This window comes from Botryllus schlosseri, chromosome 1, assembly GCF_051294905.1.
Source record: "Botryllus schlosseri isolate E-star chromosome 1, Bs_hap1, whole genome shotgun sequence".
NCBI lineage: Eukaryota > Metazoa > Chordata > Ascidiacea > Stolidobranchia > Styelidae > Botryllus > Botryllus schlosseri.
The window spans coordinates 150,047-222,135 of NC_137236.1; the positions used below are offsets into that span (position 1 = coordinate 150,047).

A 72,089-nucleotide genomic window follows, 5' to 3' on the forward strand; every position below is an offset into this window, starting at 1 on the left:
AATAAACCTTTTTCACTTGGAAATATATTTTTTCTCTTGGTAATAAACCTTTTTCACTTGGAAATATATTTTTTCTCTTGGTAACACACCTTTTTCACTAGGGAATATATTTTTTCTCTGGGTAACAAACCTTTTTCACTTGGGAATATATTTTTTCCCTGAGCAACAAACCATTTTCACTTGGTGGGTCGTCGTTGACCTTAGTAAAAATATCATTTTCCTTTGGAGATCCGGCGTTTACCAGTGTAACAATACATTTTCTCTTGGTCATCTAACTTTTCCTAGAGTAACAAAAACCATTTTCATTTTGAAATCTGACAAACACACCTGACAATTTGGTATTTGTTGTATTGACGATAGTTTGAAATAGATTACAACGAGCAGTGACGGAAATATACACGGACTACCGGTTTCAGAGTATACCTCCATCAGTCGTATCACAGCAATATCATCGGTTAACCTTATACAATATCCTCTTGTACACAGAAATGCATGTTTCGGAAAATTGGACAATAGACTTCGATAGCTCTGTGATGTCCAGGTTCACGCTTTGGATTTTCCAGAGTCAAAATGTCTGAATAAAACACCTCCTCGATGATGGTTGGTATGTGGATAACGGTATTCGGAAAACGGTTGGATTTATGTCTCCCATCGCGATAACAACTCCAGGTCGAGTTTTCCTCCGCATGTTTACTATATTGTGTCTTTATTGGTCAATGTATGTCTCGACATTCAGTTTGAAATCGGAAACCCTGATAAAGTATGTAGCCGGATCCGGATATCAATTCTGAATCGATAAACCAATGAACAATATTCAAAGTAAACATGTTACATCCTGTGTTTCCACGAAAAAATACCATCCAGACATACGTCGCGCTTGTTTACCCACAACAGTATACGCGTAAATGGAGGTGTGTGACATTGCATGCAATGTGTTGGTATACAAACATCGGGGAGTAAGCCTTCGATCCACAGACATTATCATAGCCGGTAGTTTTGATGTAGATCTAATGTCATCAAGCACACCCGATAACAATGTCATACCAATAAGCCACATTGCAACGACTCTGAGTCAATCTGAAGCAGGACATACAGACACACAGACATGGAACCGTAACATGGGTTATTCGCACGACAGTGAAAGTGAACTGTACAGTACATACCAATATTGTGATCACAGTCAAATATGCGAACCGTGCACAATCATATACCCAGGTTTTTGTTGGATATGTACGAAACCGATAAATCGATACATTTCTTTTCCTTTGACGTCAACAATACAATCACCATTCCAATGTATTGCTCGAATGTGAGGTTCATCTGGTGTAAAATCCATGTCAAATAACACCAAAGTGTGCTTTCCGTGTTTTATTATTTCCACCGTCGCTTCTTGTCTGTGTCGTAACACTATGGTGCAGGGACTTGAAAAACGGTGGATTGTGAAACAGATTGACATGACCAACAGAATCGACGTCAATAGACTTGTGACGATGTCGTTTCAAAATGCTCCGATATGACGAGCGCAACCTCGATCTATTGTGGCGATGACCGTTTCGAAATGTTACCGGACGAACTGGACCCTTGAAATGTTACCGGACGAACTGGATCCTTACGATGGTGTGTTTTATGATTGTGTGTGAAATCACGAGGCAGTGTTTTATTGTGGTATACGATTGCAGTCTTCATTCCCACTGAAACACACCTTATTGGATCACAGTATCAGCCCGAGATTTGCAGAATCACTGTTCACGATATTTATCTGGAGTCGTTATGTGGGAGTAGTGACATCCATGCATCGTGATTTAGTGAAAGACTGATCGCAATCATTTCGAGCACTCGTACTAGATCAAACGCTGTAGCCTCAGCAGAAAACTTCGGTGTCGACAACACGATTGATATTGACCGATGTATCCAATTGGTCTGGGTGGTCTGTCCGGAGATAGGGCCATAACTATCTTGTAATGTTACAACACGATAACACCATCGAGTAAATCAGTGAACGGTGCCGAAATATCGATGTAATAGCGCGGACTCAGAGTCATCGCAATGTGGCTTATTGGTATGACATTGTTATCGGGTGTGCTTGATGACATTAGATCTACATCAAAACTACCGGCTATGATAATGTCTGTGGATCGAAGGCTTACTCCCCGATGTTTGTATACCAACACATTGCATGCAATGTCACACACCTCCATTTACGCGTATACTGTTGTGGGTAAACAAGCGCGACGTATGTCTGGATGGTATTTTTTCGTGGAAACACAGGATGTAACATGTTTACTTTGAATATTGTTCATTGGTTTATCGATTCAGAATTGATATCCGGATCCGGCTACATACTTTATCAGGGTTTCCAATTTCAAACTGAATGTCGAGACATACATTGACCAATAAAGACACAATATAGTAAACATGCGGAGGAAAACTCGACCTGGAGTTGTTATCGCGATGGGAGACATAAATCCAACCGTTTTCCGAATACCGTTATCCACATACCAACCATCATCGAGGAGGTGTTTTATTCAGACATTTTGACTCTGGAAAATCCAAAGCGTGAACCTGGACATCACAGAGCTATCGAAGTCTATTGTCCAATTTTCCGAAACATGCATTTCTGTGTACAAGAGGATATTGTATAAGGTTAACCGATGATATTGCTGTGATACGACTGATGGAGGTATACTCTGAAACCGGTAGTCCGTGTATATTTCCGTCACTGCTCGTTGTAATCTATTTCAAACTATCGTCAATACAACAAATACCAAATTGTCAGGTGTGTTTGTCAGATTTCAAAATGAAAATGGTTTTTGTTACTCTAGGAAAAGTTAGATGACCAAGAGAAAATGTATTGTTACACTGGTAAACGCCGGATCTCCAAAGGAAAATGATATTTTTACTAAGGTCAACGACGACCCACCAAGTGAAAATGGTTTGTTGCTCAGGGAAAAAATATATTCCCAAGTGAAAAAGGTTTGTTACCCAGAGAAAAAATATATTCCCTAGTGAAAAAGGTTTGTTACCAAGAGAAAAAATATATTTCCAAGTGAAAAAGGTTTATTACCAAGAGAAAAAATATATTTCCAAGTGAAAAAGGTTTATTACCAAGAGAAAAAATATATTTACAAGTGAAAAAGGTTTGTTACCCAGAGAAAAAATATATTTCCAAGTGAAAAAGGTTTGTTACCAAGAGAAAAAATATATTTCCAAGTGAAAAAGGTTTGTTATCCAGGGCAAAAATAGATTTCCAAGTGAAAAGGGGTTTGTTATTCAGGCCAAAAATATATTTCCAAGTGAAAAGGGGATTGTTACTCTGAATAAACGATAAATCTCCAAAGAATAATGGTATTTTTACTCAGGTAACGACTGACCTCCAGGTGAAAATGGTAATTTTACTTGCGTAGGTATCGTATGTTTTGTGTCGTTGGTGTTGTTAAACGTAGCTGTCGAGCTGTACAATATACTTGTCGTGAGTCTACAATTACGAAGGAAGAGAATGAAATTGCTATTATGAGTGCCAGAAGGTTGTTGTATGTAGATTTGACAGTAACCCTATCATTCGCATATGACAAACACAATCATGGTCATTAACTAACTTGCTCGGTCTCGATCAATGCAAAAGAGATGATTCGTTTTTTGAAACCGTAGCGAAGACCACATGTAAATCGATGTGATAGACTTCTACCCCCCTTACATTCAGTCGTGTCGTGTCCATTTTAATACGGATCCCACATGTATGACATGCACACACTAACGCCGTAAACAGAAGTCGATGATTTTGATTAATAAAAATATTTCTTGACTACATCGGAATGTCTATGTTGTAGAAAGTAAATACTTTTATGGTGTTGTGTGTTTAATGAAAGCGATTGGTTACAAGTATGTTTTGGCAGAATAAAATTTATTTTTCTGTATGTGACAGTTTGCGAGGAAATGAAAATAGATTCGTGGTTTTAATTGAATTGTGACTGTGTTGTTTTAATGTACGTTTCAACAGGTAGACTTGACACTGAACAACAATTCGACCCACAAAACATATTCGTTGTATGATTTGTCACTGGTGTGTAAAGGGTTAGGAATATTTTGAGTGATAATATCTACTAGCTGTTTTGTTGTGAGGGCGATTATGTGATGACTCAGCACTTTTCGTTAGCAAAGTAGATTGATCTATGTGAAAGATGTAAGGATCGTGGCTAGAAACATATGTACTTTGTTGTTGGAGTAGCTGATTTACTGCTATGGTGTTGACATAACCCTCTGGAAGTGAGTATGCTTTTCTTTCACGAAAGTTTACGTGGCTCCGTTGTAATAAATTTGTGTTGACTAAACTCGGATGGATACTGCAATTGTGCTGGACTTACACATGGTATTCGCATACTGCACGCATACAAACTTTTGTGTAAACAACTCTGATGTTTCTGTTGGTACTAGTGCTGTGTTGAACTATTTGGTTCTTAAGACACAGGAACACCCATTCAGACAATAAAGGTCTTATGATATCGAAACAGTTTGTAGAGTCTAACCAACCATTCTTTAGTTTCGTAATGCGAGAATATCGAGTAAAGTTAATTACTTAGTGTGATGTTAATATCCTTCGTACTTTTGTAAGAGTTGTGGAGTAACATACCGAGTAACTAGTTGACACAAACAAAATATTGAATGATCGCTAACGCATTGAGTTCATAATCCAAGAGGGTGAAATTTGTTTACTGTTAAACTAACATAACTCGTAACCAGCGAAACAGATACAATCCGGTGATGTGATGTTGGTCAATATCCATTTTGTAAAGATTGAGTAAATCCTCTTCCGCCAGGTGGGTGTGGTTCAAATCAATAGCATGTTACACATAAACATCATTTGTATTGAGGGTGATATTGTTGAGTGATGATGCCGCAACAACACAATAAGTATTATTTTGTATCGGGTGTTTGTGCTTTAGGAATAGCGAAGTGTGTGATATTTTGGATATCTGTGTTTGGGTGAAACTAGGGTTGTCCTTGGGTCTTGTGTTGGGTAAATCAGAACTATGTCTAGAATTCAAGCACGTCCAAGTAACGTCTTTTAGTGACAGAGTATTGTGATGACATTTACTTTAGCGAATGACAACGGAAAAATTTCCAATTTCTCTGATCGTGTGTGTGTGTGTGTGTGTGTGTGTGTTTTACTAATAATTCCAGTACACCTAACTATAGGACACATTTAGTAAACATCGTGCAAATTGTTTCTTTGTGATGGTAACGACTTTCGGCGGCTTAGTTTCATGTCAGGAATTATTATTTGAGGGTTCAAGAACAATTTCAATCAATACTACAAATGAACAACAATGCAAAACACGTTTAGCAAATAACAGTGTAGCAAGTACTTTTTTGATATTACGATTGTTGTGCATCAGACATTTCTAACTGAATTGGATGCATCTAACAAACATATCACAATTTACTTTTGTAATGACCAAAGTCTTAGAGTGTATAACCTCGCGATATTTTACATTTAGCACGCACAATGGGGGGAGTTACTGAAATGATTGAGAATTCATCGCTAGCTTCGAACGGTACTCGATACTCAAAGTGATATTTTCACACTCTGTAAAGTGCATATGTTTCAATTCTCTGTCACAAATTCCGACGATAAATCGTTGGATTCAATAGTAACGATACTGTGATATACTGATTCTACACTTAGTCGTTTCAATTACCCGTTGGGAATCGGGATAATAAAGCATTTTGTATCGGAGGTTTAATGTATGAATACTGGAATTATTACATCTTTAGTGTTGTTTATCGCAAACGATAGATTTTAATAATTGTACTGATTGTTGAATGTAATAATACCGATATTGTCGTTTCATCTTTAGTCTTTGTTACTGAAAATATTTTCTGATATCCGCGATACGCAGAGTGATTTTTACCAAGGTGGAGTAATTTTCCTATCAAGAACATTTCAGACACACATAGTTTTACAGCTTAATATGTTAATAACATTGGTACTGAAAAGTTTGTTGCTGTCATAACATTTACCACAATGCCGGGTCTAATTAACGCAAATAATTCAATAATAAAGTAATGATCAACTATTACAAAATCTCATATGTCAAAGCAATGTGTCAATCCTTATGTTCACAGCATGATAACTTTGAATATAACACCATCGTTCGATTGTAAGAAATGAGTTCTCAATTACGTTGGTCAGACATTCAAATATCATATACTCAAAACATATGTTAATCTCAAGTCGCCGACACCGAGAAGTAATTACTTTTGTCTTACAAAATATACCACATAGTAATTTTTTTTTGTCTTGCAGAGTAGTAACGACTTTTACAGTTGAATAAAAATACGAGTTGGTGGACTATGAATACAACCGAACTTGCTATGGATTTTGGATTGTGGTGATTACTGGCGTAGTCTTGTCTACTTTTCATAAGGATACTTTTTGCTTTGGTTGGGTAAGTTACAAACGGGTTGACTTGACAAGGTTTTTTGTATTTTACTCTTTTGTTTATGGGAAGATGGTAAAATGTTGAGACGTAATACTATTTCCGTTCACTCGATTACAAAAAAAAACACCTGATAGCTTGTTCAAGGTTTCAAAAAATAGATTGAAATATTCCGATTTAACTCATCGCGTCACAAGTCGATCGCGGTATGCATAAGTGGTTGTCAAGTTAGAAATATTTACAACAGGTGCTATTTCATTGATTGATTCTATTGTGTGTAGTAACACATAAAAATATCGCGATAGTATTTACTGAAACTGATAAACGGAAAACTCAGTCGTGAATAGAGTTGTAAGTTTCAAGGATTGTTTCAAAGTGTAATCTTGAAATGTGACTGGATCAAAGTTGGTAGTCATGTTTGTCAAAGTCCAAATATTTCATTTTGGATTATCTGGATTTACCTTTAGTACATCCCGCGAATGGATTCCGATGCGGTACTATAACATTTTTGATAATAATGACTCAAGGATTTTCAATCAACAATACTGGAATTTTTTGGTAATGCTAGAGTTGCCAAATGATTAGTTGCGTGTTTTTGTTAAGAGTTTGATTTCGTGTTGATAAAGACAATAACTGTATAATGCACATACTTGTGATTCTTGATTCTTGTAGAGTTATAGTTGGTATTGATTCTATAGCTATGAAAACGACGGCGCGGAGTGTGCGAATAATTCGATGTGGCTAAAAGTCGGTGTCAGTAATATTCAGGTTGCAGTCGAATCAAAAGATCACGAAAAGATTTCTCAAAATAATTAGAATTGTACCGAATTAACACATTCAGATACGAATCAACTTGAACTGTGTAGTGAGTTTCATTTCGAGTTGACAAATTGACGCATTGATTGAATATTCTCATGATTTGTATCACGCAACTAAAGTCAACCACTCTTCTGAAGTGTCAAAACATATAGCGATCGCGGGCAAGTGACAAATTGCTGGTTTTGAATCACCGTCTGCGACGGTTCTGTGACAAACTAATTACCGAAATATTACCATGTGAGCGGGCATGAGAGAGTGCTATGTCTGCAGCATTATCCGGTGAGTGGTCGTTGGATTTTAAAATTATATCACAACATTTTGAATAAGCGTTCACTTCACAAAGGATTAGGCTTAGAGCGGAAATAAGTGACAATTTGTCGCTATTCAAGTTACCCACACTGGCGGTCTGTTATTCGTTACTTATTAAATCTTATGAGTGAAATCAAGTTCTGCGACAAACTGATTACTAAAATTTCACCGCGTGAGCGAGCCAACACGAGTTTCCAATACGACATGCGAGAGATACCTATACTTGAAAGTACGACGTGCGAGCGCACCCATAAGAACACATGGCGAATCACCACCTCAGCCTATACCTGTAACGTTATCATGTCACCCGAGTCATTATCTTGTCAGAGATCGCGGGGTTTTGCAAACTATTTCACACATTTTTGAAGTGTTAGTTTGTGAACGCGGTTATTGTTGATATTCGAATCGCCGACTACGCCGGCTCTGCGGTAAACTAATTACCAAAATATTACCTTGGAAGTGATTCCTAGATTTAGCAAACTATTTCGCACTGACTGGATTAGTGTAATAATCGATACGATAGTAGCACAAAACAGCTGCACGGGCAACAATTCAGCGCGCAGGTCATTCGAAATATAGGTCGCACTGCTTAATCCTCTTGCAAGCCACGTTTCCGTTTGTGCGGTTATTGTTGGTGACTATTCAACACCACGCGAGAGATGGTTGAAAGTGCGAATCACGACCGCATCCATAAGAACACATGGCGAATCACCACAGATCCCGTAAGAATACACGACAGGCGAATCGCCGCCACCGCCTATAGCAAAAAAGGCGAGTCACCACCCCAGGTTTTCACGGCGAATCACCACCGCAGCCTATACCCGAAAAGGCGAATCACGACCGCACCCATAAGAACACATGGCGAATCGCGGCCCAGAGGGGGGTCTAAAAAGGCGAATCGCCACCCCGGGTTTCCAGGCGAATCGCCACCCCGCCCATAAGAACACATGGCGAATCACCACAGATCCCGTAAGAATACACGACAGGCGAATCGCCGCCACCGCCTATAGCAAAAAAGGCGAGTCACGACCACGAGTTTTCACGGCGAATCACGACCGCGGCCTATACCCGAAAGGGTGTCATCATCACCGCATCCATAAGAACACATGGCACCTCACCGCCGAGAGGGGGTCTGAAAGGGTGCCATCACCACCACGAGTTTTCGCGGCACCTCACCGCCGCAGCCTATACCCGAAAGGGTGCCATCATCACCGCATCCATAAGAACACATGGCACCTCACCGCCGAGAGGGGGTGTAAAAGGGTGCCATCACCACCACGAGTTTTCGCGGCACCTCACCGCCGCACCCATAAGAACCAATGCAAAAAATTAGCCGCTCACGACCGATCGACTATACTACTCTTGTTTCGCTTACTCAAGTAGTTTTGTTCGTATACGACATCTACCTCAACAATTTTTTTATTGGTAATACTAATTTTTGCATACTTGGCATTGTCTAGTAAATTTTGACGCACACTGACGATGCCTTGCTTCAGAATTAACACGTTAAGCTTACAAGCAGCAACGTGTGGGAGATCATGCCTGAATTTCGTACAACAATTAATCGTATTAAGTATGGGATATCGAAATCCACTAAAATTCATAAATACCGTGCATTATCACATAACCCTGATAACGACATTATGTCATGCATATAACTAAAGCCTCATGATTTCTAGCATTAGTAACGGATTGGACCTGTTCCGTGAATTGACCATTACATTCAAAGTGATCGCGCTCATGTAATATACCTAATTAGGCGTATCTAAGATACGATGCAACCAAACAATGACTCACAGTATAAAACTTCCAACTCAGTATCGAGATCATTTGCAATCTTCTGGACTTTCTTCAATTCGTTTCCTTTCAACATATCTTCTTCTTTGTAATATTTCAATGTCAATTTCTTCAAATTTGAGTTGTTGACGAGAGACGAAATCTCATCGAGTGAAGGACGGCATCCTTTTCGGAAAATGCATCTGATATATTCGATCTGCGGTGAGAAAATATTATCATTATTATTGTGTATTTCAATGATGCTTATTTTTGAACATTTCACCAGGGGCCATGATGCATTACAACATATTTTAGACCAGGGGGTCAAACATACGGCCCGAGGGCCGCAACAGGCCTCCTGGGCGATTCTGAAAAACGGCTGTATTATCTGGCACATTTCCAACGAATGTTGAGATTTTTAGTACGGAACACTTCCATTCTCTCAAGCCAGGAAATGTCGAGCATGTTCATAGGCCACATTATAACCATCCGACCGTGGTGTTGAGGTTACACTAGAGTCACCATCATCAACAAGTTACTGCCATTGAGACTAGTGTTACCATATGTTCTCTTTTTTGACTTTTTCGAACGTGTCCCCGGAGCACGCTCAAATGACCTCTTTTTGAGAATTTGTCTCCTTATTTGGAAATTTCGGTTGAATGTATGTGAAAATTCAACCGAATGATTGGAAATAAGTACTGAAGTAACGGTCCGACGGGTCTTTCGGGAGTTGAGCCAGAATGATGACCTTTTTTTTACTCAACCAACCACAAAATTGGAATAAATTTGCCAATTTTTTAAAATTTCATTTCTGTATTGCAAGTCTGAATTTTTTTAAAGGTGTACTCTTTTTAGATTCCCAAAATATGGTCACCCTAATCGACACTCAATTCTGAGAAGGCGAAAATGTGCTCAGTGAGTTCACAGTTTCATTCATAAACGGACCACAAAGTAGTTATCTACAGAAGTGGATAATATAATTATGACATCAAAATATAATTTAAATATCTGTGGTTGCACTCCTTTTGCGCTTATGAGTCAACATCTCCTTGGCTGCCAGAGAAACCCGAATCAAGATGTGAAAATGATGAGCCAAATATCAACGTATTGTACGCCTTGTATTCCTCACAACGCTTACCACAGGATTGTCAGATTCCAACTAAAACAAAGCAAGCATAGCAATTCGCCAACGTATATCGTCGGTCCGGCTATTCATCGTAATTTTGCCAATTCGGTTGTTTGCGAATAATAAAGGTATTGATGGAATAGAACCAGATGGCCGTGATATAACGTGATTAATATAATGCCTATAAGCTTTATAATAATGTATTCAAGTGAAAAACAAGGGCATCGATTTTAGTGGAATATTTTGAAATCATTTGACTGGTCCGGCCCGCGAGTGCTCAAAATGTTTGACTCTGTCCTGCGACGCCAGTTGAGTTTTACACACTGCTTTAGAATAAAAAATTACCAGGAATCACGAACTCCGCAACTGCGGTGGATATGTCGGCCATGGAATATAAGTTAATTCATGTGGAGGGGACTCGTACTGTGAGGAACTCAATAACTCAATGATAAACGTGCGATGGTTGGAGAAGAACGTTCAATATATCCAATGTAACTAATACTATATCATAAGTACTACCTTCTTTTGCTGACAAGCTTCTAACGTCTTCCTGAATTCATCTGCTTTATCAACGTAAAACATGGCATGGATATTGCCAAAAACGGGAATTGCTGTCCTGCGCTCCAAAATTCGGCTATAATCCTGGACAGGTATCAGGCCATTCACGGCAATATCCAGGAGATCCAACTAAAATGCGAAAACAGCTATTCCCAGACTTTAAGATAGCCGCCGAAGAGAGATGATTGGGTTCGAAGTCATATAAAATGATAGGTGAATAAAAACGCATTAAAAATACTTTGGGAATAGAATCAGGATCGTACTTGATACTTTTTCCAGCAAGTCTCAATCAACGACCAATCGATGTTTTCTTCTTCTTCCGTGCAATTGAGCAGGATCTTGCTTATCTGAACACAATATTGATTTCATTAGTTGATATGACGTAATTGTCTTGATGTTTTCTCATTTGAATAATTATTCATATTGGTAAAGTTCAATACTGATTCGTTAGAATTCTTTGGTTCTCCATAATGCATTTGCTACATCGGTTTCAGTCTCATTCCAGAGTTTGATATCTTTCAAAAATATACTTCTATTCATTGTACAAACGTATCATATAGAAGGTGGTGGTCAAACCAGTCACCGTCGTTACTCAAGTAGAAGTGAAAGTAGCGATATACAATTAAGTAAAATATAATTATTGTAGGCATAGTTTCGCGTAAAAATGATAACTGCCTAATAGAAGTAGTCTGAAATCTTAGCTACTTGAGTATGTAGGACAAGTAGATAAATCTACCTGAAGTACTACGGCAAGTAGAAGTACTTCGTTATTGACCACCTCTAGATAAATGCTGTAAGGAACGCTGGATAGCGTATGTAGCGATGTCGCTTATGTTTACGCAAAGGTTGAATTTTACCCGAGCAGTAAAACATATACAGCATACCCTATTTTTAATATTATCTACCTGCTTTCGAAACCTAGATTTTGAGCAGACATTGTTGCTTTTCACCTCAAACTTCGCCAAGCTTGAGCGCACATTGCGAGATGATCAGTAGCAATCTGCTTCTACTTCTTCAAAGTATGTGGTTGATGTAACGATTTCACTTATGTAATTGATTCAAAATTATACCAGAAACATGTACTGCACTCTAAAAATGATATGGTCTCAAATTGAAGGGCGAAACAAAAACAAAAATTTGGCTCCAGCCATTTTCTTCAGAACGCCGACGTATTGAAGCTGCAATTTAATGAAATTTCCGCAGGACCTTCACGCTTCAGCAGTCATGCAAAGTCCGAACTTTATATAGTTGTCAGCCAATGTTATGAAGGAAATATGCCGTACACGTCAAGGTGGTTTAGATAACGCGTTCAACGGAAGATGCTCAGTGAGGAGATTTATGTCAAAATTGGGCCCAGTGTATTCTATTTCTTCAGGACAGAAATAAATGATGCTCAACAATTTTCTTACGAATAAACAATATTGTATGCATAAGAATAAGACATGATTCTAGACTACTTTCACGCAAAATTGCTTACTTTTCACGGAATGGATTTTGAGAGATAGAAAGTGGTTTTGTGTTACGTTTGTATCACTGTGATACGTGAAACCGTCTCAAGAAATCGCAATAGACATCATGGTAACTGTTGAATCGAATTTCCAAGATTATACAAATTTGCAATAATAATCATTTTTAGTTACTCGCAGAGACTCATCTTGTAATTTACAAAGTAACCGCTAGCGATAAATCACCAAACACTTACGAGCGATCGACCAAAACTACTTCCCGAAACTCAAGTACTTACAAAGGTACTTTTCCAACTTGTCACTTTCTACGTCCACTTGAAGTAGTTTTAACACATGGTGGACACATCTAATTCTACATATAATTGCATATAAAATTAAAACGTTTCTCCTACTCCTTCACTATTATCAAGGCTGACTACTTTCACCACATCTACGTACAATCAAGACTCGACTGGCAATACTAGAGATGCAAGTAGAAGAGAAATTGAGAATGGAAGTTTTTGTCGAACAGTGAAGAGCGGATTTGATATTTCAAAATACAAATCCTCTTCAAATACAGAATTTATTTTGTCTTACCTCCAAGTTCAAATCCGATTATGGCTGAAATTTGTCCAAAAGTATCATGGAAATTGAACAATATCAGGAAATATTTTACAATAATATTACAGGAAATGTATCTAATACCTTCTTTAATTTACAATCAGATATCTTCCGCAAATCATCCTGCTCGGCCAACAATAGTTCGTCGAATTTCGAGAATTGTGCATCAAAAAGTATTCCAAAAAATGCAACTTCTGCTACGCGAATAACCCGGTCGAAAGATAGATTGGTATCCTGTGAAAATAAAATGTCAGTTACGTCACAATCTGCACCAATAAGAAACACTCAGAGACACGATCATACATGAGCAGATTATTGTTAATCTACTGAAGGCTAGTGCGGGTGAAGCGATGGCTATGATGCTTGTCCGGTGGAAAATGCGATGTGAAAGAAACACAATCCTTATATTTTTGAAAGATGTAACCTAACATTTCGAATGGACTTGATAATCAAAGTACAGGGCCAACAATTTTTTATAAATTCATCATGTAAAAACTCTTCATTTATAAAATCAGCACAAGTTGTTAGCTTACTATTCTCAACAAAAGCATCTCGTCTTCATGACGCTCATGATTACGTCATAATGTACATCCTGGCTACAGTACACCGCAAGGTCATCGTTGTACGTGCCTAGTGTAGCTGACAGCTTCGTACAGTAAAGTCAGTGAAATGAGCGAAACTTCATTCCAATCATTAGTATGGACTCGTTATCAAACTTGAATCATCTTGATATCAAACCTTGATGATGAAGTGCCCATCGACCATTTCACCACTTATCTTGATGACATTTTCTTCGTTCTTCAATTCAAAAGGCCATCCATGTTGTCCTGCAGTCAGCTTGACAACCTGAATATTATCCAGATGTGAAACTTGAGATTGTGCATTGTATCGATCATCCACCATCTTTCGTGACGTCATATCTTACATACAGTGACGACCGCAGCATCACAGATCATCATGTGCTGTACTTCATCGACACGGGTCACTGATTTTACTGACGTTTTGCCGGTGGCGGCATTTTGTGACTTAAGTGGCTCGATATGTCCAAACATACTCGTTTATATGAGTTAAGAAGTATGATGGCGGAATCCGTAGTAAAAGTATGAGTATGGAGACGAACATATTTTGGGCAATATAGTTGACCTTTAATCAAATCGTAAGCACCCGGAACCGTGTTACTGCATTGACACGAATTCATGAGCTAATTTTATCTTTTTAATCGTAGAGCGATAATTGACAGTTTCCTGTTGTGAGCATGCAAATCAGAATTACTCCATGGACATCATAGTGAGTCCTATATTACAAGGGTAATAAAACAGTGCAGTCAAAAACGCTGTTATAATTCGGGCTGGCCACGATGATTCGAGTGCTCAAATCTGAATCGAATATTAATTTTAATGATTCAAGTCGAGTAGTAAAAGTCGATTTTCTCAAGTACCGAAATTGTGCAAAAATTGACAAAAATTGTAGTTTTGACAATATTTTTCACTTTTGAAGCCTTGAAATCACGATTGGTCGCATAGCAGCAAATCAAACATATGGTACAAAGCTACGAACGTTACTGGAATAACATATTTTCAAAGTCATGATCATCGCCCAAAATTGCCACAGACTTCAATGAAATTGGTATGTTCGAAAAAATACCGAAGTATCTTCATTGTGATGCATAACAACAGGCATTATATTATTTAAGGTGACATAGAAGGTACATAATTAAACTTTTACATATTACATTCTGTTATGATGTCATATCCAGTAATACTGGAATAGTCGACTTGACTTAAAAGCTTTATATGTGATTTAGAATCGAACCACTCAGATACTCGATTTTTCCCAGCCCTAGTTATAATCAGGAAGTAATTTCGCTATGTAATGTCAAAATCATTGTGTTGGCCTGAAAGTCAGATGCGCACTTTGTTGGTCAGGAGTAGTAATATTCTGTTGCACACTTATTCATGTCAACATGCACACTCCTGAATTTTGACGATGCTGACAATGTTACTATTTATTTACGCAGTGCATTTCGTAGGGGCGCGTTTGATTACGAAAATGTGCCATAATTTTTCAAAAATATTGATGAACAATTCGATCATTGCCAGACTGACTGGTATCGATCACACCAATATCAAATCTCATCACATTGCATTCATTTTATCCATGGTCAATGTAGTAGAAAGTTGATATTTGTTGATGAGGTCGTGACATTAGCTCAGCGCTCTTATTTATGCCAATACTTTACATAATCCGCCATTTCACCAAATTCGATTACATAGCTCGATATTAATGACACAATGCGGTTATTAAAACATCATATCAGTGGGTAAATACTCTACGGCTTCGGGATGAGTAGTACTGGTAAAAAAATTCTTCAGAATTAACTGGCTATATGATAAAATTGTTAGGTTGGTTGAAAAACGCTGTAAACCAAATTTGGCTTCAAGTCCAACCAGTAGAAGCAAGATTCTTGCTGTAAAAAGTTTTGAAATTATAATTTAAAAAAATTCAAAGTTTTTCTTTCAACCGCATAAAATTGTTAGTTAATCAGTAGTGATGATGCATACCAAATTTGGCTCAATTCCAACCGCTAAGAGCAAACTTATTGCCACAGTAAAATTTTCAATTCCGTGATTTTATAGGAAATAATTATAGCTTTCAATACAACATCCATTGTAGTACAATATTTAAACTCAGTAAAGGGCACAGTAAAGGGATTTAAATGGATTTAGAATCAAAACCAAATCTGTTCAACTCCCTTCAGTGTGCCGTTAACTCTTGAAAGAGGCAACAAAAAGTCTTAGAGTTCAATAAATATTCTGCAACAATGGATTTTGTATTGAAAGCTATATTCACGTTCTGTACCACGAATAAGCTATTTGAGTAAATGTTTAAAGAGTTAGCTACCGTAAAATTATTTTATTCGAGTCCAAATTTTTTCTACCGCAATAACTTCGCTTCTAGTGGTTGGAATTGAGCCACATTTGGCGTGCATCGTCTCTACTGACAGCCCAACAATTTTACGTTGTTGAGAGAAAAATTTTAAAATTTAAATTTTTAATGATAAATCCAAAATTTTCTACTGCAAGAAAATCGCTTCTACTGGTTGCAATTGACCTAAAGTTGGCGTGCAGCGTTGTTTTCGCCAGCACAACAATTTTATAACACAGCCAAAGAATTCTGAAGGTTTTTTGAACAGCCCTAATGCAGAGAATGTATGTATAATGCTTTCTATGACTATGGCGTCACCAATCATGTGCGATTGTCACGTCACAAGTCTCCGCATACCCACATAAAATTATAGTGCCTTGTTAGTACACAACTAAATCATAGAATCGATCTCACTTCCCAATCCAATTTTCCAGATAGCGATTCAATCCGACGATGTCCGAGAAGTGAACGCAGTGCTGTTGCTGAGAAATTATTGTAACACGAATTCACTTCCTTCACCTGGAATGATGAATGAAATATGAATACAATGCCTGCCAATATCATGTTAAACAACCGTAGCTTTGCACAGACTTATTCAGGGCATATTTTGGAAGCTGAGTATGTTCAACATCATTGCGATCCCCATAATAAAGGCAAACGATCCTACGTTTAGCGCCACGGTCTTTTACTAATCCATTCAAACAGCTTCAATCAATTCTAGGAACACACCGTACTCTATAATTGAGATTACGATTTGATTAAAGTGAATGATGGCTAATTTTATTCACTTTCGCTTTCATTTTTGCGAGCGAGGCGGCCACAGTAGGATCAACTGTAATTTGTAATTGAGCTGCATGTAATTAATTATATTTTTTCATGTTATTTTAATTGTCGTTGAAGCATTTCTATTCTGTGTAATTGTAATTGTAATTTGATAAAAATTTACTAATTACAATTTCAATTGCATTGTTATTGAAACCTGACAATCACAACATAAAATAAGTAGCCCATTAACATGGGTGTTCTATGCGTACCTCGTTAACTAATGCAGTCATACTAAACTGTTTCCCATAGGTCAACTTCAGCTCTAACAGAAAACTTGGTGAATTACAATATAGGCTATTGAACCAAATCTTACTATTTCATAAATGGACGAAAAGCAAATAAACTCTTCTGTAACCTGTGCTCAACCATTTCCTACACCACGGTCAGTGTTTTTTTAAATCTCTTTCCAGTACTGAGGCTTGCTGCAGCAATTGCAAAAAGAAATTCAAGTTTTCAACCAAGACTTCATCACGCTAGATCACACATTTGTAGAGATGTTATCCCAGTCTTATCTCCTATCTTAGCTTAATTTACTGGGGCCAGAACCTTTCCGCATCCTAATGTTCATCAAATGCAGTCGAACAGTTTTGAGCAAGTGAAAATGTAACTGCAAACCAAGATTTTGTAATTGGTAGTTATCAGGAGCTTCTTTACTTTGCAGTTATTTTAATTTTACACACCTTATCGGTATCATCCTTATTGCCTTACCAATTACATTTCATTCACCTTACTCAGCTCTCTGTATTCGTTTGAGTACATTTCATTGACTGTCTTGTATCCTATTCGCTATTAGTCGTTGCCAGTCGCTCGAACTTTTGATTGTTAGTAGTCGCTTATAAAAATTTATTTTTTTGTATTTCTCAGAGCTCATGATTAGGAATAGTTCGAATACGTTCATGTTATTTTTCTAATTAAAGGGTATTCTACGTACTGTACTACGAATCATGAATGAAACATGAATAACTTAAGATTTTCGCTAAATACGTCGCTACAGTTATCAAAAAGCACCTCTCTACCGAATCAGTCAGACTTTTACCAGTAGTTGCAATTATAATTGTACTTACTTACATGTTTAACAGTAATTGTAATTGTAGTCAGGGTTCTAAGACTCGAGTCACGATTTCCTGATGACTCGACTTGACTCGGGCCATTTTCGCAAAATTCTGAAATGATTCGACTCAACTCGAGTCAATCTGTGGATTGACTCAACTTGAAATCGAGTCATTACGCATGACTCGAACCGAGTCATATGACTCGAGACTCAGACGGCCAAGATCGACATTTCATTGTAATTTCAAAGAATAGTAAAGTGACCATACAATCGTGATTTTGTCTATGGGTACTGGTAACTTGAAAATGCGACCAGAAACTGCTTCAAGTGAGGAAAATTAATATATTATGAATGTGAACCATTCGATATCAACAAATTGGGGTATAATAAATGGGTTACCAAGACTTTAACTGGAAGCTGAGCCGTCAACACAATGACTTGGACTCGAGTCATAATGCCATGACTCGGACTCCACCCTCTGATCACTGACCTGGACTCGGTGGTGAGTTGAAAATGACTCGACTTGACTCGAGTCAAAACTATGAAAATGAGATTAACTTGTTACTCGGAGCCTTTGTGACTAGGTTACAACCCTGATCGTAGTTGTAATTTGATATTTTTAGCATGGAGTAATTTTAATAATAATGTAATCAAACATGTAATAAAGTAATTGTACTTGAATTGAATTAATGTAATTGATCCAACTCTGGAGGTTGCCCTATATTTAAATTAATACACAGTGTAGGCCTAGTAAAGAAAAAATTTCAGTAGCAATAATCTGCTATTATTGTTTATGTTTATTTGGAAAAGATTTTGAGCGTACATCAAGCCTTCGAAATTGCGGACTTGGAGCCATATATTAGAATTTCCTTCTGGACACAACTTTAACAGTGAAGTTCCGAACATGTCCGGGAAAATCCGGACGTATGGCAATCCGAATGTATACCTCAATCCACAATCGTGGCAATACAAGTCTCATATTCGAAATAACTTGGAAATTCGGAAAACATCTCTGCGCACTTTTTTCAAAAAAAACAATGTTATTGTGATGCAACGATGCGCTCAGAAAATATCCACACAGCACTGTGATGATCGAAATAAGTGGTGTCGAAGAAAACAAATGTTGTGTAATATTCATGGGCCAAATTATACCCACTCAAGTGGCGAAATGTGCGCATAGTTTACAGGTTTATGTAAATGTATCGCCAAGTAGTTCTCCATAGAAGCGAAAACGCAATGCAAAACTGTTATATTCAGGTCACACGGAGAATAAAATGTGACACAAATATAGTTCTGATATATTTTTTTGCAGCGCTATGTCAGTTTTGGGTAAACCGGTCCCTGGCACCCAGAAATGGGTTTGAATATTGTTGAACCAAATTCCAACGTCACCATTTATCTATCTTATTCCTCACAACGTATAGTCACTACAGTTTTCACGACTCCGACTCCATCGCGGGAAAATTAGTCAAACTCCGACTCTGACTTCACAGCCCTGGTTACAACCCTGTCATAATCCCGACTCAAATTACCCCATGTTCCATGTTATTTTATTTCGATTATAGACATAGAATACAACGAACCTAGGCTAACCACGACGAACAGATGAACACTAAACAGCTTTCAAGGTAACCGCAATTTATATACATCCCATAGTTTTAGTAGAAGTAGTAGTAGTAGTAGAAGTAGTAGTAGAAGTAGTAGTTTTAGATTGAAATATTTAATTACAAATTCCCAGCAACTTTTCGCCGTCCGTATATTTCTCCCGCGGCCCTTCAAATGCCAAGGTCTGCTCTAAGATACTGTAATCTATAAGCTTTGGGGGAACCCATAATTTTCAGTCAGTCACAACAACTAAACCAAACCCAGTACACAATCAGCACACATTTATTACATTACTTGCATTGTGCGTCCGGTTAGTTGTGCTTTAGCTAGTTGCGAATTTTAAAAGGTCATTTGTTCTCGTTGGTGTTGCATTTAAAACAAACGGGGTTTTAAAAAACATTGTCTAAAACATGTTTTAAACAGTGTTGTAAACAGAAGTCGTTAGAAATAAAATTGTGTAAAGTTATGCCATAGGTGCGTGAATAGTTTCCAAAAAACATTGTATGAGCCAAAGAACAATTACGACCCAATACAGCCGACGTATATCGATATTGTATGGCTGGAACTCTAAAAATAGGCGGGTCAACAGTAATAGCACTTATATTTCGACAGAGGAACTATATTCATCCTATATTTTCAATTGTCGATGCCAATCCATTATGACGTCACAAATGAATATTCGTGAAGTCGTCACTTGAAATAAAATAAAAAACATGCTTTAAACTAGGGCTTTGTTTAAATCATGTTAGTTTTAAATTGATTTTTGTTTTAAATGGAGCACTAGTTTTAGTTATAGTTCTAGTTGTAGGTTTTGAAAGTGAGAATTTATAACGAATTTTTTTTAAACTTCAAAAATGATTATTGCTTTCACAACTACATTCATTGCAGTAAAGAATTTATTAACTCGAAGACTTTTCCTGTGCCCCTTATCGAGAGTTAACGGCACAATAATAAGCATACAGAGAGAGATTCAAACGAAAACCAAATTGGCAAAGTATGACGTAATAATACAATAAAAAATTAACGCTAGGCAAAGTCAGCTGTACCGGTAGTCATAGCAAGAGAAGAGAGAAAATCAAATTATACTATAATACACGGAAGACAACACACAGACAATTAGCGGTATATATTAATGGGAAATTTTGAGATTATATAGAAACTCATTCTGCCTACATAAATCCGGATTGGTCAATTTTATTAAGGTTGACTCCAAGACAGACAGATGGAAGGCAGATCTGCATCTAGCAATCACAGTGAACATACTGTCATTGTAATGACTGGCACACACCGGGTAGTTCATTAAATGTTGACCAATTGCAGAGTTGAACGCTGAGACCTGGTCATAGGAATTAGAGTCAACCGCTTCCTTACACCGACGAACAAGTGCAGATCGATCGATAGGTTTGTTTGCTGACCTAATTGATTTAGGCACATGTTGGTTCACTCGTTCTGCCAACCGCAAAGATGTGCGACCCACATACCGACTATCACAGTGGCATTGGAATTTATATACAATATTACTTGTTTGTAAAGCAGGGAGCACATCCTTGCGAGTTTGTGGCATGAGCGGCCTAGTCATGAACACCACTCGGGTATTTAGCATAAAATAGCACGATTGCACTGATGACCGAATTTGATTAGAAAAGCCGACTGACACTGACCCAAGCCAAGAGAGATGTATGTATACTAGGGTTGTCTAGATTTGGGCACTTTTTTTGAAATCTTGTTTTGCGTAATTGCACATGATAGTTTAGTGCATAAAAACACCTCCAAAAGCGATTTTGGTCATTTTCATCGCGATCTTCCTTGCGCGCAAAGCACCCAAAGACCCACGGGCGAATTCTCCTTACTACCGACGATTCACCGTTCCTGGCTTGTAGCTTTTGTCAAGTTTGCGGCCGAGTAGAGCTGGGAAATATCAGGTTGAATTATCTTTTTGACGATTGAACATACTTACATTCCTATACATTCCAAATGTGGTTCACCTTCCCGTATTTGGCATAGTTAGCCGCATGGTAGGCCTATGTATGAACGAATACAGGCATTTTCAGCTTGACTCAGTCAATGTGAATCAAAGACATATCGTATATGAATGCAATTTCATATTTATAGTAGCTCCAATTCACCTAATCCGCATCAGGTTTGCAGTATTTAATGCGTCTGAAGGAATGTTGCCCCCCCCCCCCCCCCGAACACAAAAACTCAGGCCTGTAACGTCCAAGACGTTGTCACAGTAGCGAATACAGCCAAAATGCCTAGGTAGGCTACATTGTGCAAATGTCAAAAGCTCACGATGCTAGGCTTCTTCTCAAAAGATCATTGTAGTTGAGTCTAAATGGGGGTCCTGATCCTCAACTAACAATGCATTCTGTCAGAAAACGTCCTCGGTGTTCTTACGGAAACAGAAACAATAATCTCAATACGTAGTTGTGAGCACATACCAAAGTGGGGGACGACAATGACTAATATGCCATTTTGTTAGTAGTGTTAAAGTCGTTAATGACGCTGCTGAACGAGGAGTTTAACTCAACACCGACTTTTGCTTCGATCATCACAGATGAAGAGCGCCAAAAGAAAAGTCTGCTGCAAGTTGTTGAGCTACATTATCAGAAGTATGACAACTTCAATAAACCAACATTGAAATCCTATAAGCCTGCCTTAGACTAGAGCCCGTTGTTATCCACTTTTTGTTTTACGCTTACCCAATTCTCAATGTGCTTTAATGATAATAACTGTCTTTTCATCCTTCACAATTGTCTCAAGTCACGTAAATGGTCGGCCTACTATGTCCGGATTTGTGTTTAGCCTTATTCTGCTTTTCAAGTCTGATAAGGCAAATTTCCTTACAATAAATCATCAAGTTTCAGAAACATTGTCTGTGCCAGATTTTTTTTTAATTCAGTCGTAAGCACATACCATAGTGGGTGACGACAATGACCAATATGTATTGAGATTATTGTTTCTATTCCCGTAAGAACACCGTGGACGTTTTCTTACAGAATGCGTTGGTAGTTGAGGATCAGGACCCCCATTTAGATTTAACTGTCATGATATTTTGAGAAGAAGCCTAGTGTCGTCAGCTTTTGACATTTGTACAATGTAGCTAGTATTCCGGCCGTATTCGTTACTGTGACAACGCCTTGGACAGTACAGGCCTGAGTTTTTGTGTTAGGAGGTGGGGGGGGGTCAACATTCCTTCAGACGCATTAAATACTGAAAACTTGATGCGGATTAGGTGAATTGGAGCTACTATAAAGATGAAATTACATTCATACACAATATGTCTTTAATTAACATTTACCAAGTTAAAACAAGCTGAAAATGCCTGTATTCGTTCAAACATAGGCCTACCACGCGGCAACCTATGTCAAATACGGGAAGGTGAACCACATTTGGAATGTAAGTATGTTCAATCGTCAAAAATATAATTCAACCTGATATTTCCCAGGTCTACTCAGCCGTTTTCTACCGCAATCTTCACAAAAGCTACAAACCAGGAATGGTGAATCGTCGGTAGTAAGGAGAATTGGCCCGTGGGTCTTTGGGGGCTTTGCGCGCAAGGAAGATCGCGATGAAAATGACCAAAATCGCTTTTAGAAGTGTTTTTATGCACTAAACTATCATTTGGAATTACGCAAAACAATATTCCAAAAAAAATGCCTAAATCTGAACAACCCTAATGTATACAGGGCATTTGTCTGGTCCATGAATTCGCGCCTGTTTGAATTGCGACATTTTCTTTGTGATGGCAGATTCAATTACGTAGTCTGGATATCCATTGTCAATCAACATGGATTTGATTTTATCAATCTGTGCCACGAGCCGAACATCAGAGCATATTATTAGCGCACGGTGAACTAATGACGAAATCAAATTTAATTTCCGTTGTTTAGGGCGAAATGAGTCCCAGCGAATATAGTGACCGGTAAACGTTGGTTTCCTATATACTGAAGTAATGAAACCGAGGTTGCTCTTTTCCACCAATACGTCGAGAAAGGCGAGTGAGCTGCCAGACTCTTTTTCGATAGTGAAGTTTAGCGACTCGTGCAAGTTGTTTAGAGAAGCTAAGAAAACATTGCAATCGTCTTCACTGTCGAAAATTGCGAATGTGTCATCAACATATCTAACATACATGCGCGGTTTGATTACATTTAAGAAAAGTTTGCTTTCTTGGAAATCAACAAATATATTTGCCAAACTAGGCCCAAGGGGTGACCCCATTGCCAAACCATCTATTTGGAGATACATGTATGGACTGCCGAAAGTTCATAAGAGCACCGCACCGCTTCGCCCGATATTATCGATGGTCGGCTCTGCGCAACATTGTTTGGCCAAATGGCTGAATACGGTAATCGAACCTGTGCGTAAACTCTACTCTTCAAATTGCGTTATTGATTCATTCACCTTTGTTGACAACATCAGAAACTTTGATATAAATACCTCGAACTCATTCCTTAGCTCCTTTGATATCACCAGTCTCTTTACTAATGTCCCCTTGAGTGAAACATTCAATATCTGTGCCGATGCGCTGTATAATAATAGCTCATTACATCCACCTCCTTTTCCGCGGAATGTCTTCATTGAGCTACTTGAAACTGCCACCCGTTCGGTTGAATTTAGCTTCAACAACAACATGTATCTCCAAATAGATGGTTTGGCAATGGCGTCACCCCTTGGGCCTAGTTTGGCAAATATATTTGTTGGTTTCCAAGAAAGCAAACTTTTCTTAAATGTAATCAAACCGCGCATGTATGTTAGATATGTTGATGACACATTCGCAATTTTCGACAGTGAAGACGATTGCAATGTTTTCTTAGCTTCTCTAAACAACTTGCACGAGTCGCTAAACTTCACTATCGAAAAAGAGTCTGACGGCTCACTCTCCTTTCTCGACGTAATGGTGGAAAAGAGCAACCTCGGTTTCATTACTTCAGTATATAGGAAACCAACGTTTACCGGTCACTATATTCGCTGGGACTCATTTTGCCCTAAACAACGGAAATTAAATTTGATTTCGTCATTAGTTCACCATGCGCTAATGATATGCTCTGATGTTCGGCTCGTGGCAGAGATTGATAAATTCAAATCCATGTTGATTGACAATGGATATCCAGACTACGTAATTGAATCTGCCATCACAAAGAAAATGTCGCAATTCAAACAGCCGCGAATTCATGGACCAGACAAATGCCCTGTATACATACATCTCCCTTGGCTTGGGTCAGTGTCAGTCGGCTTTTCTAATCAAATTCGGTCATCAGTTCAATCGTGCTATTTTATGCTAAATACCCGAGTGGTGTTCATGACTAGGCCGCTCATGCCACAAACTCGCAAGCATGTGCTCCCTGCTTTACAAACAAGTAATATTGTATATAAATTCCAATGCCACTGTGATAGTCGGTATGTGGGTCGCACATCTTTGCGGTTGGCTGAACGAGTGAACCAACATGTGCCTAAATCAATTAGGTCAGTAAACAAACCTATCGATCGATCTGCACTTGTTCGTCGGTGTAAGGAAGCGGTTGACTCTAATTCCTATGACCAGGTCTCAGCGTTCAACTCTGCAATTGGTCAACATTTAATGAACTACCCGGTGTGTGCCAGTCATTACAATGACAGTATGTTCACTGTGATTGCTAGATGCAGATCTGCCTTCCATCTGTCTGTCGTGGAGTCAACCTTAATAAAATTGACCAATCCGGATTTATGTAGGCAGAAAGAGTTTCTATATAATCTCAAAATTTCCCATTAATATATACCGCTAATTGTCTGTGTGTTGTCTTCCGTGTATTATAGTATAATTTGATTTTCTCTCTTCTCTTGCTATGACTACCGGTACAGCTGACTTTGCCTAGCGTTAATTTTTTATTATTGTATTATTACGTCATACTTTGTCAATTTGGTTTTCGTTTGAATCTCTCTCTGTATGCTTATTATTGTGCCGTTAACTCTCGATAAGGGGCACACGAAAAGTCTTCGAGTTAATAAATTCTTTACTGCAATGAATGTAGTTGTGAAAGCAATACTCAAGTTTAGTACCGCCAACCATATTTTCAAAAAATGATTATATTGGTATTATCTGTCGATTCTCATTAATGACAAGATCTTGATCCAGCCTTCAAAGCAATATGTCGTCGAAAGCGAACTACGGTTAGATATTGATTGCCTGCATGACCGCAATTTGATTTGTCAAATATACAAACTTCACATCGAACTCGATTTAGATTATTGATCGTTTGCTATAGACTAGACGTATTTTGCGTATAATTTCAAAATTTGGCGAATCTCTCGCGGCACCCATGCGAGACATGAATGACACAAAAGTGTGCCGTAGCACTCCGGTTGTACACCACTGCCCTAGTCGTTCGTTTACTCTTTCAATCCAAACAACTAGGTCGTCTAAATTCATCTGTTGCAATTGTTATGCGACGTGGGCCTGCATTCTGGATCATAAATTCGCTGCTGTGTACGACGTTATTAGTTCCTGCACATTCAGAAAACAATCTGGCAACCAGGTTTTGGGATGATCTTCCCCTAATAGCTGGGCTGTAATGACAGAGTCATTTTTCGACTCGAGTCACGATCAAGCAAATGTGCGGTCTACTAGCGTCATATATTGCGCACAATTTTCCATTTTTTGCCACCCAGCAATTAAATTACCGGTAAGTCAATCGTCATACACGCGATCGTTGATTGACTCTGGATTAGATTTTTTGAGATAGCAGCGGATGTCTATGCTAATCAAGTATTTAGAGAATCTAAACTTCGAGGTACGGCATTACCTTCAGCCATCGCTTTCGGTCCGTGATATTGATGATAATACTCCTGATATAGGCTATTCATATACCACGTATGTTCATTGAGCAGGTTGCTACTATATCGCTCCCATCGAATATGATTTTGAAAATTGCTATCTTTCCCGCAATAGGCCTAAGCGACGTGAAATGATGACACCGAAGCGATTGCCACGAACAGTGCATCGCCGCGAAAAGATATGAATATTGCACCATATCTGAAGAGGATAGACTTCACAATGACATGAATTCCAGTTTAACATATAATATAGTTTTCCTGCGAAAGGAATCATTTGAAAAAGTATGACTCACTTGTATTCTATTTTCCAGACACCTTGCAATGATGCCCAGCAGCTCGTCGTCGATACTGCAGCTGTTTAAATTCAAAGAACCAAGGCTTTGATTCCTTGCTACAAGCGATCCAACGATGTGAGCTTGATCGCGATTCAATGAGACCCAAGATGCGTCGATGACGGAAAGATCTTTCATAAAACTGTCGTCGCCCGATTCGTAGATTGATGTATATAGTTCCATGCGAACGTCTCCGGAGAATACTCCAGTCTTCTTCTGTAGTCGCGAGCGGATCGACCGAGCAAGATTTTGTCGCTTCTGTGTTTGATCCGAGACTGTCAAGCAATGCACAATGTCGTTGTATTCTTAATTATTCTTGCTTTACCGTTTACTTAACAATTGAATAATTCACGCGACTGTGAGCCAGGGTTCAGATAGAGTCATTGAACTCTAATGTCTAGTTCACAATAACAAGAGCATTTCATGCGCATCAATATCGCATGTTCGACTAAGATCGGCTCCAGAATTCATACCTAAGTGTTGGGGGTTTATTTAGGCTCACCCTCCAGAAGCTGTATCTTTCAAAAAGCTTAGAAGTAGGCCCTGCTACAAGTCGGCGGATGCGAAATCAAAAATGCAAAAAATCGGCCTGGTGTAAATGACACCTTTAGTCGACAGACACCATAAATACCCAAAACAAACTATGTCACATATAGTGATTATCGATAGACCCTGGTAGCGCCCACGTCCAATAATCTGCGAACTTATGAAGATTTTGGATGTATAAGTTTTATTTGACGACTGAATGTAAATACTTTTTTACCAGCCGTGTATGAATTTAAGATCTTTCGACTATTTCACCCCTTCCATTGTGACAATACCATAAGCGACCCATAATAATCAATCTGTGCTACGGCTGAATAGCCGCGGAAAACCATGATTACTCACCGCTGTGAAGATCGCTAGTAGATTTCATGTAAACGATGCCTGTAACGAATCTTCGAACTACGGACCATCGTTTCTCATGTAGATGTTGGCCATCAAAGCGAGAGAACATTTCGAGCTCCATTTCCGAGATAAAACTAGCCGCCAGAAATTCTTGCATGCTTTGATGACAGAAGAAGAATGTGAAGTCGCCTTCCATCAAGTGACGGCTGAGGATGTTGTTGCCAGGCACTTTCGTCATCAAATCCTGCACTTCGTCAGCGGATATTTCAAACCGATCCAAATCTGCTTTGTAGAACACGACTCGTCCCTCTTTCATGCCTTCAAACGCCATTGCCTTCAATTTGTTGATAATCGAGAGGATTTGCTTACGGTTCCGGATGTTTTCCACACTCCTTAAGACTAACAGGACCCTGCTGTACAGTTCTGTCACGGTAGACGGAGGAGGTCTATCTGGATCAATTGCCATCACCACTGCTATCAAAATCAGGAAAACCGGGACCGATACTAGTTGTAATAATCGTGGTGACATGATTTCAATCTTCTCCCAGAGATGCTTCCCGTTGTCACAGAGAAGACACGTGAACAGTTTATAAGCATCTTGTGGAGTGAGACCATTGAGTGTGATTATTTCTTCAGGGCGTGCTTCCGCCGGTAATTCGGATACTTTGAATTCACGTGATGAGACGATGATCTTGACGTGACGAAGGATGTTGCGGGATAAGATATTGTACATGATGGTCGCAGAGTTCGCTTCCTGATACGGTTTTATATTTCGAAGGCTACACTCCTCAAAATCCCACTTCATTTGATCAAGCCCGTCAAAAATGATAACTGCATCACTTTGATTCTCGACCAGCCATTCGAAAGCTTCATCTTCTTCAGATGTATTTTTGAAGAGGCCGTCGAATAGAAACTTGGAGGGTTTGATTCCGTTCACTTCTACCATGTTCTTCAATTCAATGTAATGTATAATTATTCGTTTGTGTTCATCCTTTTCATTCACAGAGTAAGTTCTAAGGGCTCTTCGAGCAATTCTACGCATAAGAGTAGTTTTTCCCGATCCTGCAGAGGCAACGATAGCAGTGTAACCAACTTTACCGTCTGGAGGTAATTTCTCAGAGTTCAACATCGATCTCATTATCTCTTCCATTGTTATCAGTTTCCCATCTTGGTCGGATCGATTGTAAAACCCGAATTCCTCTGTCAACTGACTTTGAAAATATTCTCTTTTAGATCCAAGAACAGTTTCGTCAGTTGAAGAACTTTTTTCGGGTAAACGGCCTTTGTAGTAGTCATCGACATCGACTTTCTTCATCTGCGGGAAAACCTCGAAGTCAGGCTCGTGAAAAAATTCATTCTTGAAGTCTTCACGAATTCCACTTGCCGCTTCTTGGCGAGTATTGTCGTTTATGAGCTCTATCAATTTCTTGTAATTAAAGCCTGCAGAAAAGAGAGCTGAAATTAGCAAATATATCAAAACTGCCTGTAACTGCAGAAATTTCAGGCCTAATCTGGGTACACGACGTAGCACTGTCAGCTGTCTTCGCTCCGGTTGAAACTCAAACGTACGCGTCTTCTTGGGTCAAGTACGGTTTTTAATGATCCAAATTCCCAGCGATTATACAACTGGCATCATCAAGAAAAGTACGCAATGCATGAATAATTTCCCAAAAAGAGTCAAACAGCATAGCGATAAACCCCTGCCCCTAAAACAATTCAAATAACACCCCCCTAGGTCTGCAAACTTGAGCCAAGGAATTGCGGAAAAAATCATTCTTGGGGACTGTAACAAATTCAATGGCCTGAATAAGGTGAGCCAATGAAAATGTAATTTTCGGCGGTCTCGCATTGGCGTCCGTGAAATGGAATCTCGAATTTAAACGACACAATTACTTGAGTGATCTATTCACATATTGTTACTACACGGTCGTGCTTGGCAGGGGTAATTGAACTTCTTATACGTGTAAGCCATTGTGTCACAGATAACACAGTGACATGCAGCTAACGCATTATATAGCTCTTTGGCATGCAAAAAGAGAATAGAACCATACTAGAAATAATTTGAAGCATGTTTTCAAATCATTCCTTTACATTTTGACGCAATATTTGATAAAAAATTGCAGTAAAAAGAAAAATAGTGAAAAGTTGCAAAAAGTTGCACTATAAAATCCCTCCAAGCAGCTTGAAACATCACTGTACATACATTCTGAGATCTAGGAAGCTGTAAAAGAGTTGCACAAACTTACCCTACTGGTTACCTTTGGTCTGGTCTTTAGAGCGGCCAAAAAAGATATGTGTAACTCCTTAATTGGGAAATGAATGCAAAAAGTTTGGGAACCCCTGACCTACAGAAGATATGAAGGTCATAGCAAAAATACATTATTATTGCTGATCAATATGTTGCCAGCACCAATTCCAGTAAAGATATGGTGATTATGGGTACGAAGCAGTGTTGGGATCAAGTCACTACCTTCGAGTCACGAGTCATTTCGAGTCATTGCACATTTTGACTCGAGTCAAGTCAAGTCAATCGATTTTCGAAGGTGACTCGAGTCAAGTCAAGTCACTCGATTTTTGGAGGTGACTCGAGTCAAGTCGAGTCAAGTCAAGTCAAGTCACGAGTCAAGTCACATTTCAAGTCAAGTTCGATTTTCGGAGTATGAAGTATGATTACATCATTGCATTTTGTAAGCTGTCTGAATCACAGATTGAGTGGTCAGGTAATTGATTCTGCTCCGATGAACGAATGTAGAGTTAAATATACACGAAATATGGCACTGTATCGCTCACATAAACGTAGAACTGTTGAACTACCTAAGTAATTGCATATACTCAGTTTATAGTTGCCAGCCTTAATAGCCAATAGAGAAACGAATTGATAAGATGCAATGCATTACCCATTTTTACATATTGATATGATACACTTCGAATCTGCGGCAGTGGTTAAGGAGTGTATAAACTATATTCGATTCCAATTTCGATAAAACAAGAGGTTTGGGTAAGGTAAGAACGGAGAACAGAAATATAAATTTTCTATTAAATCACTTTACTACTAGTTTTCGACAAAGTAAGCTGTAAGCTTTGATCAATTCGTTTGTGGTCAATTTATTTGTGAGAGAACAATGGAGGCTCAGTAAAACGCACGATTATTGAATGATGGGTCTCTCTCACGGGTTGCATCAGTGTTTCGCGAACAATCCGAACATATGCAAGATACAGTGATTTCCATCGACATTGATTACTTGATGACTTGAAATTGACTCGTGAATTTTGCACCGAGTCACGAGTCAATCCATATTTCTGATACGCCGAGTCAAGTCAAGTCAAGTCATTTTAGCGAAGTGACTCGAGTCAAGTCAAGTCATACGAAAAAAGTGACTCGAGTCTGACTCGAGTCAAGTCATGACTCGAGTCATCCCAACACTGGTACGAAGTAATATTCATAGCCCGATTTCGTTAGAGCTTTTGGTCATATTGATTGTTACTGGGTGATTCTATATCAAATCAACCATTTAGTAGTCTCCCAATCATGAAGTTCAATTACTTTAATATTGAATGCTTGAGATGGTGCTGGTCATAAAACAGCCCAGCAAACACAAAACCGTAAAAGGATCATCCGGGATCATCTCGATTAGGTTCTGATTTTCTAAGTGTCGAGGGAATGTCTAAAATACGTAGTAGGATGGTCTTGTGGTTATATTCAATCAGAATAAATTCATACTCGGTGTTGTTCCATCTCATGCATTAGGCTTCGTTATATCCGGTAGTTAACCTAATAATGCAAATTTTCTATCTCTCGCGGGTACGACTAAAATACGTAGAAAGGATGACTTTGTCGGTACATTCAATCACGATGAATTCTATCCGGTTTTGTTCGATCTCATGCGGTAGCTTCGTTCTATCCATTAGAAAACAATGTTCTCCCTTCGTTTTATTGCGTGAGGATGTCACCGGTGTTGTATATTCGTGTTGTTGCTCTAAGGTCGAATAGTTTTGTTTTCCTCTGATATATATGATCTTCATTATATATATATTCGCTCTTTCGGTAATCTCGCATGTTCAACGAGTATGGTTAATAGTTTTATTCAGAGAATAACTAAATAAGTGATATGTTGTACGTTTAGGAATATGATTATCGATGCGTGACTTCTAGAATATTTCTGCGATTCAAATTTTACGTCATCGCGCCATACAAAGATTTGAAGCGCAACAGGTCGCAGCCAGGCATAGTTCGCTCTTTCTGTATGGTAAATGCCGTAAATATATAGGAATTGTGACTGACTGAGGTAGCGGGTTAAAGGTATATATGCAGTAGCATATAGCTTATGGGGTATTTCGAATTGCCTGTAGTATATGACGCCTAGAGCTGTTTGACTTTCTGCAAAACAGGTGTAGACAACTATAGAAAAGTTTCAGCTTTTCCAGGTTAGAATTAGAGCTAAACCGTTTTTCCGAATTAGATTACAATTATATTGCTGGCATTTCGCTCTAATTTAGTGAAATTAGACCACTATAATTCGCTTCAAACATCTGAATTACCGGTACCTATACCTACGGTATATCATAATATTTATGCTTGAATTTTCAAGGTATATAAGTCATATAGATACATTCCTGTAAAACACTGATTCATGATTTTATAGAATTGGTGCAAGAATGGAAATTTTCAACTTGATGTTGATTAATGGAGCAAAATTTGATATTTGAGTGCAATTATACCTCGAATCCAGTGACAAGATTATTAATCGTTGAAACCAAACGCAGCTTGATTATGTTGGCCAGAGAATTTGGCTAGCCAGACCATATTGATGGAATATGGTCACAGTGAGATAATATTTTGGGCTATTTTACATGAACTTTCCAACATTTGATTTGATATGTCCACTAAAACAGTTGTTATTCTGCTTTCGAATAAGACCTTAATTGCTGGTTTCAATGGTAACTGTGTTTGTCAAAGGCTGCAAAGGTAATTTCTTTTCCTTGTTAGATGTTTATTTGTTTGTTTGTGGTGTTCATGGTGGTGGTTCGACTACACTGGTCATTTTACACCAGGCCGGTTCTTATTATTATTATTCCGTATCTGCCCGATTACCAGTGAACTCGGCACTTGGTGAATTCGGCCGCACAAACTCGGCACTTGGTGAATTCGGCCGTGGTAGATCTCGTAGCGGTACCGGTCACCATGATTGGTTACTGGAATGTTTGCCGGTGAACTTGGCACTTTGAGTGGTTGTCAATGTTGTACGGCGGTCAGGGCATGCGTAGATCACACAGTCACGGCGTGATTAGATCACAGATTGCGTAATTGCGGGAAATAACGCGACGCTCTTCACTTGGTGAACTCGGCCCTTGGAGGAATTGGCACTAGAACACCTTCGCATTAGAAATGCATTTAGTATGAATGAACAGTATCAAAAAGGAAATTTAAACGTGTCGTGGCTCGTGGTAGATCTCGTAATCTTGGGATCCTTCAACCGTGTTATCGATACACCCTAATCCCAGAGTGGAATCGTCTCTCCAAAGGCAAAAAATAATTTATTTTGACGTGATCATGCGAAACATTTGTTGATGAGGAACACTGGCTTGTCGTGATCGATAAACGAAGAAGCGCCGCTTGATGTTCCACAGTTTTGATCTCACATACAACGCCAAGATCCATCTTCTCAAAACTTACACGACACAGGCCCGTGACTCACGCCATCGATTCCAAGCAGACCGCGCGTGATCGGTATATGAGCGCTGTGTTATTTCCCGTGGCTACGCAATCCGTGATCTAATCACGCCGTGACTGCGCGATCTACGGATGCCCTGAACTCCTTACAAGATTGACGAATCACTTGATAATACTATTATTAGTTTGATAATTCATATTAATAGCTGTAAATACACTTCATTTCAAAATTTCCCGAGGGCCGAATTCACCAAGTGCCGAGTTTGTGGGGCCGAATTCACCAAGTGCTGGGTGCATCGGCAACCATCTGCCCACTTACAGCACGGCCCACTCCTAGGCTTTTTAAGACATGGCTATGCGAATCAGATGGCGAGGAGGAGCCTAGATAAACGGCCAACATTCGGTAGGAATTATGGAGTCGACGTGTCACGCTCGAACCCGCAATTCATTGGTGTTTAGCTATAATGGAACGCACCACTACGTTTCCTCGCCATACCTTGTAAAATGAGACCGTAGCATTTGGCATTTCGTGTGGCAATTGACTTTTGTGTGGAAAATTGTGTTCGTTTTAGAACTTATCCGAAACTTTTATTCCGCCATAGATTGTATATGATAAAACAATATCGGAATTGATCCTAGAAGAATTCCAAAGCAACTCACCACAAAGGAGGATTTAAAGAAGTTTGATGGAAAATTGAATGAAAGCAAAAGCCTTTGCAAGAGATGTGGTATGTTGAATCTGTTTTGGTATTTTTAAATAGGCCTACTTTGTTGTGCCGATAGCAGACAGTATATATAAACGTAAGATGTGGAAGCTATCAAGGTGTTTTTAGAAATTCAGTCAGTCAAGTGGACGATCGTATTGCTTGGATTATATTTAGGCTTATTTTAGCATCTTTGAGATGCAACTCTAAACGTGGACGGTCATGAACAGTAGGGCTCTTCAAAAATGACTTTTTTTCTCAAATCGTACTGGCTACTTGATAAAATTGTTAGGTTACCTAATTTAAGCCTACAAACAAAATATGGTTCAAATCCAGCCAGTATCCGCTTTGCTACAAGAGAAGAAAGTTCCTATTTATTATATAAAAATGAATAATAAAAAATTTGAAGATTTTCTGTTAACCCCATGAAAGTGTTGGGCTGTCTATAGAAACGATGCTCACCAAATTTGGTTCAATTCCAACCAGTGGAAGCGGAGTTATTGCTGTCGAAAAATTTGGATTTTAATAAAATAGTACTTACGGTGAGCACAACTTTAATAAGTAAACAAAGAATAGGTCACCGTAAATACTATTTTATTCAAATCCAAATTTTTCGACGGCAATATCTCCGCTTCCACTGGTTGGAATTGAACCAAATTTGGTGAGCATCGTTTCTATAGACAGCCTAACACTTTCATGGGGTGAACAGAAAATTTTCAAATTTTTATTACCTATTTATTTTTATATAATAAATAGAAACTTTCTTCTCCTGTAGCAAAGCGGTTACTGGCTGGAATTGAACCAAATTTTGTGTTTAGGCTTAAATTAGGTAACCTAACAATATTATCAAGTAGCCAAAACGATTTGAGAAAAAAAGTCATATTTTAAGAGCCCTAATGTCCATGTGAGAGAAACGTTTTAGGGTAGGCCTACTCATATGTCTCGCAGCGTTCTCTACATAATTGTCAATTGCGATACAAACTGTTTGCTTGTATTGGTGAAGCCATCCAACTTCGAATTGTAAAATGTTGGGAGTCTTGATATCAAATTTTTGAAAGGTGCACTTTGAGAAGATTTCGGAATCTGTCAAATTATACAAAAATTTAGCAAATTCTTTGACATATTTCATCTATTTGGGACTCGATCAACGTAAAAGAATTGGTAATCATTTTATACAATGTATTGTATTTGTAGTTGAAGTATAGTAATAATTCTTATGGTTACCGCACTTGTAACGATTCACGGCCATAACTGGAATAATTAGAATGATGTAACTTTCAAATTGTCATGCATTTTGCAACCACATTGTTCTCAATTTTCAAGGTGCTGACCATTCGTGGAAGAATCACCCACCGGGAATTCACGATCCGTAAACGCGGCCGACTGTTTCTCTCCTCAAGCGGAAGCGACAGAGAAGAGGAACGAAGAGAAAAAAGGAGCAGAAATAGCAAGAGTGTGACAAGTCGCGTCCGTTCGCTTTAATGCGTATTTCCATCCGCGAAGTAGTAGGTGGGAAAACTAATGGGCGTTTGGTTAGGGCTTATATAAGGTTGACTCCAGCGCTGTATTTGCTTAATGTTGCTATGAAATAGGGGTGGTGTCATTTGGTATCAATATTGACTATTGAAAGACCATTTGTTAGTGGTCATGGATTTGTTCGGCCAGTATGCAGTAATTTCTGATGGTCACTTCCCGGGCTTCTGTTCTCTAACCCCTCATGATTGTTATTCTGCTTCTAGTAAGACTGTCGATTCTAATGTTTAATCGTATCATTTGTCGGAGGTTTCGCTCGCTTTATTTACAACGTTTTGCTCTCTGCTAGGTCAATTACTGGCTGAGTATCACTACAGCCTAAGAAACTGCACTAATTCTCATTTTAATGTCTTGCTGGTTATCTTGCTGTCAATTCTAATAATTTATTAATGTCTATACCAGTGCCGCCACTCAAATGTTTTGTTCTCTGTACACAATATTGTTAGGTCTTCAGCTTTCCAGGCAGAGTATCATTCCACTTTCTAGACTTGAGTATATATCTCTCCAACTAGCTGCCAAATAACTGATTCATTTGGATTGTTGAATTGATCATTTTGGACAGAATGTGAAGAAATTTTAGTCAAGAATTCTTTTTGTGTTAGTGGCTGTTTTTAAAGAGTGCTGAAGTAGTCATCGTTGATCTTGATAATCAAGTAGCAGTGACGATTGAAGTCAGTTCTCTAGTCATATAATTTTAAAAAATATAATAATAAAACTTGAAAACTTGAGTGGAAATAGTTCAGAATCGAATCCATTTTAGTAAGTATGGGCGAAAAAAATGTAGGAGTCATTCGTTAGTCGCTACCTCTGCCATTTTCGCAGTACGAATGTCTTAGCTATTAATCATCATTTTCATTTTATTTCTGCAGGGTGTTGAGAAAAAAGGCCGCATGCTGGTTATTTAACTGGCTCATCAGAAGATGAAACCTGATGATAAGGACTGTTTTCACTTTCTTTCTAAAGACATTCGTTCGTTTGTTCGTTTTATTTTTTACAACGGCATTATTGCCAATTCGTTTGAAATTAAATTATCACAAATGTGATTAATATGTAGTAAATAATGTGGTGTGTGTACGCAGCCGTGATCAGGTTAAGCCCATAGTGGTAGAAAACAGGTTATTATATCAGGATCTTCTTCTTCTAACGTAGGATCTACATTCTACTCACCATGTTTAAAGGCTGTAGCATCTGCATAATATTTACATTATTGAAGGACATGGAAAAGACGTTGAATTGAGTCGACACAAAATCCCCCTTTCTACGACCTGCCGAGATCTAATATCTACTATATCGGCTCGGCTTTTCTACATCTTTGGTCTGTACTGTGTTTGCTGGGAGCTTAGTCAGATCACCTCGTCTAAAGATACAATGGATGAACCTCTTGAACCGGACAATAAAATGAGCTCAAGGGTAGAACCTGCTTAGAATACAACAATTCTCAAAAACAAGTCAACAACGTTAAATCCGAATCTTGTTGGTGTAATTCTGTCTACAGAAATATTGCATACCGGTGCGCTAGTTTCAAGAAAAACAAATTGTCTACTTTTGCCTACGATACATAACTGTCGCAACTTTAAAATTCCAATACATATTTAATGATATCTCATTTGCTTAGCATTCAGTGTTACCATTTATAGCTTTCATGTGACACGGTTAATGAAAATTTGAAAGTTGACAAAAATAGGAAGGATACTCCTGTGATTTCCATGAGCAATGACTTCAAACATGAGTTACATGCTCGTTCCGGAACACAAATAACACTAATAACTTGAAAGATATGTCTATGATATATGTTTATTCACGGGTCTCCATCGAGTTCCGCGTCTCAATTAGTTTTTTTGGATGTGGCAGTTACGTCTTACATACCACTACTCGAAGTGCTATACTGTGACGCGTGCTATTCTCTCCTTATAGAGAGTGTCGCAGAGTCCAAAAGGTTGAGAACTATACTGATATAAAAGTCCGGTTGTTAAAATTATTCGCACCAGTCATTGTCCTCAATTAGGCTACTCGACTGCGAATTCTTAGAAATTACTGCTATTGGCATATTTTCGATTTAGGGCCTGCGATGTTACTTCCCAATCTAATGCTGGCTTGGCGTTTGAACTTTATTTCTCTGTCGCTCTCTCCTGACCAACCTCACTACTCCGCAAAAACATTTCTGTTGCTACGTGGCTGTTACTGAAAAAAGCTATACCGACCCGGTCGAAGACTAGTCTCTGTAAGTGGTAAGTGGAACAGCGTTTCTATCGAATATTTTTCCAAGGAAACAGGGGAAACGGGAGTTTTTACTGTTGTTGTTACCGTCACGGTAGCTCGAGTTATTGCATTATGACGTAACGCTCTTCACAAAGAGTTTAACGTTAGGTCACGAGAGAGTGATGCGGCGACCATTCATTGCGTATAAAAAATAAATATAGTGATTGTGGGAAGGAGTGACGACTGAATTCAAATGCCCGATTGATATTCATCCGCGATAGATTTTGGTGTTGAGATGAGAATGATTAGAATTAGGATTTGGGAAAACAGGATTTGAGAAATTTTGCTGGATTAGGATTCTGATTGGATTTACCGATTTTCGGAAGAATATGTCCTGGGGCGAATGGCGACAAAGTTTTTCGTCCTATCTAAGTTACTTCGTGGATTTTGAGCGTTCTATTTATTTTTTACAGAATTATCGGCATGGGACATAGGCTTTCTAAGTGGAATGATAAGTTTGAATCGGTTTAGGATTAGGAGTAGGATTGTAGTATACAGAATTTCTGGATCGGAAAGGATTGGATGAGGACATAGAAGTTTTGAATCCGCTCATCTCTGGTTTATTGGCGCCATTTTGCAGTATCTATCTCGTAAAGATGGTTATTTACGGTATTATTGTCGGTTAAACTTTCAATATTTGATATCATACCATCACCATATGAATCGCGAAATATCTATTTAAATCAGGGACGAAACATGGATGCGGCGAGTTGGCATAATCCACAGCTACAACACCTATATGTTGTCTGTTCGAGTCCGACCGAGGTCGACTCCAGAATTCTCTTACCTAGGTGTTGGAGGTTTTTCTATTGTGGAAACCAGAGGTTTCCAGAATGCTCTGTATTTGCCATTTAGAAATTGCGTTGGGCATGGTATGGCTGGAGATCGCGTGTTGACTTAATTGAGTGAGGCAGTTTGGCTGAGTTCGTGGCTGAAGATGGATGCGAGTGACTATGTCTCTATGTTTGGTTGCGTGAAGTATAAGTAGTTGGGAGCAGTAGCGTGAAGTAGAGGTTGTATAAGGCAGCTAGGGCGAGAAGTAGTAGGTAGTTGGTCTTGTATTTGCAGGCTTGAGTTGGACGTACCGATCGGAATCTCTGCTGGGGCACGGCCTGGTCACTCACGGTGCTACGCGAGCACCTACAGCAAGGGTCGGCAACCTACGGCCCGCGGGCCGGATCCGGCCTGCCAAGCGAAATCGTCCGGCCTCTGACACAATAATTAGTTTTCACAAGACTACGGCCCGCCGTTTCACAATGCTTTTCAATCGGCAGTGTCGCACTCCTTGGAAAAAATGAGGTATGCCTATTGCTACGATATAAGTTTCCGACATCGTATTAGTCTATTGTGACGGAGGGGGTTAAGTAGGAGATGAGGATTGTCTGTATAGTGTCTAATAGATCAGTGCTTATCAATCTGGTATATCTCGCAACCAAAAATTTACCATACTTTTTAGCGAGTTTACCGATGGGGTGTGACAATAAAAGTGTCCTTCCTCTGCTTCAAAAACGCTTGGAACATCTCAGACGCAATGACAAAATCTCAAACTTACACTGTTAAATTACCGATAACTGGCCTCCGTAGATTAGTTATCCATAATTTAATTCCCAAAAGGCATTGTGCGCCAAGACAACAAACCTGAAGTGTTTTGGCCACAATGATGAAAACTGTAAATATGATTTTGTCTCACAAACTGAATCACCAACATTGTTACGCCAAATATTACTAGAAGCATAGACTCAATATGGTGATGTAATGTATATCTGCCCTGTTCGCGCATTAAGTCGAGCAGCTATACTAGCACGAGTCTATGAACTGAGAAATGAAATAGCAACTTTCCTCGAAAATACAAATATCGCCGACTCATAATCTTATGATGATGATCGCCTGTTTGCACCACAACATAAAAGCTTTAAAGTTCAAAGGTCTCTTTGCTTTTTGATAAGCTTTTTCTGAGTTCCTGTCACCCATTCGTTCACCATCTTTCTTCTCTTGCTTGCTTCCATACGTCCTATTCAGTGGTGCCGATTTTCGAGCCTCATCGGCTTTACTTAGTCATCTGGGCTTGATTACATGACGCTGCTCATGTACTTAGATAAGCATTGGGGAGTCCAGATAAGCCTCCGACCCACTTGCGTCAAGTGGGATTCGAACTCAATTCCAACGCTTCCCAATCTTTCAGGTAATTTTGCAGTTACCAACCTCTACGTCATAAACTTTTTTTCTACTCATGGCTGAAGTGAATATTTCCCTATTCTCTGCCATCACCACCATACATTGCTGATGTTGGATGGTCGTTGTCTAAATCATTTTGACTTCTTCTGACCAGATTCGGATTAATTTTGAAGAACTCGCAAATCGTAAAAGTAGCTTAACCAAATCCATCTGAAATCAAATTTCACACGGTTCGGTAATATTACAATATTACTAATCTCCGATGTTAACTGATCACTGACTCCTTGTCGATAAGTATACACTTGAAGCATAATAATGCTGTAGCCATACGATGAATAGTTAGTAGGTCCAGATGAAGGTACTAAACCTTGGAATTACTTGTTTGACAAAGGCTATCTTAAACTGCTCTACTCCATCATGTTAATTGAATACTATACATTGTCATCTATCTGCACGAAAAAAATCAATCCTGTAACACGAACACATAATGTGACAGCAAAGACCAGCGCAGTAGCAGAAATTGCGACATACAAATGCATTACTGTCGCAGAGAAGATGATACCAGAAACGCGCTTGGCCCCAGACCGTGGTTGCTATGCTGAAAAGTCACGTGACTTTCGAGCCCAATTGCTACTATATGTGCCATCATAGTGTCCTATAAGGTGTCGACACAAGCAAATCGCACGGTTCAATGAAATTGTATCACGTTGCAGTTGCCATTTGGCTACAGGCAATTTAACGGTGATTTTTGTCCGACTTGCCGAGCATTAAATTTGATGAATCGGGTATCAATCGAAAGCTGACGCTGTACTGCTTGCGAAAATATAAATTTTGTTCCACTCATGGCCCTGGAACCCCCACAATCTGCCCCAAATTATTCATTGTCTAGTAGATTGGCAGTGTGACGCAACAATGATGTCTGGCGAAACGAGATACTATCTCAAGAGCAAGGATGCGGCCGACCGGCGAGAGTGGGATCAGCTGACGCCGCGGCAATAGCAATGTGCAACCGCACCACAGAGAAACGCTGCGCTGTTGATACTTTTTCTATGCGCTTCGCTAAAAGCGAGCACACACCAGCCTTTCCTTCACTTGTAAGGGTAGAACTGGGTCCACAGAATGTATTTGGTCCCTACCAATTTTCGCGCAATCCTTCAGCTGTTAGAGATATTTCTAGTAAGAAAAATATACTTTCAAGTAATAAGATTCACTCAAGACAGCAAATTTAGATAATGTAAAAATATCATATTGTAGTAATACAACTACAGTGTTGAGTTTTCACTCTAGTCCCCATAAGCACCACGTCGGTGACCTTGCCAAATTCCGAGAAGGCGAAAAAGTGCAAACTCTGTTGGGCCGAATGGACAATGGACACTCAGTTATTCACAGATGCAAAAAATACTGCAAATCCGTTTTACGTAAGTTACATTAGGAATATATATACAGGCTACAGAATGAATACAATTCAAATATCTGTGATACCACTGTATTACTTTTGACGTAAAAGGTCCCCGGCATTCAAAAAAACTGTTTGGTGATTGAAAAATGCTAAACCAAATTCCAACGTCAACGTTTATAGTGATATCAGATATATTCCAGTGAAAAACAAAGGTATGAATTTGGTGGTAACATTATGGAATCATCTGGCAGGTATGGTCCGCAAGCTTTCTAGTAACGGATTGAATCCGGACAGCGATACCAGTTTAATTCGACACTCCTGCTGTTAAACTTTATTCAACAATCAACATTTTACCTGCTGCATTTGCGGACCAAGTCCTACCCATACGGATCAAATAAAAGCTTGTAATGTATGCTCAGCTCATGCTCAATGCTCCTTGCTCACACTTAACCATAAAAGCGACTATAGAAAGTATCGACACCCGCCATCAACAGCGCGACGTGTCTCTGGAGCCCTACGCAACAAGCGGGCTAAGGCAATCGATATCATAATAATCTGACATATCCAATGTAGACTACTTAGATGTAGCCTACATATCTTTATCAGCTGAAGGATATTGCGCGAAAATTGGTAGGGCCCTAATACATTCCGTGGACCCAGTTCTACCATTACAAGTCAAGGAAAGGCTGGTGTGTGCTCGCTTGTACCGAAACTCATAGAAAAAGTATCAACAGAGCAGCGTTTCTCTGTGGCGCGTTTGCACATCGCTATTGCCGCGACGTCAGCTGATCCAACTCTCGCCGCTCGGCCGCATCCTTGCTCTTGAGCTAGTCTCTCGTTTCGCCAGACAGCATTGTTGCGTCACACTGCCAATCTACTCGACAATCAATAATTGGGGGCTGATTGTGGGGGTTCCAGGGCCGCGAGCGGAATAAAATTTATATTTTCGTAATCAGTGCAGAGTCAGCTTTCGATTGATACCCGATTCATCAAATTTAATGCTCGGCAAGCCGGTCAAAAATCACCGTCAAATTGCCTGTAGCCAAATGGAAACTGTGACGTGATACAATTTCATTGAACCGTGCGATTTGCTTGTGTCGACACCATATAGGACACTATGATTTCACGCACCCAACGATTTGCATTCTAGTCAGGGCCGTAACCAAAATTACCAATAGGTTGGGGAGAAAGCTTGAAGAGGACACAAAGTTATTTCCTAAATCAACACACATAATTAATAGAGTGTTCTCGAGAGATTGATTGTCGCTGAATATCTTGATTTTGAAATGCATACTTCTCGGCCTCAAGAGAAAATATTCATAATTTTTAGAAATAGGCATTTCGGTGCCGGCCATTACCGTGCCACGACACATCCAAGATATATGCAGTTTCGGTCAACATGTGACTTCACGAAGTGTGGTATAGAAAATCCATTGGCTGAAGCTTTGTGTATGTATCCATTGTCCATACCCGCGCTGGATGGGCGTGACGAATCTTGTCTTGCTACTAATCAGTAAGGGCGATTTTTTGACATGTCAAAAAAGTCAAAATTAGGTCAAAATTGTAGCGTTTGGTCAAAAAATGTCAAAATTGTTGACAAAAACAAAAAAAAATTGCCACCTGCATTTCGTTTGTGTCGTAGATTTTGCACTGTCTATGAACTTACCATTTTACATTTTACAGCTTGTAGCCCACTTCATAGGCCTACCGTTGTAGACGGCCCGTTGTCTGCTCATTGTGAATTATGAACATTCAAATTAAACGTGGTTGACGTGCTGTTATGCTTAACGTACCGCAATATCCTAAGTGAAGCAAGACTCCATAGGCATTGCATGGTTTTTATATCAAGAAGCGTATTGTGAAAAGTTGTGATGTCCACCATTGTCAGAATGAAGCAATACGGTGTGCTACCAGCAGTGTACGCACAACATCGGTGTTGTCAGCCAACAGCTGCTACAGTTAAACATTCTCTCTCCATTCTTGGCAAGCTACTTAGTAAGGACAGACACTTTCTACTAGGGATGGTGTGAACCTCTGAAAGGTTCAGGTTCGTGTGAACGCGAACCTTTTTGAAAGGTTCTGTGTGAACACGAACGTGAACCTCATGACGTCACGTGACGTCATATTGCTATTTCGTACCTTATCTGTCAATGAAGTGATAGCCTATATTAACGAACACGATACCTATAGCGACGACTCGGGCCGCATCATGTCACAATGCAGAACTACATGTTGGCGTTTTAAACGTCACTAAATGTATCAACTGAGGCAATCAAAGGATATAACACTTCTATAAAATCAATATCTTCCGTCGCTTTGCCAACAATTTCGACGAGGGCTTACCAGGGAATATAAGCTTACGCCTTAACGGTCTAGGCTAGACAGGACAATTAATGTATTCGGTGTCTGAGTATCGCTACATTGATATTGAGCAGAGTGTAAAACTGGTTTCTATATTTGCTACCGATATTACCCCATTAACAAGTTTTACAGCAGTAGCCAACACCTCAATCACAAGGATTTGGTTTTCGTGATGTAGTAAAGATATGAGGTCCAGATTGCCCCGTACTCCTGCTAGCTTTTTTGCATCAGAAAACGATATCAATCTCATTAATTGGTTAAGCATCATTCGCTGACTACGTATTTCGCTCGTGATGTTGTGTTATTGCAGGTCAAACTCACAGCAGAGAGACTCTAAATATTCACAAACGGAAAGCTGAATATTTCGAGCAAAAATTTGTTACAAAGCAAGTAAAACTTTTGAGATTGTCAAGGTGCATGCTCGTTTATAGTGTTGATTTTTAATGCTGCCAGCGCCATGGATAGAGTGGCCCGCAGTTGAAATGCAATTAATATGAACCAAAGATGTTATAATCAAAGCCGTAACAGCACTTCGTCAGCCCCCCCAAACATTGGTCTTGGGCCCCCCATAGGGGTATAGACCGAACGTGATAAAACGACCCCCCCCCCATCACGTTGTTCGCGTTTTTCACGAAATTATCCGTAGTGTATTGTGAGCCAGCGCGAAGCGCGAAAATTTTCTATAATTTATGATAAAATCGGTTTAACGAAATATATTGTTCACGCCATTTTAAGATTTGAGCAATAGGGAGTGTTGTGAACCTTACCTAATTCCCTGAAGTGAAAACCCGAAAGACCTTCGTGAGTCGTCTATTTGTCGTGTGAATTATAGATAAGAGAAATAAATCGTACGATCTTTGGTGCATGTAATCTCTCGTGGCTATGATATATATACGAATGTAACACAGCGTATATACACGTTAATTCATCATTATTAGCTGATTCGGAAGTCTATTGCATTGCCGTACGTGATTCAATAAAGTTACAAGTCGTGGAGACAGAAACAAAATATATTCGTCAGTGTGATCCATCGAATACATGTGCAATAGACAGGTCGTGGTACGTCAGACAACAAGGCCGTACGGCTTGGTTACGCCGGTCCGTCAAAAGAAGAAACACGCAGCGAATTGTAAACGCAACCTTCTGGAGTCAGATAAAACACAATTATACAACTACAAACATTCGCTCTGCGTTATAATTGGTCAATCAGATCGGCGACTGCATATGTAATATGCTATCAATTTATGGTCCTCTCTACTCACGTAATTAGATTTACCGGTAGAGGTGAGTGAAGTGTCTTGAAAACGGGAGGGCTCGTAAATAATGATTAAACATCTTCGGGCGGGTGGAACCGTTGATATGACTTCGTTACATGATGTTATTTCGTGACTTCCAGTCTGCCATATCAAAAAATATAGAACCGCCCCAACGTAGGCTTCTAAACTAAGAGAAGCACACGATTTCAAATTGATATTTCTTCACTGGCATAAAATTTTTTCCAGCGGGATGGTATTTGTCTTGTGAGGTTCAGATTGCAATGACAGGAACATTCGGCGCCAGTCATTTAGGCGCCTATTGACAATTAAACCTATATGTATTTTGTATATATAGCGAAGTCTTTGATCTGCATAAGGGCATAGACCTTTTCGGCCAAGCTTTTCTCGCTGCCAATCGTTCTGGCACACTTCTTGGAGTCGCATGTTATATGGCCTAAAACTTGAATGTATGTCTTGGTGGGTCGTGGCGCGGTAATGGCCCAATACCCAATAATAAAGATAAATGGCTACTTGCATTCGAGCGCAGCGCGAAAAATTTTTGAAAAAATTGCATAAATTTTCAAAATATACTCTATGATTTATGCTAATTCGCGAAATAATTTTGGGCCCCCATCGAACTCGCCCCCTCCCCCCCCCAATTGGGGGGTTTGGGGTGCGGCAGTTACGGTGCTGGTTATAATGAAGTGAAAATTGTAATATATGAAAAAGGTTCACAGTGCAGAACCTACCAAGGTTCTGTTGTGAACGCGAACCTCCAAATTTCCGAGGTTCACACACAGAACGCGAACGTGAACCTCACGTTCACACCATCCCTACTTTCTACCCGAGAATGTAGGAAAGTATCTTCGTTGTACTCCAACAAATTCTAATTATTTCTACCATATTACGTAATGTAACCAATGGAATTCTTTATAGGGCCAGATTTCATTCAAATAAAAAAAATTAATGTAAAAAATTTGTCACATATTGAGTCAAAAAGTTTTTTGAGGGCAAACTACTTCGTAAGGACAGACAGTTCGAACCAGAAATGATGATAAGTAGTACAATTCTAAACACCTAATTAGCATACGTTACGTCAAAATTTGGTTTATAAAGGTAAACAAATGTCAAAATTTATATTTTTAGGTAAAAAAAATCGTCCCACTTAGAAGCTTCCCACTATGTAAATGACACATGAGCCGTCCACAGAGGAAAATGATGCGCCCCGTGAAAAAATGACAATTTGTGCGTGCTTCTCAAAAATTATTTCTTTTACTTTTCCTGTAGGTTACTACGTTTGGATGGCGTGATTAAGAAGCAATCGTAATCGCAATCGATTACATTCATGACGTAATCACGCCATGTCTGACAGGCTGCACTACAAAGTTCCTGGTAAAACACTCACGTTGGTCTGTTGGAATTGCTTCAATTCCAGAATTCATGGTGTAGTTGTTGGTGAACTTGTTCACAGTAATCTGATCTCCCGCCACGACGTTAACCGCGCTGCTTATGATCCGTTGATTGACGTTTTCGCCTACTGCCAAACTTGCTGATTCTGAGACGCGCGAGAATATTGTAATAGTTCCGATGCATACTCATTTGTAAGCATTTGCAAATCAAATTGCGATCATGGAAATTTCCCAGAATGTCTTACTAGTATTAGATTATGCAGCGCGCTAATAATATTATATTTCAATGACTTTAACATGATTTTATATGGATAATACTGAGGAAATCAATAGGAACTCAAATATTCAAGTATATTCACTTACTGCTTTCCCCGGCTAATAATGATGAAGGCAAAACTGGGTCACCATAATTTTGGTCTTCACCCCCTTCCGCCATGACAACAATCACGTAATGTTAAATAGTTGCTGTATTAGACAATAATAAAAATGCAAGGAGTGTCATTTAACAGCCTAAAATATTTGAGAAATGTATTTGAATAGCGCATCGAGAATAAAGGATTCAATTCGAGTACTCTGATTCAGGAGCTGTGAACATCCAAAATTTGGAACATACAATAACCACGTGAACAAATAGGATTGGTGTAACAAAATACACCAATTATGCTCGAGGCGCTCAGCTTCATTTCTGGCCGTTTCAAGACGTGATACAGTTGATAAAAGAAATTTATCCCACAAACATAAATTCACAGTTTATCATCACCCACGAAAGCTCAGCCGCCTAGCGTGCCCAATACTCCATCACATGACGTCTAACGAGACAACCCAACGGAACACAGTTTAGACTCACTTTTTCAGCTTCACATCACAAAAAAATGCAAAACTTCAAATTCAAAGTATGAATCGTTAGAAAAAGCTATCGAGACAAAATACGCGTGGTGACCAGTAGCACGGAACAAAGATTTTCATGAGGAGGGTGGCGGCCACCCCATACAATACGATTAAACGCCCGCCGTCTGCGATTGCAAATCATCAGCGCTGTCAAGTAGCGAGTCCGTGATAGCGTGTATATGCCAACTATTTACCATTCACCTATACGCGTGCGAATAATTGAATACGCAATTCCGTCGGCGACGACGAACTAGTTCTTAAAACACCCCAATAAATGTAATCCATGGTTAGTAATCAGACAATCGAAGCAACCTCGTTTACGTCAATTTCGACACGCTTGCGCTGAGAAACGCCATCTTCTCTCTCGACCAGACGAGCGAATTCACGTTGTATTTGCGCCCATTTTATTTACAAAATAATTCTTGAGTTAGTTCCACGATAGTCTCTTTAATTAGAGGCTTGGAGCGCGAGACGGACAGTGTGCTTGTGTAGGCCTGCGAATTGAAAGTCAATGCAGCTCAAACGTCGTTATAATGAGCAAACAATTGTCTCGATGTCAGACTCGGAACCCCATTATGCTGCACGCAAGTTGAGGAATTACTGATTAGATGCGCGCTTTCTCGTTTGCTATCATATGTTGAATTACGTTGTCAAATATATTGATGCAACACGATATTCTCGGTGGCGTGAATTCTGAATTTATTCGATTAGTTTGAACGGGAACCATTTATGTTCCAAGAAACCTAATTGCTGGACGGACTCCATCAAGCGCAACAATATCGCGGATCGAATTTCAATCCTATTATGATATGTATTTCTACTGATAAGGTCACGACATGCTCCCATATTGCTCTTGCTGCAATAACACGTGGATAATTAAAATGACACCATTTTATGATCAAATTCGACTGGCTGATCGGGGCCTACGTGATATTAAACAGCGCGCTGTCGGCAATAAAACCCCAGGTACGTAGCCAGGGAGTTTCTCATTTATCACTAGAAATCCCGTCCTTTTGTAATGCCAATTTCCTAAACCGTATTATCGATGCTGCGTACTGCAAATTATCCAGAATCATTGGTATGTGAAATGGGTCATCGACATCTCATGTACGCTATCGTCGGTGGTTTGATTTAGCGCGTCCACATGCAGGCCTGCTACCGTCCGCAAAAATACTTGAGTCAAACAGTGACAATCTTTGAGTGTAATATTGTTTGTGTTTATGTATCTTCATCTTGATTAAAACTTATGCCCGGGTCTGAACAAATTTTGCTCGTTGCCATCGCCGAATCTGGTTATTCAGGTATGACTAGCGCACCCTGTATTTTAATCATTGCAGATTTGCGGCATGTCTTCAATTTCGTTATCAGCGCAACCATGCCGGCCGATTGTACACTGTACGTGTACAGTCCGATAAAATTGATTCTACTATGTATTTGGCACAGCGTACTGATGCCGATTTCAGCAAACTAACGATCCTTATTAGATGTACAAATTCGACTTCATCGTTAGAAACGTAGCTTTCATCGCGCGCTCTGAGAAACATAATCTCCTATCGCGATTTGGCGACCAAATATACGTTCACCATTTACAAATCAATGTGCATTATTTGCATCGATGAGGGCTGCAAGCCGCGTTCAAAATATTTTGTGAACTATTTTTGTGATAAATATTCTTGGAGCGCAAAGTTGAACAGTGTTTTATTGTGTGTGCCTGCTAGTTGGGATTTATTCCAGTGCCCATAATATTAATCCAATAACGAGCTACTCAATCCCAAGTAAAAAGCCATTGTGTTCGCGGTAAGTAATAATTACTGATTGGCCGCGCGCATTTGTAATCATAATTCTTGTCTCTCTTTCGTGTTCCAGAATTGTCGCGCCACATTACTGCTCAGTGTTCAGTCCAGCGACGAATGCCGAGCAGGCGGCAATCAATCACCTAATTTCGCAATAACCTCAGCGGAAGATCGGGTCGCGTTTCATTTTACGATACGCGTGCACCGTGCAGTCCAGGTATAGACGAATCGCTAATTGGTCGTGGCAGCATCAGAATGGTCATTTCAGAAGGACGTGGTTTTGCGTTTCAAAGGAGGGTGTTTCGACACCCCCTGGCTACGCACCTGCCGCCACCTGCAAAAATAAAAGTTGGCGCCTATGCAACCATGGGTGAATTAGCGGTGAAAGTTTTCGGCCGCACATCAACATCACGGGCTCACTGCCGAATTGCCCGGGTTATTATTATTCATTGTTTAGTTGTCACCGTCCCAAATGTTACCATATTTGATTTGGCAAAGATTCTCATCCACTACGTCGCTGTACTCACAGCGTATTCACAATAAAAAGACCCGTTCAAGGTCCAATCCAAGGAAGAGGTTGAAAAAGCGAGGCAGATCGGACACTGACATTAGGCTGATTGGTCTGCCAGAATGAGAGACTTTAACTGACCGTTTCGACACCCTGGTAACTGTTTATCACATTGTAGGCTACCTATTAGTTTGATTTGAGCGGATAAAATAATAGAACCACCGATTATGTCACACTCAGAATTTGGATTCCCTAATTTTTTGTCATACGTCGACTTGTCTACTACCAGGGGAAACCTGAGCAGTCCGTCACCGGTTGCGGACCAGTTCTGGCGTAGTGAATGCGACTCAGTTTACACGAGTCATAAATTTGTTATATGTCACATACAAGTACCGAGAGCTAGTTTTTCAGAAAATTTCCGACAAACAAAGCTATGTGGTAGCATGAGATTTATATGGCATCTAGGCTTAAAAAGGCCACTTCAATATAATAAAGTATGGTTCCGCCTTATAGTTCAAGATTGATGTACAATTATGGCCAGGAAAGCTACGAGTAGAGGAGTCCCATAAAAAAAACTACGAATCTTTACTATTCTCTGTTATTTTGCACAAATGAAATTTTAGTACATGCTATACCAGCGGTCGGGAACCTTTTTTGGACGAAGAGCCACATTGACCCAATATTTTCAAATCTGGCTCCCAAAGAGCCATAAATGTCAATTCACTGTTACGACACAATTGAAAATTTGTGACGTATTGGTAGCACTATTACATGGGATTCATAGTGTGCCGCATATTTTCTCCGCTCATATGCGGGGAGCCAAACATGGTCACTACAGCAGTACATACATTGAAACCTTCCATGATTATTGGTATTTTCTATCGACGTTTATGAATAACTAGATTTTGAACTTTTTGGCTCCGAAAATCAAGCAATTTTCAAATTTATTGTGCGAAAATAGAGCGGGGAAGGCGAGTTAAGGCACATGTGAGGCACAGACAGGCCAAGCCTCGTCTGTGATAGCGCAACTCTTCGTAAATAGCTTATAATTTTGATCACTGATATTAATCGAATGCAATTGTCACACTGATTCCGAATCTCTAAATATTGATCGACTTCTCCAGTATTCGACTAACAAAACGTTGCGCTACACACCTACAGGCGGTATACTAGAAAGCTATAACCTACCAATCAAGAACATGGATAGCTATATGTTGTTGTTTTGAATTTGAATTTCTAATTGAGAATGTCACTTTCAAGGCAGTTCATTTCTCGGCGTGGATCAGGAAAAAAAGTGTATTTGATAACTGCATTGTCATACAAGCGTCGCCATGCCTGCTATTTTCCATGATCAATCAAGGTATCGTGCAATCCAAAATTACGAGGCGCGCGATGTCGTGTAGATCGAATTCGCGAGTGATGTTATAGTTACAGGCGCGTCAGCAACTTAAAAAATTGAGGATTTTGATAAGGGGACACAAGTCCCTAACCCTGGATTCCCCGCTGTATTGACCTCTCTAAGACATGTTTAGGCTACTACGAGAATAAATATTCGGGCCGTTATGAAAATTTACTATCATGTTGCTGCAATATTGATAAATTTATCACAAAATTAAAAATTTATTAAAGAGCCATATCTCATAACCAAAAGAGCCATATATGACTCGCGAGCCATAGCTTCACGACCACTGTGCTATACATTACCTTTACATAACTTTAGTTTAACAAACTTTCCTATACCTTCGTCGCTATATTAATATACGCGCATCCCAAGTTATCCAACCTAGCAGAAACTCGAACAACGGACAAGTGCCAGCGTAACACTGTATATATTTATACACATGATGATATCTAGATTATCGCAATAGCAAAAAAACTTACATCGCTAAGCCCGATTTCCTGTGCGACTATCGATTCGACATGTCTGCATTTCGTTATATAACGTGGATGATCTTGCAATTGCTTCCCTACTCACAGTAGGACTGTTCGTTTCGCGAACTGGGCAATTTCATTGTATTGCTTTGCATTTACTCAAACATACGAAGCGCCCTGCTAGCGCAGCATTGTTCCAAAAATAAATCCTACTGAACAGATTCAATGACGAATCTTCCTATTTCACATATAGGCTGTACAACGGGATGAGATAAGTAGGCTTACCATATTTTGGAAATCAAAAAAGAGGACACTTCTTCAGAAATGTTCAACTTGCAAAACCGGAGTAAAATTCTCAAAAACCGGTTAATTTTTCCCACTTTGTGATCGGTTGACTAAAAAAAAAAAAAAAAAGGTCTTCACTTCTGCTCAGAGCTCAAAATAACGTTTTTTACTCCACATTGCCAGGTGGATGACTAAAAAAAAAAAAGAAGGTCAGCTTTTCGCTCAGAGCTAAAATCCCCGTTTTTAACTCCGAAACACCCGCCGGAGCTTCACTTCTGTGCTAATATGCGGCATATCACTCGCGATTTGCTCTAAATCTGCCTAAATTTTCAAAAAAGAGGACAAAATCTCAAAAAAGAGGACAAAAGGGCGTCCTCCGAGGACACTTTCAAAAAAGCCAAAAAAGAGGACAAATCCTCTTAAAAGAGGACGTATGGTAAGCCTAAGATAAGCCACTCACAATGTATTATATTTGGATAGTAAAGGCAGAATTGTTATGGTGAATGGTATATAACTATAAATAAAAATGTGTCTGTAGGGCCTACAATGAAGGCTGCTTTCCATACTGAGATAGGATTAATCAGAATGAAATTATAAATGAATGAAATGTTGACATCGTGGTGTGAAAGATTAAAACAATATTAGGCCTACACTGTAAAAAATATCCTTGGTAAATCCCGAGCTTAGGCTCGGATATGACTCGATTCAACCCGTTTCCTAGTTTTTTCCCCAAAACGTCGACTCGTTTTCAGTGCATTCCGAGTCACGCGAGATGTCAACCGCATGCGAGGTTGGAAATTACCGAGGATACCATTACCGAAGCTGGAACCTTACCGAGAATGGTCATTACCGAGAATAGACACAACCGAGAATGGACATTACCGAGAATACCATTACCGAGAATGGACCCTACCGAGAATATACATTACCGAGAATGGTCATTACCGAGAATTTAATTGCTCAGCGCGTTGATAAGCGCGCGTATTCAAATGTTCGACGCGTGCGTATTTCATTGTTCACGACAGATCAGGGATCGCTAATTAACAGCACTTTCGGACTCGTCGACAAGCTTATCATACGTCTATAATCGCCAATACGGGGATGTTGTATAATCGTTGTTTACGCATCGCATGTACTTAACCCTAATGAGTCAATGCTACGTTACTAAATTCGGAAAAAATCGAAACCAGCACCCCCTTTTATTTCAACCCCCCCTTGTTTTTCGGCTGGCTACGCGCCTGGCTATTACTCACACTGGCTTACAGAAAAGCATTACACATATATAAGACAACCAATGAATCTTGTGATTTTATTACTTCTCCAACCTATCATATCAGGCAATTATCAACCGTCGAATTTTTCGTCATTTGTCACTGATCAAATCAAGCCTGTTGTCCGCTGCTGGCTTCGTCAAGGTCAGCTCCCCCTACAATCTGCCAGAGGGCGTCGGTTTCTGGGATGACAGCTTCCGATTTCGACTTCTGAAGTTCGAATTGCTGTGACCATGTGATCTGATGGGATCTTTTAAATTCTGTTGCTTGTACTTCGCTCACTGGGACGCAATGTCGATAATACAGGAGCTTCCACATTTGCCGGATCGTTGGTTTGAAGGAACTAACACCCAAAATTTCTGACATGGCGTCGCCGTCTAGTTGAAGATTCGTCCCGCAGACTCGGATATTTCGAACATCCATATATGTGGCAATTAACACTATGATCACAATATCTTTGAGAATTCGTTTGCGTAGGCCACACGTGGAGTGCAATAAGTGGTATAGCTCATCCGAGATCAAAAATCTCTGTTCATTTGGTCGGCGAAGGATTTTTTTATAGCTGTCTTCATCTGCCATGATAATACTGGGTATGTCCTCCAAGATGCCGTATTGTTTCTTGAAAATTTTATAAATCGTTTCCGTTCGTCTAGTCTGCTTTTTCACGTCATCAGCAACTGTCTTCAAATACTTCATTACTTCTTGATTACTGCGTAATATCCTTTCTTGAGATTCCCAAATAACGTGGAAATCATTGCGAAGCTGCAATATTTCTGTGCAAAAATCCACCGTTTCAGGCATGTTATGTTCACAAGACGTACTGTACACGCATGTGAGTATATAGTCTTTGTCAAAACAGCACTCCAGCATGCACTGAAAGTGATTACATGTGAGTATGGTCTTTGTCAAAACATTTTTGTCAGTGGAAAATTCCATTGTAAAATCGGGAGTTGAGATTACATCATCAAAGTTTCCCCAACTATTTGCTAGAGAGAGGTCTTTTGAGGTCAATTATTTGCCGCGCGAGTGGATGCGCGTGCGTACCACGCATTTCGCCAGAACACAGCAGAGTTAACGAACGCGGTGAAGTTTCACGCCGACAGACGGCCATGAATTGGGTTTGTCCGGCATCAGGTTGTATTTCTAATCAGTTTTCATCGCGAAAAGCCTTGCTGAAACATGTGCGCAGAATTCATCGTTTCTGCAACACTTTCAACTGCAAGATGGAGCCGTGCAATGGTAAAATTCCACCGTTTTCGACTTATCATAGCTTCAGGATGCATCTTAACCGCGAGCATGTGAAACGAACAGTGTTAAACTCAGATTTTGAAGCAGATCTGCGCGTTTCCACCCTAGAACAGTCGGATCAGTCACAGCAAGAGACTGGGAAAGTTAATGACAGTTTACCAAACATTCATGATGTATTTTTGCGGTTTGCTTTGCAATGTCGCGAAAAACATCTGTTGCCAATTTCGGTATCCCGTGACATCTTATTCGGCGTAGTTGAGCTTTTAGAAGCATTTAAAAATGCTTGTGCTACCAACAATGTTGATAATTTGCCAGATCTGAGGCAAATGATGGATCAAACACAGAGTGACTATCAATTTAAGAAATGTTTAACAAGCATAGGTCTTGTTGAGCCCGTTAAAGTGCTTTGTGAAGGGGATGAGGACCAATCATATCAATATATTCCCATATTAAGTACTCTGAAAAGATACTTGGAACACAAGGATGTAATTGAAAGTGTAGATGCGAATATGTCTTGTTCTTCTGCTCATGGGTTTCTGTGCAACTTCTGCGATGGGGATTTGTTTAAAAATAATCACTTTTTTAAAGGTGATCAGAGTTTGCTGCGCATCCATTTATATTTAGATGATGTCGAAATTTGTAACCCATTGGGGAGTTCGAGAAGTATACACAAGCTTACTTGCTTTTATTTTACGCTTGGAAATGTGGAAGTGAAGTTTTTGTCGAACTTGAGGAATATTCATCCGGTCTTGATTGTAAAAACTTGCACAGTGAAAAAAATGGGATATCATGCGATAGTCAAGCCGTTAATTCAAGATTTAAAATCCCTGGAAACATCTGGAATGGATGTAACTCTTTGGAATGGCATGACAAGGCATTTCAAAGGTAGCATAGCAACAGTCACGGGTGATAATTTAGCAAGTCATGACATATCTGGGTTTCGTCGTTCATTCAGTAGCGGTCGTATTTGTAGATTCTGTATGTGCCATTATTCAGATTTAACTGTGAAATTTTCTGAAACAATGTTTGAATTGAGGTGTCCATCCAACCATGAGCTGCATGTCCGTGATGTAGCAAGGCACTCATCACTCGAGAGAGCATATGGAGTGAGAATGAGTAATCCATTTTCTGATCTTTTAGCGTTTGATGTGATTCATTGTAATGTTTTCGACGTTATGCATGATATCATGGAGGGCTGTCTCGTTTTAATCCTGGAACTTGTCATAAACAAGTTGATCATTCAAGATTGTGACATGACAAAGTCAGATTTTATTGAACTTGTGCAACAATTCCCCTATGGCAAGTATGAAAGCCGTAATAAGCCTCGCTACAAAGGTAAAGTTTCGACATTGACTGCAACGCAGAGCTGGTGTTTCTTCAATCATCTGAGTTTCATGGTCGGTACAAAAATCGATGAACAAAATGATGTATGGGAATTGTATTTGCTGTTATCAGATATATGTGACATTGTATTTGCTAAACGTGTTACGGTTCAGATGATTCATTCACTAGATGTGCTGGTTGTTGATTTTTATAGCGCGGTGTTGAAGCTGGCACCAGAAATAATTAAGCCGAAATTCCACTACTTATTACACTATGCGACCGCAACGAAAATCTGCGGCCCGATCTCTCATTTGTCCTCTCTTAGATTCGAATCTTACCATCAGATCGTAAAAAAAATTTGTAGAATTTCTGGAAACTTCAAAAACATAACTCATACTGTAGCCACTCGACTTCAGTACAGAAAATGTTGGGAAATGTCTTCACTCAATTGTTTGCATGATGATCCAATGAATATCGAGCTCGTAAACATATCATGGAAAGATATACCAAGCCACTATGTTGCATTTCTTGGAATACAAGATATGGAAGGACAAGTATGTTCTTCGAAATTCTATGACAATGGATATGAAACATATGGTAGGCAGGGGATTTATGTTGTAAATGAGGATGATGATGGACCAATATTTTGTCGTGTACAATATATTCTTTATTTCAATGAACAGTGGCACATGTGTGGTGAATTGCTGAAGTCGAGATTTGTACGACATTTACACTGCTATGCTGTGGAGGAAACTGGTACTGTTTACGTATTTCAGCCCGGGGAATTATTTTACCAAAGGCCCCATGATGCATACTTCATTGGCAAATCACAGTACATTAGGCTGCATCAACAAATATGTTTCAAGTTTGAACCCTAAAGATAATTGAGCTTATACAGTGCAGTATGTTGATCGAAAAATATTGCTTTCACAACTTTTTTGCAATTTTCATTATTTTGATTATGACCATTGTATTTTACAGATACACAAAACACTAGCGCTGTGATTGTTGTACAGTTGAATATGAAACTGCTGGTTAGTTATGGTGACAGTAAAAGAGTGATCAGAGTTGATCACCAATCTGAGGTTCCTGATGTTGTGAGAAATGTATTTCATGATGAAATTGGTGACAATCAATTCAAAATGGAATATTACGACAAGACATTTGATTCGTACGTCGATCTTCATGACATGTCGGAAATTGTAGATGGACTAATGTTGCGGCTGATTTTGAGCACCAGTGGCAGTAAGTGAAATGTAGGATCAGTAGGCTCATTCATGAGAGAGATGAATACCGTAAAACGGGGTAACATTGGACAATTTTCAACAATTCCGCTTTGTATCTTGGAAATGCTAGGGTGTAGGGGAGGCAAGTTTTGTGTTTTTTTGGAGTCATGGAGCAAAGATTAGAATTAACTAATCCAAAACCTTCATGATCATAAATAAGTACCTTATTTTTGTAAATTATCTGTGTCCAAAGTTTTGAATCTATGAATCACATGCTATCTATGTTTGGCTGTAAGAAGTTTATTGGCCATCAATTTTGGCGAAATTGACCCCCTCCATTAATTTATCGATGTTGGGTCAAGTTTATCTGGTAGTGAAATGAATCCACCTTTTATAAAGACTACTTGCAGTACTGCTGCCTCATGAAAAAGAATTGGACATCCAGCGGCAACCCTTTTTCATCAATAACCATTTAAATCTTTTACTGCTTAGTGTCCAAAGTTACCCTTAAGTCCAAAGTTACCCCGGTTTACGGTATTTACCTATACTCATATTTTTCTTGCAATAAATTAGATTAGAATTAGAATACTGTCATTTCGCAATAATTTTTTGAAATTACGCAACTATAATTATCTACCGTAGTTCTCCAAGTCTGATCAGATGTGCCTTGGCGAAATAGATTCACCCCTCATCGAGTCTATTTTTATTGGTGCAGAGGGAACCTATCCGAAAACCAACAACTCTGTTGTTGAACAAAGTGACTTGGATATACTCGGCTCCGATTGCACCAGCACGATGGCTTCAGGAGGGCAATCTAACGAAGACGTAATGCATAGTGAAACGTCAAGCATTGACAATGTTGGATACTGCTGTGATTCTTCATTTCCTAACCTGCCTGTTGAAGATTTTGAACCTGAAGGTATTGACTTACGGTGAATTATTAATATTTTCCTCATTCCTTATCCTTCTCTTCAGATGAAAGTATATCAAACAGTACCTTGTCGAGCTCCAAGGCATCTACCAGTTCAGCAGATTGTGACGAAAACAACAAACCATTGCCATGGCCCAACGAATATAGGATTTCTTTACCAAAAGCCATAGAAAAGGAAGTGAAGCAGTATGAAAAGACAAAAGTACTTCCACAAAAATTGAGACTGAAAATTGTTCATCACCTGTTTTGGGACCTGCTGCAATACACTAGGTGACCTACAATATAAATAATAAACCTTTCTTGTATATGACGATAATTGCAGTGGCCTAAAACAGTCATTATTCCTAGTCTATATCCCACAAGACAACAATACGATGCGCCAGTAGCTGCTTTGATAACGAAATATCCTTGGATGCAAGATCGTTTGAAATTCGATGGATGTGAAAATTTCGTGAGCTGCTTGTGTTTGAACATTCCAAACATTTCTTCAAATATCTTACGTTGCAGCATTCTTGGAAAAAACAGCTCATAACCCAGTTCCAGGAGTACCGTAGGGGCCGTAAAGATCCTCTCGTTACGGAAAAAAAGCAAAAACACGGAAAACACCGTCAGGGTAAACGGAAACATACCGACGACCTTGTTGTGGAAACATCGAGTGAAAGGTGCACCAAACCTCGAATGTCATCATGCATTGTAAGAATTTTCAAATCCTTCATTGTTCATTAACGTTGGTTACCTGTATAACGGGTGAGAGGGGGAATATTGAGGATATTGATATTGAGCACAAGAGAATAGCATATTTTGAAACGGTCCTGTCAATACCTATATCTATACCTATATCTATAGGTACAGCCCGTTCATCTGGAAAGTTGGGGCAATCTTAGCAGTCTACTCAAAACTTGCCTACAATCCTAATAGAAAACTCCAGACTCCAAGCCAAGCAAGAGTATTTTATAAATATAATTTTTTTTTAATAAATCGATTCCTCAATATTTTTGTGGGGGCCGAAACACGGGTAGCTGGGGGCCGCGGTTGGGAATCACTGGTCTATAACGAACAGCGTCACGCGAATTTTTCAACGCATGGGTTCCCAAACTTTTTATATTCTCAATCTCAAACTTTTATTGGAAAATACCCCGCGACCCGCCTCCGCAGAATATTGAAGAAATTGGTCTGTACCTTCGCCCAAACCTACTCTCGGCCTATGCGAGAGTCTATCGACTATATTTGCGCAGTAATAGCAATTACGCAATTATAAACTCGTCAAAACTTGACGATGAAAAATGCCTCTGACCATCTCTGATTAGAAAATATATTTTTTCTTGTAGATTCCAACCGTATACCCGCCGGAAGATGAGCGTAGCATCGAAGCGCACCAAAAGGAAATTATGACTGAGTGGAAAAGAAGCCGAAATGCTGATAAAGACACAATCATGGATAGGATGAAAAGGACCTTTAAAGATCGTCGACATGAAGTTATCAAAGGGACATCAACAACGAGTCTGTTGCGTGCGTACCCAGTTTTGGCAGATGCTCATTGGGTAGGTATAAAGCAGGGGTCTCCAACACGCGGCCCGCGGGCCGCATGCGGCCCGCGAGGTCCTATTTTGCGGCCCGCGACCTGATTTGAAAAAAATTCAGAAAAACGCTTAGTAAATCATGTTGAAACGCTAAAATTGATTTCAGTTGAAACAGAATGTTGTTGTTTTTCAAAGTGAGCCATTCTATGTGCCCACTATCACTATTACTCACTAGTTGATACGGCTTCGGCATGGTAATATCATTCCATGGATGCAGAATTTGCTGGTACGAATGGGCATATTGCCTTGACGTGCAATGGCCCACCACTGCCAAGACCGAGACGCCTGCAAAACGACTTCGGGCGCTCCAAAAGACCATGCTTTACGAGGAGATAGTTGTCTAGCAAGTAGGCCTACCGTGTATAGCTATTAGCTAACCCCAATATTGATTCTTCAATCCATGGGTGGCCAATCTGCAGCAGTAGAAGGAAAATTATGCGGCTGTCGACACTTGTATAATAACAACCCTAAGTTTTCACAGATACCCCCTGCATCAGCTGTATCTGGGAATCTGATCACATTGGCCGAGAAAGGATAAATATTTTATAGTAATATGTGAAACTATACTAATATTTATTGACGAAATTCACTCGTGAACATGAAAAATTTTTCGCGCTTCGCGCGACTACAGATTGGTTCTCTGTGGCTCTTTACAACATAACTACTAACGATTTGGTGCGCATAGTAAGCCGATATGTGCATATAGATTAGTTCGGAGTGTACCGGCAATGGACATGGACATGATAACGTGGGTATTTGGCCCCAGCTAGTTTATCACGACTAACCACCGGTATGCGGCCGCAGGCTACATGAGTACGCGAGATGCGGCCGTGAATTACAAAAATGTTGGCCACCCCTGTTTTCAGTCAAATTGAAGACCATCCATGGCATATGCTATGAAGTCAATATTTTCAACTGTTCAGATTTTGGAAGAAATGAAAATGATTTGTCAGAAACAAGATTGTTCCGACGATACTTACTCTGTCGACCTGACGTCAAAGATTTTGGAGAAGAGTTATAGCTCAGCATCACGATACATAGTAGCGGCGGATAGTCCTTTGGAAATCACGAACTTATATAGTAAGCATATAATTACAATACTCGAAACAATCGTTTTTCATTACAATTTATACTGGATTCCTATTCGAGTACTCGAATTATTGTGCCCTACGCATGTGTCAACGTACCCCCTTTACTTGATAAACCGCAAAAGTTCGAACTTACGCTGACTACGTTATTTGTTATTTCGGGAATCATTTTCTGTCCTTTAAGTGCTTAATCTGAGTTGGCACTTCGTTTTCAGGTACTCAAAAACTGGACTGGATGGTGTACATCCCAACGATCTTCAAAGAGAAGTATGACAACTTCCTGATTGTGGACAAGGTGTGTTGATCATCGGTATCTCTCAAAATGCAGCTAAACATTTCCACCCATTCATTACATAATTTTGGACATTTAAAATGGCCTCTGTCAGTATTGTTTTCACAGTTCGTACTTAATTTAATTTGAGACGATATGATATGACCACATGATGTATCTTGTAGAATATTGATATGTGCTCGTGTTGATCTACGCCAGGGGCGGGCAACTTCTCCAGTCAGCGGGCCGGATGTAGGAAAATTAAGTACTTGGCGGGCCGGATAGCTGAATCAATACATTATTAGCCCATTTATCCTCATATACAAAGAATAAATCGCATGTAATGAATGTATTGTAACGACACCTATGTCATTTCAAAGCCATTTCTCGCCGATGTTGAGGAAGACAATGTGGATTTGAGAACATCATTGTCATACAGGCGCCACCATATCTGCTTCTGTCTGATCGATCAACACATGTTGCAATCCTTAATTAAGATTTCAAGGCGTTCGATAACCCCGGTACCACAAATTTACCAAGATATCAATCCATTTTGGTTGAGTACATCGTAAATGCCGATAATGAAAGTCTTCTCGCGTCTACGAACTTACGCGTAAGCTCTCCTGTGGCACGCATTCCCGGTAATGGTTTTCTCGATATTGACCCGACACCGGCGGGCGGGCCACATTATCAACTAAGACGGGAAACTGTCCGCGGGCCGGACAAAATCGCCTCGCGGGCCAGATCCGCGGCCCGCCCCTGATCTACGCCTATTGTTTTCCAACTTATTTTCACTGAACAACCCCGCATCAAGCTTGATATTTCCCAATGGGTTATAATTAATTAATTAAATATAATTTACATAATGTTCCAGCTTCTGCCTACCCGCCCACATTATAAATCACTGATCCATAAACCTCACACTCTTTTAAACTATTCCATGGATACTGGATAGTAACATTTATATTTCGTAGGAGCCGAAGAATGTCTATCCGACCATCGCATTCAATTCTGAGACGGAAAAGTGGACGATTCATTTCGATGGAGAAGTTGTGAAAGGTTTATTTGGTTTTCACCATGCTCTAGCATGCCTGATGGCTATTTATTGGGTTTTCAATGTGAAGTTTGCTCCTTCATCATCAAACTCCTTGAACTTTGTCGCAACTTTTCTCGCCAAGCTTCCAAACGTCAAACCAACTAATGCTGTTCGCAACAAGATAAACATGACACTCAACGATTAATTGTCATATTATGATTTGTGGCGGTCCTGTTTTTGCCCTCTTTGATGACTGCCAGCAGTAATATCTTGTGTTGTGACGCTTAGCATTGGTTTTTTAATTAATCGATGCTAGTCCTTGTCGATATCAATTCGCAATATATTTGTAATGGTCGTGGGCGTGGCCCAGAGTTTGGTCTTTTGATTATATTTTTGGAATGCTTAACGTATTGGCAACCAACTGGCCTAAACCTTATAAGCACCAATGTTCAATTGTTGGCACCATCACAGCGTGCTCATTACATAATAAAATTTTCAACTTGAACAACAAACATATATTGTTTGTTTACCTGAAATAATTACGCATCATTATTAATTTGTGACACTGCAGGTTTCCAATATTGCTGATTGTATACTTTTATGAAACAATGCTTTATTTGCTGCTAATATACACTGCTTTTTAATCTGCAGACTGACTACTGATTTTGTGTGTTTAAGGTGAAAGGTCAATGACAATTATTTGTCAGGCTCGGTTTCTTGCAATCCTAGTCAGTCAGCACAGCTGGGATTTGGCTGAGGTGAAAGGTCAATGAAAATATAGGTGAAAGGTCGATGAAAATTATCAATAAGGGTCGGTTTTTTCCAATCCGAGTAATGGAAAACTCGGGATTTACCTACTTTAATGAGGTCGGAAAGTAGTTTCCCGGGTCACAAGTCGGATAATTTTGAACCTAACCTAATGTCGGGATTTACCGAGGATATTTTTTACAGTGTAATTCGAATTACTGATTGTAAGGACGAGAGTATTCGTTGCCGACTATATTTTTGTTGAAGGTTTTGGCCAACCATAGCAACGATCATTTATGGCCACAGTTATATAGCATTTATCCTGCGTTTTAGTACCGAATTTTGGCCGCATCCACAGGCCAAAACTTCATGTCTATATGTGTCCAGGCGCACTGATTAAATTGTCAGGTTACCCTCGAACACGCTGCACACCAAATTTGGTTCAATTCTAACATGTATTAGCCGCCGCAGAACCAATTAAAATTTTTAATTTATATCGAAAAAAATAATAATTCTGTGAGCCCCATGAAGTTGTTGAGTTGTCTTCGAAAACGAAGCAAAACAAATTTGACTCAATTCCAACCCGTAGAAGCGGAGTTATTGCAGTTGAAATTTCTGGATTTGCAAAAATGGCATTGACGGTGAATATAATCCCACAATTATAAATCAAAAACTACAAAAACTCCGCTTCGACGCGTTGGAGTTGAGTCAAATTTGTTTTGCGTCGTTTTTGAAGAAGACTCATCAATTTCATGGGGCTGACAAAACATTTCGAATTTTTTTCATAATAAATCAAAAATCTAAATTGGCTCTGCGGCGGCTTACACTTGTTAGAATTGAACCAAATTTAGTGTGCAGCGTGTTTAAGGGTGACCTGACAATTTAGTGAACGGCCGAAATCCGGAAAAAAGGTTAATTTTGAACAACTCTGTTCCAATGTCCATTAGGGTTGACTGAACTATAAGTTTAACTGAATTTCACATCGGACCCTTTTTAACATTGACCTGCAAAGCTCTCATTTGAATATTTGCTACTGCCATCAAGTGCGACTCATCTGGTACTTACAGGGGACTTGGTGCCCGCGAGCTCTGCGTTACTGACTCCTTCCTCAGACAATAGCTTTTGTAGTAAAACAAAACTGATCGTTTCGCAAACTGGCTTGTATTACTCTGCATTTACTGCGATATATACGACGCGCCTTAATGACGTGACTTGCTTAGTCTATAAGGAAAATGCCTCTACTGCATCGATGACGATACTTCTTAGGTCGCATACATCTACAAACTGGCGAGATAATAGCTCACCTACACATCCATAAGATAATATCCCACCTGCACATCTATAGGATACAATGTAAATTTACATAAATTGTCCACGAGTAATATAAACGCATACACTGTATACGTTCGATTTGAATAATACAAAGCATTTTTTTAATTGAGTACTGACAGAATTACAATGCTATAGATCAGTGGTGGACAAACTACGACCCGTGAGCACATTTTCTGCGTCCCTCGAGAATGTAACAAGTATCGATAAAATCCGTAGTAAAATATGGTCACTGCTGCAACTTGATTAAATATTATCTTGATATTTTTCATAATGGTATTGATACGTTACAGTCTAAAGTAGCGGTCGCCAACTCAACTTCGTAGAGACCGCGGGCCGCAAGAATGCAATAAAGAGACAAAAAGGCCGCACACTATAGCAGTCACATTTTCAAAACTTGACGTCAATACAACGCTGTGCTCTCTAACATGCACGACGAGCATATTTCCAATAAAAGAGGTGATTTATTAAAGAAATGCAAACGCAACAAGAAATCACCAATATCTTTATATATTCAACTGTGAGCTGCGCACGATACCTGACAACACATTTCAGCGACCAAGGAATCAATAACGGGTCCAGCGAGACACGGTACCAGCTGAAAGACTACCTCATTGGTCTTCTGAGAAAGCCCTAATCCGTTTTTTAAGCGTCTTGGTCTTGGCAGTGGACCATTGTACGTCAAGGTAATATACCCATTTATATCATCTCATTCCCCCTCAATGAAGTGCTGTTTACTTCGCCAGCGAGTTACAGCGAGTGAGAAACATTGATACTGGGCACAGTGGAATAGATTATATTGCGATAACAACAACAAAAACAACAATACTTTGAAACCAGAAATCAATTTCGCCATTTCCAAATGCTTTTCTTAATGTTCTTTTCAAATCTGAAATCAAATCGCAGCTCGCAAGATACGACCTGGCTGGACATGTGCGGCGCGGCCCCCCGCGGGCCAAGTATTGGTGACCCATATAGTCTAGGCCAGGGGTGTCAAACTCAAATTGCGCCGCGGGCCGGATTCAAGCTTTCAAATCGCTCGCGGGCCGGACCAGTAGACTGATTCCAAAATGTTAATTTGTGCTCTTGCTTTTCACTTGAATGCCTTAAAAGGCATGTGTAGATAATACGCGGATCATAATAGGGATTTTAAAGTAGAAAGTCGCGACACCTCTATGCGCGAACAATGGAATTCGCAAAAATACGATGATTGTCTGGTCGAACACAGTTAAGAAACGCTAAAACAGTCGCGTTAACGGCGATATAAGTTGTCATATCAGGAGGTCTGTTTGGGCGAAAGTGACAGAGCAGTGCGATCATACATATTTCAATTATATATTTGTACAACTAATATATTTTCCATGTAAACCGCGTATAACGGTGCCGCATAGGCGTTTTTTTGTGAATAACTACTTTTTGATCCATTTTCTATAAAACTTAGAACTTGGTTTGCACTTTTTGCTTTCTTGACATTGGGTTTCAATTTCCACGACTTGTTACTAGTGGTAACTAGAGTGAAACCACAGCGCCGTAGTCGGGTGATTATGATAGGGTTTATGAACATAGAAGTATTTCCTGCAAAAAATCTCAACAATTGTTACAAATGTGCTGGAAACTATATGGATTTTTCAATCTACTCAAAATTGCTTCGCGGGCCGGGTAAAATCGTCTGGCGGGCCGGATGCGGCCCGCGGGCCGTATGCTTGACACCCCTGGTCTAGGCAGTGCTTTTCAACCTGTGTGACGGTTCGCACTGGTGCGAATGACGAAGGTGGTGCGAATAGTGCGAATGAAAATCCGGGTCAAGTGCGAATGACGTAGGTGGTGCGAATGGTGCGAATGAAAATCCGGATCAAGTGCGAATGAAAATCGTGAATAAATGTTAACTTTTCTGACGAGGAACAATTCAAATAAACTTAATAGGAAATTTAGAATCAGTGTAACTTTTGGAGCTGTGATGCAATTGTAAAAAATTAACACGACGCACCACGAATCGTAGCTCTTACAAGCCGTAGTGAATTAATATTCCCATACTATAATTATTACGTCACAAAAAGTCTGGTTTGGAAGCTGGTTTAGTGGCAGTATAGAGATCTCTACAATCTCTATAGTGGCAGACATACAGTATATCAGCCCGTCTGATCCTGCGACAGGCTCGAAAAATGATGTCAAATTGACTTTCTGCTTTCTTTCGCTAAACAATCATCATATTTTCGTAATAACTGTTCTATGATAGTAGTTAATACCATCATTACAGCGACTCACATTCGCAATTTTACTGTAACGTTCATTTTTTACCCCTTCGTGGTTATTAAAGTAGTGACCGCAAAGGGTATAATTTTGGGTTGACGCGGTGCCAGAGCTATCTGTTAATATGTATGTAATAGTTATTGAATTTATTGCAAAAAATCCTGCGATTGTTTTTACATATCCAAGGTCACTGTGTTGGGTACTGTAGCTAATAAGCGAGACGCGCAGCAAATATGGCATATGGCATGGAATTCATGATCAGATTTATTCGACTGTTTTTTTTCTGGAAATCATGGTCGAAGACCGTTGGGATGAACTAGTGTAGAGTTGTGCAACGAGCGAGTTCAGGCCTTTGAGACTCAATCATTTCGAGGTCAACCTCTTCTGCGTCGGGCACATGAAGACGTAAAGTTTTGGCGAATAAACCGCTGATAAAATGCGGTGCCAAAAACATGAGCGGCGACAAAACCTCGGTCTAAAAATGACCGATGCTGGATGGCCGAACCTTTCGAGATGGATTGGATATGCTTCGTTGTCGGCACGGAAGATGAGTCGCGTTCTTGCAATCTGAGTAGGCAATATAGTACAACTGTGATACGCAGAGGAATTTAATTCGCCCTAATTTTAAATCGCGTACGTCAGACATGTGTTGTAGAGCTGTGTTGGTTAGAATTATGATGTGCATGCCCGTAACATCGTAGCGTACAACTGTAATATTAAATATAAATTCCTCTTCATGGGTGAGCCTCGGGTCGCGGGATGCCACAAAAACTCAGATTTTGGTGGTAGTCTAAAAGCTGGTTCACCGTTATTAAAGTGTTATGAATCCTCAAGTTAGATTGAGGTTAATAGTAGAACACGCAGTACCATGAGTTATTTGCTTTTCTCATAAACTTGCGAGACAGAAGTCGGAGCAACGTATCATCAGGTATCGAGCTCTAATGTGCCAACTCTCCTTGATCGTTTTGCACCTTATGTTCCAAAGACATAAGACAAAAGCCTCAATACAAACATGTGGGTTTTTCATCCTTTCGACAAACTGGAGCTTCGCGCGAACTTTGTGTCAGCTCTCAAAAACGATTTCTGCCAGCAAGAATTTTTCACTCGCGAAAAATAGGCTGTATTTTGAATAGGAGTGCAGAATAGATTTTAAGACCTGACCATCCAAGCACTAGTAGAAGTTCTTGTACAAATTTCGAACAACATTGTTTGGTCGAGAAGGGTTGTATTGAAATAATTGGAAGTAAAACGAGCGAAAAAGGTTGCCTTTTTAATGAGACATTTAATAGCTTAAGCTATATACTTATATCATTTGTTGCACATCCGAACAAAATGTTGAGTAGGCCTATATTCATCTTTTTGTATAACAATTTTCGATTAGTATGTGCGAATGAAATTTATTTCACAAAAAAAGTGCGAATGGAGCTCAAAAAGGTTGAAACGCACTGGTCTAGGGGTATCACAGTGTCTTTTTATTTTATTGCTGAGGTCCTGGCCCACGCATTATGGTTGACACATCTCAGAAAGTATAATCGGAAATAATGAATCATTTCGGATCACACATTGGCAACTGCAACTTTCCTCTCAGTGCTCTTTAATCTGTGCTTGGAAAAGCGATTCATGCACATGTCAAGTAGATTTGTCCTCTAAGCTTAATGCCCATCTGTAAAATTCATTCTTGACTTTAGTTACGATTCATTCCTAATGTGTTGTTCAAAGTAACCTAAAAAATGCACAGTCAAAGCCGAATGGTTTTTCTTTAGATTTATTATAGACTGCAGAGCAGTGCGGCAACTGTCGCAGCCCGAATCCGCGAAGACGGTAAAGCATTGGGCATTTTTGAGAGATTTAAACAACTTGGAAATTTCCCTCGCAGTTCAGGCGATTTATTGTCGCCAAATTCTTTCATTATCTACCACCCCAGAGAAAAATACGCTTACATTATGCAGAAGAATCCGCCAGTATTCGCAATCATGAGAAAACGACGATCCTAATATCGCTGTTGAATACCTCAGTTTAAGGGCGTGCGACCTGCGGGTGCATGATCCTTAGGATAGAGTATTTTTGTGCCAGCTAGAAAAATCAAATGTGACTGCTACATGTTCATCGAAAGGTTCAATATATATATATGTCAATTGTAAGGAGGTCGGCGTTAAACAATCCTACACCTGCAGTCTGTGGCGTAGGAGCATATGCTGCGGCTTTCGTTAAAAATGCCGCCCTAAGACTGCAGCAAATTTTGAAATTGACGATCAAATGAGTTTGCACAGTAGAATATTTAATCTCAGACGGCCATTCTGTTTACGTGAGTCCTCAAGTTTTAATAGTTACGAAGTGAAACTGCTTCGTGATTTCTCTATTTTCAAAAAATAGAAATTAAATTATTACACATTTTGCAAATTTGGAGGTTTCACGGACCCCCTGAAATTGCTTCGCGGATGCCGGTTGAGAACCACTGTTCCATAATGCTTGAGACAGACGCCTCACCGTCTCAGCGTTGAGGCCAAACATAAAAGACAAAAATGGAGAACAACTGTAATCGGCGAATAAAAGATCAGTAGACACTTCAAAATTGAGCTTTTTGGGCTTTCGCCGAAGCAAAAACAGCGATAATTTCTTTAAAATCATATTTTTGAACGTAGCCTCTTTCTATAGAAAGAATCGATAAGGTGAAAGCCGATCATCATTCATGGTAGAACGTAAATATGACTTTATCATTTTGAGCTTTGAGAAACTCCTCTTGCTTGTAACAGCTTGCAATTGAAACACCAATTGTAATATATAGTTTCAGACTCACCATGCATATATACGGTTTCGAATCAAGTACGTGTGGTTTTGCTAACCACTGTAGAACATCAAACGCTGTTGCATAACGATCAAACGGGGTTTCACTGCTTCGTACCAGCCTCTTAAATCCGACTATCCTTATTTTCGACAATATGTTGCTCGTGACGCAGAGCCAGAACCACCAACTGGCTATCACAGCACTGCTTGCAGTACAAGCCCCAGAGTACAAATGTGACAACAAAGGTAAATGATGCATATCATAAAGAAATAGCAATTTGGATACATAAATTATGTGCTTCTCACGTCAGAATTCTTACGATAAGCTTGAGTCGTTTGGCGATCCAAATAATATCTGACTATAACGACAACCCCGCGCGACTAAACGAACGAAACATAAAAAGTAGTTATTAACAATGGGCCCGAAATTTTGCAATTATAAATTACTTATTGTTTTAAATTTACTGCACATAGTATGCCGATTATACCGTCGTATAAATCGGAGGCTGTGGGGTAGGGTGGAGTGAAAAATGAAAATTTTCGAATTTCAAAAAAGGGTCTTGATATGTGGTGCCAAATGGTAAACAAATAAATTCTATCATAATTTTGGGTTCGTACACCCTCTAGTGGTCGTGCAATTTCACCGAATGAGCAAAAAACAGCTAATTTCGCCATATCTTGATCATCACTTACACTAGAAAGTCAGTTTTGGGCTTAAAAGATGCAGAAGCAACATGTTTCTATCTCACTTCCATAGAACTTACTCTTAAAAATGAACAGAAAAAAAGTTACAACCAAATTTCTGATTTTATAGGTAAAATTAATCACTGAAGCAGTGGGTAGGAGGTCAAAAGCGTGTAGTGATTGATCTTATGACCGAGCAACATACCCTATCAATTAAAACTACTTTTCAAAACTTGCTCAAACAAATGAAAACCCCTCCAAGCATAGATAGGGCTCGGGCATCGAATAGAGACTGCTAAAACTGTATTTAAAACAGCGTCCATTGGTAGTGCAGCGTCACGATATCGGTAAGTTTAAAACAAGGGTCCTCGTGAGATTTCTTACCAAAATGCTGTCGTAGGTTTAGTATCATATTCGTCCAAAGCTCCTGAATGAAGCCCAAAAATTGAAAATACACATTCAAATTACAAACATCAATTCTATACAGGAAACAGAAAATGTTTGTGGCAGTATCACATGAGTATCAGTGTGCACTGTGCCCGAACATTACAGTCATGTTTAGTATTGAAAGATTTTATATGCTTTCAAGACTTCAGTTTTGTCTGATGAGGCCATCTCTACGTTTAAATCCTGAAACATTGGTAGAGGCTTCAGTAACCACGTTTTAATGTCTTTCCACTGCCTGGTTGTGACAAGGATGACTGAGCCTTAATGGTGATGATCTTAGGTTTTCCACCTCGACATCTGACAATGTCTTGATTGCAGACATCTGTTCAATATCTTTGTGGTTTAGGTTAACAATTTGGTGGAAAGATTAAGCCTTGATATCGATAACTGGAATTTGGAAGAAACTGATGCTCAATTTCGCTTATTTTAGGTTTGGTGTCATTTATATATCGTCCTTCAAATTCATAATTGGAATTTGGTATGGTGCAGTTGTTCTCTGCATAGCTGTAATCTTGTTAACTGAAAATCTTCGGACGTTTCCCTCCTCGTCACCAAAGCATTCTCTGCAAAACATTTCCTGGATGCTCAAAATGAGCATTCCTTCGTAGCAAAGATAGTGCAAGGTAGTGAATTCGGGTATCAGTCAGCTTTGTGACACGGGAAACTATGTTGTGGAAATTTTAGCACCATCAACAATGGAATTGTGCATTTTTATTTCAAACCATGACGGAAAATAGACCTCCATGCAGAATTGAGCAAGACAGTTCAGATTTCTAGATGGACGACTCTGTCCCACATAGTAGGCTACTTTGAAATTTGATATGCGAGAGTCAACCATATTGAATGAACGATGGGCCCAGCTTCTAAATATTGCAGATCTGGTTCCTACTGACGACTTTGAAGGATGATATATAAATGAAACCAAACTCTAAAGCAGCAACATTGACACCAGTATAAGATTCTTCCAAATTCCAGTTATCTACATCAAGGCTCAATCTTTCCACCAAATTGTCAACTTAAACCTCAAAAATACTGAACAACCGCCTGCATCGCAATCAAGACCTTGTCTGATCACGAGCTGGTAAATCTATGATCATCACCATTAAGGCTCAGTTATCCTTGCCACAACCAGACAGTGGATAGACATGTGACAGTGGTGACATAAGCATCAGCTCAATGTTTCAGGATTTAAACGTAGATATGGCCTCATCAGACAAAAACGGAAGTCTTGAAAGCAGATGAAATCTTTCAATACTAAACATGATTAAAATGCTCGTGCACACTGATACTCCTGTGATACTGCCACAAAAATTTTCTGTTTCCAGTATAGAATTGACGTTTGTGTTTTGAATGTGTATTTTCAATTTTCGTGCTTTCATTCAGGAGCTTTGTGACAAATATGATACAAACCCCACGACAGCATTTTGGTAAATCTCATGAGGGCCCTTGTTATAAACTTGCCGATATTGTGACATTGCATTACCAATGGACGCTGCTGTTTTAAATACAGCATTAGCAGTCTCTATTCGATGCCCGAGCCCTATTTATGCTTGGAGGGGGTTTCATTTGTTTGAGCAAGTTTTGAAAAGTAGTTTTAATTGATAGGGTATGTTGCTCAGTCATAATATCAATCACTACACGCTTTTGACATCCCACCCACTGCTTCAGTGCATAATTTTACCTATAAAATCAGAAATTTGCATGTAACTTTTTTTCTGTGCATTTTTAAGAGTATAAGTTCTATGGAAGTGAGATAGAAACATGTTGCTTCTGCATCTTTTAAGGCCAAAACTGACTTTCTAGTGTTAGTGATGATCAAGATATGGCGAAATTGGCTATTTTCGGCTCGTTCGGTGAAATTGCACGACCACTAGAGGGCAGACATGGGGTGATTACTTCATGAATGTAATCGATTGCGATTACGATTACTTCTGAATCGCGCGATTACGATTACGATTACGATTACAGCAATATCAGGAAGTAGTCGATTACGATTACGATTACATTGGAAAAGTAATCACGATTACTCACGATTACATTTATTTTGCTTCTTTGAACTAATCTTAGAATATATTGGTAGACAATATAATGATTGTGATGAAAAGGTATAATGAGATAACATCTTTCTTTGTAGATAATACGTCATTTGTTTGTTACGTCATAATATACCGAATGCCCATCTTTATAGGGGACGATTTACCACACCCACCGATTTCCTTTCTTGCCAGGTC

At 39.4% G+C, this 72,089-nt stretch overlaps 3 protein-coding genes and 3 long non-coding RNA genes across 8 annotated transcripts; 4 read left to right on the forward strand and 2 right to left on the reverse strand.

Annotated features, from left to right (window-relative positions):
• Positions 1–9,300: 9,300 nt before the first annotated feature.
• On the reverse strand, positions 9,301–11,984 carry LOC145439476 (uncharacterized). Its single transcript, XR_013915230.1, has 2 exons — positions 10,987–11,984; positions 9,301–9,558 (listed from the first exon to the last, which is right to left on the reverse strand). It is a non-coding gene; the product is annotated as an uncharacterized LOC145439476 (long non-coding RNA).
• A 3,946-nt stretch (positions 11,985–15,930) lies between these two features.
• Positions 15,931–47,546, reverse strand: LOC145439490 (uncharacterized). Its single transcript, XM_080316973.1, has 5 exons — positions 46,661–47,546; positions 46,294–46,443; positions 27,531–28,970; positions 26,604–26,917; positions 15,931–16,535 (listed from the first exon to the last, which is right to left on the reverse strand). Exons 1-5 carry the CDS (start codon positions 46,731–46,733, stop codon positions 16,413–16,415), a joined length of 2,100 nt encoding a protein of 699 aa, XP_080173099.1. The 5' UTR covers positions 46,734–47,546; the 3' UTR covers positions 15,931–16,412.
• LOC145439500 (uncharacterized) lies at positions 32,408–36,485 on the forward strand. Of its 2 annotated transcripts, XR_013915249.1 has the most exons (4): positions 32,408–32,496; positions 33,804–33,929; positions 35,229–35,414; positions 36,308–36,485. It is a non-coding gene; the product is annotated as an uncharacterized LOC145439500 (long non-coding RNA). The 2 variants fall into 2 exon arrangements; XR_013915248.1 differs by lacking the exon at positions 32,408–32,496 and having other exon boundaries at positions 33,681–33,929.
• A 6,795-nt stretch (positions 47,547–54,341) lies between the features above and the next one.
• LOC145436936 (uncharacterized) lies at positions 54,342–57,997 on the forward strand. Of its 2 annotated transcripts, none has more exons than XM_080314150.1 (3): positions 54,342–55,047; positions 57,427–57,630; positions 57,687–57,931. In XM_080314150.1, exons 1-3 carry the CDS (start codon positions 54,489–54,491, stop codon positions 57,914–57,916), a joined length of 993 nt encoding a protein of 330 aa, XP_080170276.1. In that variant the 5' UTR covers positions 54,342–54,488; the 3' UTR covers positions 57,917–57,931. The 2 variants fall into 2 exon arrangements, with proteins under 2 accessions (XP_080170276.1, XP_080170327.1); XM_080314201.1 differs by lacking the exon at positions 54,342–55,047 and adding an exon at positions 56,486–56,730 and having other exon boundaries at positions 57,687–57,997.
• Positions 57,998–58,047: 50 nt separating this feature from the next.
• LOC145450453 (uncharacterized) lies at positions 58,048–59,329 on the forward strand. The gene is made up of 3 exons (XR_013918500.1): positions 58,048–58,093; positions 58,150–58,335; positions 58,971–59,329. It is a non-coding gene; the product is annotated as an uncharacterized LOC145450453 (long non-coding RNA).
• Positions 59,330–60,157: 828 nt separating this feature from the next.
• Positions 60,158–61,995, forward strand: LOC145439138 (uncharacterized). The gene is made up of 3 exons (XM_080316656.1): positions 60,158–60,302; positions 60,526–60,605; positions 61,556–61,995. Exons 1-3 carry the CDS (start codon positions 60,158–60,160, stop codon positions 61,820–61,822), a joined length of 492 nt encoding a protein of 163 aa, XP_080172782.1. The 3' UTR covers positions 61,823–61,995.
• The last annotated feature ends 10,094 nt before the right edge of the window (positions 61,996–72,089 follow it).

Bases quoted from the DNA above. Each gene is read 5' to 3' on its own strand.
- LOC145439490 (XM_080316973.1), bottom strand. From the start codon at position 46,733: ATGGCGGAAGGGGGTGAAGACCAAAATTATGGTGACCCAGTTTTGCCT. The intron at 28,971-46,293 runs GTGAGTGTTTTA...TCTTTTCTGCAG, and splicing joins AGCAATTCCAACAGACCAAC to GCTTTAATTACAAGAAATTG. The intron at 16,536-26,603 runs GTGAGTCATACT...TCATCATTCCAG, and splicing joins GTCTGGAAAATAGAATACAA to GTGAAGGAAGTGAATTCGTG.
- LOC145436936 (XM_080314150.1), top strand. From the start codon at position 54,489: ATGATGGATCAAACACAGAGTGACTATCAATTTAAGAAATGTTTAACA. The intron at 55,048-57,426 runs GTAGCATAGCAA...TTATTGGTGCAG, and splicing joins CATGACAAGGCATTTCAAAG to AGGGAACCTATCCGAAAACC. The intron at 57,631-57,686 runs GTATTGACTTAC...CCTTCTCTTCAG, and splicing joins TGAAGATTTTGAACCTGAAG to ATGAAAGTATATCAAACAGT.
- LOC145439138 (XM_080316656.1), top strand. From the start codon at position 60,158: ATGAAAATGATTTGTCAGAAACAAGATTGTTCCGACGATACTTACTCT. The intron at 60,303-60,525 runs GTAAGCATATAA...CTTCGTTTTCAG, and splicing joins GGAAATCACGAACTTATATA to GTACTCAAAAACTGGACTGG. The intron at 60,606-61,555 runs GTGTGTTGATCA...TATATTTCGTAG, and splicing joins ACTTCCTGATTGTGGACAAG to GAGCCGAAGAATGTCTATCC.